The sequence below is a fragment of the Rhinopithecus roxellana genome, chromosome 13 (assembly GCF_007565055.1).
Source record: "Rhinopithecus roxellana isolate Shanxi Qingling chromosome 13, ASM756505v1, whole genome shotgun sequence".
NCBI classification, from domain to species: Eukaryota; Metazoa; Chordata; class Mammalia; order Primates; family Cercopithecidae; genus Rhinopithecus; species Rhinopithecus roxellana.
The window spans coordinates 123,818,805-123,880,570 of NC_044561.1; the positions used below are offsets into that span (position 1 = coordinate 123,818,805).

The 61,766-nt window shown below is 52.7% G+C and overlaps 1 protein-coding gene and 1 long non-coding RNA gene across 6 annotated transcripts; both read left to right on the forward strand.

Annotated features, from left to right (window-relative positions):
• The first annotated feature begins 8,693 nt into the window (after positions 1 to 8,693).
• Positions 8,694 to 20,921, forward strand: LOC104678521. 5 transcript variants are annotated; one of them, XM_030913981.1, is made up of 5 exons: positions 8,694 to 8,826; positions 13,820 to 13,917; positions 16,763 to 16,852; positions 18,553 to 18,638; positions 19,299 to 20,921. In XM_030913981.1, the coding sequence occupies exons 3-5, from the start codon at positions 16,787 to 16,789 to the stop codon at positions 19,909 to 19,911; spliced, it is 765 nt and encodes a 254-aa protein (XP_030769841.1). In that variant the 5' UTR covers positions 8,694 to 8,826; positions 13,820 to 13,917; positions 16,763 to 16,786; the 3' UTR covers positions 19,912 to 20,921. The 5 variants fall into 5 exon arrangements, with proteins under 5 accessions (XP_030769841.1, XP_030769840.1, XP_030769843.1 ...); XM_030913980.1 differs by lacking the exon at positions 8,694 to 8,826 and adding an exon at positions 12,787 to 12,909; XM_030913983.1 differs by lacking the exons at positions 8,694 to 8,826; positions 13,820 to 13,917; positions 16,763 to 16,852 and adding an exon at positions 17,548 to 17,600.
• Positions 20,922 to 49,533: 28,612 nt separating this feature from the next.
• Positions 49,534 to 54,547, forward strand: LOC115892933. The gene is made up of 3 exons (XR_004052871.1): positions 49,534 to 50,071; positions 51,088 to 51,888; positions 52,129 to 54,547. It is a non-coding gene; the product is annotated as an uncharacterized LOC115892933 (long non-coding RNA).
• The last annotated feature ends 7,219 nt before the right edge of the window (positions 54,548 to 61,766 follow it).

The following is a 61,766-nucleotide window of genomic DNA, read 5'->3' on the forward strand; positions in this document are numbered from 1 at the left end:
CCATCATCCTGCCTGCGCCATTGCAGTCACCTCCTGCCTGGGGCCTGTGCTGCTGCCCTGGGCCACCCTGGCTGTTCCTCACACGTGGCCAGAGGACCCTGCCAGAACCAACTCAGACCCTGTCTCACCCCTGCTCAGAGCCCTCCCAGGGATCCCACCCCACTCAGAGGCTCTGCCGGGTCCTATGAGGTCCTGCGCGTTGGCTCCTATCTCCTCTCTGGGCTCACCTCTCCCACTCACCGCCTTGCCCTCTGCCCCCTCGCCCAGCCACACTGGCCTCACTGCTCCGTGACAAGCTCCTGCTCCAGCTTTTGGACCTACTGGACCCCTCCCACCCCAGTGACCTATGCCTCTCCTCTTGGGGTCAGCTGGGCAGCCTGCCGTGCACCCCCTAGCCACCTCCAACCCCAGGAGTGGGGCTTCCTGATGCCAGCCTCCACGCCCTTTATCACATGTGCATTGGCAGTGTTCCGTGGTGTCAGCCCTAGAAGGGTTGGCTGGATCTGGGTGCACTGCGGTGCCCCAGTGCCTGGAACAGTGTTGGCTGCCTGGAACAGTATTGGTGCACAATATGCAGTAGGCATTCAATTTGTGCTTGCTGAATGAGGGAGCCTCAGTATTTAAAAATCAGACCTTGAAAACATTGCAAAGTTCTTAGAATCCTAGGCTTGAAGAATTGGAGACTGGGAGGCAATGAGGCTGGGTGAGTCTGGAAGGCTGCAGGCCCATCTGCCCCACCCCGGCCGGCTGTGTCTCTCTTTTTGAATCTGTTTCTCTTTTTCTCTCTCTGTCACAGTCTCTGTCTTGTTCACCTCCTTCTCATTGTCTGTGTGTTGTCTGTCTCTGTTTCTCTCTTTTCTCTGCCTCTTCTCTCCTCTCCTCTCCCCACAGCTTCCTTCCCTGCCCCCCTCCTCCTTTTTTCCTCTCCTCTCTCCTCCCATCCTCTCCCCTTCTCCTCTCCTCTCTGTCTCTCCACTCTCTCTCCCCACTGTCCGTCTCTGTATCTGTCCTTTCTCTGTCTCAGTCATCTGTGTGTCTCTCCTCCTTGCTGTCATCCTCTGTCCCTGCCTCCATGGGCACCCGGCCAGCTCCTGCTGTGGAGCGCTTTTCTGCCTCTCCGTCCTCCATCTGCCCCACCCAGGGACCCTATCCAGTTGTGACAAAGGCGAGCTCATGGCCGGTCCTGTGAGGGGCCGGTGCTGGGCGTGGAAGCTCTTCTTGACCTTCTTGCTTGTGTCATGACTGAAAAAGTTGAGAACTATTCTGCTCTCTGAGCTCTGATTTCCTTGTCTCGCCAAAGAGAATGACAATTTCTGGTACTTCCTTGATTTCTATTCTAAGTACGTTTATTATTTCACTGGCTCGTGGTGAAGCTTGGAGAAGTTTGTGGGTGGGGAACCTCACCCACAACACCTCCATGGCAGCAGAAGCAGGCTGAGCCAGGAGCTGACCATGTGCTGACCGGGGCTGGGCATGTTCCTTGGCTGGGGCATGGCCGCTGTCTATCCTGGGCTCAGCACACAGTGGTCTCTTTCTGCTCAGCCAGGCCTCCTTTCAGAAACTTGAACTCATTAGGCTGCCTCCAGCCACAGGGCCTTTGCAAGTGCTGTTCCCTTTGTCTGGGATGCTCTTCCCTCTGTCTTTGGCCTGGTTAAACGGGGGCTTTCTTATTCTTCTGATTTGGGCTCAAACATCCCCTCTTCCAGGAAGCCCTCCCTGATGACACCCCCACCTAAGTCAGGTCACCTTGTTAACCACTTTCTATCCCTTAACACAGTTATAATTATTTATTTGCTCTCAGTCCCCACAGGCCTCCCCACCCCATCTTCTGGGCTTAGGGTTCCCCAGGACGGAAGTTGAGAGGTCCAGGCCCATGAGTCAGCAGAGCTCTGCTTCCCCTCTTAGCACTTTCTTTGGGGCAGTTAGAGCCTGGCCTCCTCCAAGGGGACTAAATTCAGGAGTGCCTAGGTGGTGGGGAGGTGGCCAAGTCCTCTCCCTGCCCCCTACCCCAGCTGCCCAGCATCAGACAGCTTCTCTCCCCCACTGTTGACACACTCACCTCACCCCACCCCCACTCCACTGCCATCTTCTCCTGAAGAAGCCAGAGGGAGCTTTTCATAATCTAAATCTGACCCCCAACGGCCATGCTCCACACCCTTCCATGGCTCCCTGTTACTCTCTGAATAAAGCCCAGCCCCTCAACTGGCCTCCACGCCCTCCATGGCCTGACCTGGCCTCTTCCTCTTCATGCCCCAGCAGCCCCCAGCTCCCAGCAGCTCCCTGCCCCCAGGTCTTCATGCTTGCTGTCCCACCAAATGGATGAAAGCCACCCGTTCACTCCCTCACCTCCTTCAAGCCCAGACCTCACCTTCCTAGCGAGGCCTTCCCTGACAGTGCTTCTTAAAATTCCAGCCTCCCCACCACCCTTTCCCCTGCTTTCCTCCTTTATTTCTCCCTATAATCCCAGCCTCTGGGAACAGGCCACAGAGTTTATGGATTGATCTTGTTTCTTGTCCGTCTCCCTGACTAGAATGTCAGTTCCCCACGGGCAGGTGCCATTGTTGCTCCTCTTCCTTACTGTGTCCCAAGGAAGGAGTGAGCGAGGCCTGTGTGGCTGTGGGGTCAGACGGGCTTGGGTTCGAGTCCTGGCTCATTCACTGCCTGACTTTCTCCTCTTAGAGCCTCAGTTTTCTCATTAGAAAAATAAGGGGAAACATAGGGTTGGGATAAGAGCTGAGTAAACTCTTGCGTGTAAAGCGTCTAGTGCCTACACGTGTCTAGAGGAAAAAAAAGAGCCGAAATGAAAACTCATCACTCATGATTTCGGGGAGATGAGTGACTGGCCTGGCCACACCTTCGTGTTGTTACCTGGCCATTGAAAAGTGTGACCCGCAGCCCTCCCAGGACCCTTCTGTTTTGTTTGTTTGCTTTTAAATATTATTTGTTACATAAGCATTTTTTCCTCTAGATTTTATTTTTAATTAAAAAATTCAAGCGAAATTAGTGTATGTAATATTCCACCTTTGTTTTAAAAAGGAGGTGGAAGATACATGTGTATGTTGTTAAACTGAGGAAAAATTCACATAATGTGAAAGTAACCATTTAAATGAACCATTAATTAGCCATTTTAAAGTGAACAATTCAGTGGCATTTAGTCCATTCAGAATGTGGTACAACCATCACCTCTATCTAGTTTCAAAACATTTTGTCCTCTCCCCTCCCCTCCCCTCCCCTCCCCTCCCCTCCCCTCCCCTCCCCTCTCCTCTCCTCCCCTCGCCTTCCCTTCCCTTTCCTTCTTTTTTTTTTTTTTCGGTCTCATTCTGTTGCCCAGGCTGGAGTACAGTGGTGTGATCTCAGCTTAGGGCAGCCTCAACCTCCCCAGGCTCATGTGATCCTCCCACCTCAGCCTCCCAGATAGCTGGGACTAAAGGTTCATGCTGCCACACCCAGCTAATTTTTTGTATTTTTTGTAGAGATGGAGTTTTGTCATGTTGCCCAGGCTGGTCTCAAACTCCTGGGCTCAAGTGATCTGCCTGCCTCAGCCTCCTGAAGTGCTGGGATTACAGGCATGAGCCACCGTGCTAGGACCCAAAACATTTCAATCACCCAAAGGAGACCATGTACCCATTAAACAGTCACTCCTCATTCCTGCCTCTCCCCAGTTCCTGGCAACTGTCAGTCTTCTTTCTGTCTCTATGGGTTTATCTATACTGGAGATTTCATATAAACAGTATCATACAATATATGATCTTTTGTGTCTAACTTCTTTCAATTAGCCTAATGTTTTTGAGGTTCTCCATGTTGTACCGTGCATCAGTTCATTTAAAAAATTTTTTTAATTTTAATTTTTTTGAGATGGAGTCTCACTCTTGTCGCCCAGGGTGGAGTGCAGTGGCATGATTTCGGCTCACTGCAACCTCCATCTCCCGGGATCAAGTGATTCTCCTGCCTCAGCCTCCTGAGTAGCTGGAATTACAGGCGTGTGCCACCACGTCCAGCTAAGTTTTGTGCTTTTAGTAGAGACAGGATTTCTCCATGTTGGCCAGGCTGGTCTCGAACTCCTGACCTCAGGTGATCACCCGCCCTGACCTCCGAGAGTGCTGGGATTTCAGTTGTGAGCCACTGCGCCCCACCAGTACTTCATTTTTAAAAAAATAATCAAATACTATTGTATGAATAGATCACATTTTGCATATCCATTCATTGACTGATGGACAGCTGGGTTCTTTCCACCTTTTGGCTACTGCGACTAGTGCTGCTATGGTAATTGGTATACAAGGACTTGTTTTGTGTGTGTGTGTGTCTGTGTGTGTATATATATATATATATATATATACACACATATATATATATATATATATTTTTTTTTTTTTTGGAGAGAAAGTCTCGCTCTGTCACCCAGGCTGGAGTGCAGTGGCATGATCTCGGCTCCCTGCAACCTCCGCCTCCCAGGTTCAAGCGATTCTTGTGCCTCAGCTGTCTGAATAGCTGGGATTACAGACACGCACCACCATGCCCAGCTCATTTTTGTATTTTTGGTAGAGGACTGGGTTTCACCATGTTGGCCAGGCTGATCACAAGCTTCTGGCCACAAGTGATCAACCTGCCTTAGTCTCCCAAAGTGCTGGGATTACAGGTGTGAGCCACAGTGCCTGGCCTCGTGTGGTTATTCTTGAATAAAAAATACAAGATGCAGAAAAGGATGCCCAATGCAATTCTGATTTGTAAAAGGAATGACAGATAAAGAAATCCTTTGTCCAGGCAGACATGGTCTGTATGGGATTTTCATTCTTACAGAAAAATATGTAAGAATCTGTTCTCAACGGTCAACAAGTGAGAAAAGGAAGGCTTATGCAGAAAAGTAAAAATGAAAAAAGAAGACCATACACCAAACCACAACAGTGCACACACAATGGCTCCATGCAGGCATGTGAGACACACTAGACTGAGTGATTGTATGTGAAGATGTGAAAAAAACAGCAAGCAACAAAATCAACCCCAAAACTAGTCTCTCTAGGAAGGGCTGGGCAGGAGCCTGGCCAGATGGAGAAACTGAAGTTGGGAACAGGGGAGGGAACTCCTAGAGAGAGTGATCTCCAAAAACTGCTCCTCCACCCCTGCTTTTTTACTCCCTCCCCAAATACCAGGTCCCATTGGAACCAAATTTCCTCAGTGTTTTGAAATCTCAGACCTGCAGGCAGGAGACAGACTCTTCCTCATGGAGGGTGCGATTGGATTTTTAAGCTCCTGTAGATTGAGTGCTTACTACCTACTAAGTGTTTCACCTACCTTGTGGCCTGAGTCCTCTCCCAGTGCCTGAAGAAGAAGCTATTGTTCCCTCATTTATTTATTTTTATTGTTACTTTTTTTTTTTTTTGAGATGGAGTCCTGCTCTGTTGCCCAGGCTGGAGTGCAGTAGCACGATCTCAGCTCACTTCAACCTCCGCCTCCCAGGTTCAAGCGATTCTCCTGCCTCAGCCTCCTGAGTAGCTACAATTACAGGTGCTCACCACCATTCCCGGCTAATTTTGGCTTTTTGGCAGAGACAAGGTTTCACCATATTGGTTAGGCTGGTCTCAAACTCCTGACCTCAAGTGATCTGCTCACCTCAGCCTCCCAAAGCGCTGGGATTACAGGGGTGAGCCGCCACACTCAGCTGCTCCCTCATTTTTTTGGTTCAGGAAAGCGAAGTTCAAAGAGGAGTAGGTTTCTCTGCAGGGCGTGTGGCAGAGCTGGACTTGAACTCAGGGCGGAATCCTTAGCCATGGTGCTCTCTGCCACATGATTCAGCTTTCCTTCATCTCTACTCCCCAAGATGCCTGGCTCCAGCTGAAGATACAGGGTTCCCAGGCCCCCCTCCTGGGGACGGGTCCTCCTTCAGCCTGACCTGAGCTCTGCCACTTCCACGGGCATGAACTGTAGCAACAGTTTGGGTCCCCGGGCCTCATTCTCTCCATCTGGAAAATGGGCACAGTATGTGCCTCTCTGCACAGTGAGGTCATGAAGGATCGATGAGGCGACACACAAGGAGCATGAGCTTAGGGCCTGGCACCCAGGAGGCCACCCCGGTGGGCCCTGCTGGGTTTCCGATTTCCCCTGTGACACCTCCTGGGGGCCGGATCCCCAGCGGGAGGAAGGGTGAGGCCTGCGGTGCCTGGTTCTGGCACAATGCAGAGCATTGAGCTCATGCCAGCCTTGGCTGGGGTTTGGACAAATACAGTAATCTGGGCAGGACTCACACAAAGACCCGGGGTCTGGGGAAGGCAAGGGGCGTCAGGTTACCCCCGTGGGCTGCAGCCACATAGGTGGCTTGGCGGGTGTATTTTCTTTTCCCTAAAGATTATCATTAACCCTCACTGAGGCCTTGGCAGGCAGGTTTCATTACAGGAAAAACTGAGGTATAGGGGTGTGCAGGCCTGATGGGACACGCTGTCACTGTGATAGGAACAACATTAGCAATAATAACAGCTGTCCTTCGGGACTGGTTCCCAAGGTCTAGGCCCTAGGTGAATAATAAGCCTTTTCTCGATCCTTTCTGCAGCCCGAGAGGAAAGCCCCATGTTATCCCAATTTCATAGATGGGCAAACTGAGGCTTGAAGACACTCTGCAGCCTCCAAGGGCTGTTCTCTTCATTCCTCCAACAGAGTGGGAATGAGACAGTGCAGAGTCTGGAATGTCTGGGCAGAAGGAAGAGCCGGAGCAAAGGCCTGGAGTTTGGAGGGCGCTGTCGGGGGTGGCGGGGCGCGGGGGCGGTGTCCCATGGCGGGGTTTCATCTCAGCTCTGCCATGTCTTGGCTGCGTGACCTCTGGCACCCTACTGGGCCTCTTTGATCCCAGACTACCTGTAGAATGGGTGTGTGAGAAGAAAACCTTCTGGAGCTGGGTGTTGAGGAGAGAACAGTGCCTGGCACATCATAATAATAATGCTGAATAGATGTTATTTTCATTTCTAACCACTTCCTCTAGGAAGCCCATCCTGACCTACTCTGGCTCCCGAGGTCACCTGGACTTGCCCCATCACAGACCTTGCCACAGTGTGAGAAACTGCCTCGTCCACATACCAGCTTCTTACCCCCACCCAGACCCTCTGATTGGAACTCCCTTGAGGGCTGTGTCCCCAGAGCCCAGCAAGAGTCCTGAGGGGTAGGTGCTGGTGAACAGGGCCACTGAGCCTCTGCTACTCACCAAGCCCTTCACGCACGGGTCTTCATTTAATGTCTTTCTTCTCCTAAATAGAACCTTGGCTTTGCCAAGACCAGCATAGTTGCTGCTCAAGAAATATGTGAGGAAATTGTTGAGATGAACCAGCACTTGGGGAAGGGAGGCTTTCTGAGGACGGGGCCTTAGCAGGTGGAGCTCCTGGGATAATAAGAAAGATGCCCGGATGCAGTGGCTCACACCTGGAATCCCAGCACTTCGGGAGGCCAAGGCAGGCAGATCACTTGAGGCCAGGAGTTCAAGACTAGCCTGGCCAACATGATGAAACCCCGTCTCTACTAAAAATACAAAAAATTAGCTGGGCATGGTGGTGCGAGCCTGTAGTCCCAGCTTCTCGGGAGACTGAGGCTGGAGGATCAATGATTGAACCCGGGAGGTGGAGGTTGTAGTGAGCCGAGATCGCACCACTGCACTCCAGGCTGGGCAACAGAGTGAGACTCTGTCTCCAGAAAGAAGGACAACAATAATCAGTTACTCTGCTCCAGGCGCCAGGCTGAGTCTCCTCAGTTCCTCTCCCCAGCAGGTTAGTTCTATTATTGTTTCCATTTCACAGATGGGAAAATCAAGGCACAGGGAGGTGAGGTGGGTTACTCCAGGTCACACAGTCAGTGAGAGGAAGAGCCAGGATCAAAGCCAAGCCTGTTTGACTGAGGAGCCTGCCCTGAGACCTTAACCACACACCAAGCCCCCCCTAGAAGGAAGATGCCACTACTGGACACATTTTGCAGATGGAAACCAAGGCTCTGAGAGTCAGAATGGCCTGCCCATGTCTGGACACAGAAACTGAGGTTGAGCAGGAGATGCTCGAGGCGGGGTTCCTGTCTCCTAGGCCAGCACCCTGAAGGAGGGGTGGGAGACTGCCCCCCACCCCCCAAGCTGTCCCCTGCTTGTTGGAGTTTCTGGTCAATACCCTGGCCTCTGTTACCCAGCCCAGCACCCAAGACACTGCCTCTTCCGCCTGCCTGGAGTCTCGGGTCTCGGGTGCCTTCACAATCGGATTCTCTGTCTCCGCAGCTGCTTTCCATTTGAGCTCTTTGTGCTGAAAATAAAAAAAAAAAAATGAAAAGAAAACTTGGCACTGCCCCTCTGCTTTGTTTCCTGGGGAGGAAGGAGGATCCCAGCTACTTCTTTCCCTAATTCTGGGGCCCAGAGATACCCACAGCCTGCCCAAGGTCACACAGCAGGGTCAGAGCCAGGACCCTGGCCTTAGACTCCCCTTCCAGTGTTCTACCCCGTCTGGCCACTGCCTCTGCTATTCCTGGCTCTTCCTCTAGGCCCGTGAGGAGCAGACAAATTAGGATGAATGTTCCTGAACCCTACTACATGCTGGGCACTCTGCCACCTTGAGCTCACAAAACCCTCATGACAGCCCTGTGAGGTCCTGTCACCCCATTTAACCAACGAGGAAGCTGAGGCTCAGAGAGGGGAAGCGCCCAAGGTCACACAGCCGGGACGTGGCAGAGCTGGGGTTTCAGCTCCTGTTCCCATTGCTGGACAGCTGCCACATCTGGCACCCAATTTAGGACCCTGTGGGGAGGCCCAAGCACTGGGGGTGGCGGGGGTTCCTAGAGGGAAGTGGCAAGGCCAGGACACTGGAGCTGAGCCAGGTAGGAACAATGGGTCCTCAGAGACCGAGGTGGCAGGGCGGGGTGGCTGCTGAGCAGGGGCGGCAGGGCGAGGTGGCGGGTGGGGCCCAGGAGACTTCATGCTCCCGCCTCCTACTCCTGCAACCTGTTTGGGACCTGGGGACACTCCAAGCACTTCAGCTCCTCAACCTGGACAGACCCATGGCTCCAGCAGGAGGCAGGGCCAGCCCTGTGTATAACGATAAATATAGTGGGCAATAATCAGATTTCATGCTTACCGAGTCCTACTACAGGCCAGGCACTGGGCCAAGGGCCCTTCCTGGGTCCTCACAACCAGCCTAGGAGGTGCAACTAGGATTAGTGGCTTTTTACAGATGCGGAAACGGAGGTCCAGGGAGGTACTTAGCACCTGCTGTGCCAGGACAAAGAGCTTTGGAAAGTGGGGCCAGCAGAGCGTGGGTACCCTGTTCCCAGAGGCAGGAAAGTTAAGGTAGACCAGACTCAGTGGGGCTCAGCGGGACACGGTGGAGAGTCAATGCTCTCCGGGGGCAAGATGCATTAGAGGGAGCCCTTTTGGGTTTTCAGAATCTGAATATGGGGCAAGGGAAGCAGAGATGTGGGGAGCAGATGAAGCCTTCCTGGCACTGCTGGGAGGATTAAAGGACTTGATGGACACCCAGGGCTTGGAAATGTGCCTGGTAGAGAGTAGGTGCTCAGGGAACACCTCCTGTTTGCAGAAACAGCAACTCACACTTAGGGAGCCTGCTGTGCATCTGAACCCCGTGCCTGGGTGTTTCTGACCCCCTTCCAGCCCTCATCCCTCCTCTCTCTATTTTCTCCCCTGTCTCAGGTTCATTCCTATTTTTCCTCTTGCCCCAATTAGGCCATCTTCTATGACTGCAACAGTAAAAATATTAATTAAATCTTATAACATGGAGTCTAATGTGGGGCCGTTCCAGCATTCCAGGGCGGGCTCCCTGGGCTGTAAGTAGGCATCTCTTCACTTCTCTTTCTTCATGGGCCCCAGTGCCTGCTGTGGCTCAAGATATCACGTCCCACATGATCACATCCCAACCAGGAAGAGATGGACAGAAAAGGGGACTTTCTCCTTCAGGATCTCACTTTTTTTTTTTTTTTTTTTTGAGACACAGTATCGCTCTGTCACTCAAGCTGTAGTGCAATGGCACAATCTCGGCTCACTGCAACCTCCACCTCCTGGGTTCAAGCGATTCTCCTGCCTCAGCCTCCCATGTAGCTGGGATTACAGGCACGCCCCACCACGCCCAGCTACTTTTTTGTATTTTTAGCAGAGATGGGGTTTCACCATGTTGACCAGGCTGGTCTCAAACTCCTGACTTCAGGTGATACACCCACCTCAGCCTCCCAAAAGTGCTAGGATCACAGGCGTGAGCCACCACACCCGGCCAACAATTTTTCTTAGCTGTCCCAGTGGATGTCCCCTGGTATCTCATGGAATGATGGGCTCACATGTCCACATTTGAACCAGAAAGGAATTCCTGTGGCTGACTCACGCCAATTAGGGTTCAGCCTGTCTGGCTGCTCCAAAGAGATGTGGGCTCCGAAGATGATGGGGGCACGGCTGGGATGGCCACCAGCTGGAGTCTCACTGACAGCCTCCTAAGTGACACAGTGGGCCTGGGTTTGCTCGGCCTTCTCTGGCTGGTCCTCTTGGCAGTGTCTGCCCCCTGGGTAACTGCCCCCTCCTTGAGCACAGTCTTCCCCAGCCTCTTGATGACAGCTTGCTGGTTTCGCTGGTTCTCCTCCTACCTCCCTGCCCGTTCCTCCTTGGGCCTCGAAAATGGCCCCTCTTCTGCCTTCATCTGGCCCTTGCTCCATGAGCTCAGGTGTGCGGGGTCCCTCATGCATTTACACAGGCTCTGTCAGTCTGTCCATGGGTGTCCCAGTGGCACACCCCACTGGGAGACATGGGTGTCTTTCCCAGCTCAGAAGACAGCACTGCCACCCACCCAGTGGGCCAGGGGTCAGATCTTAGAGTTGTTCTTCTCTCCTCTAACCTCCACATTCAATCAGCAAATTCCATTGGCTCTGCCTGTGGACTTAACCAGAACTCGACAAGTCTTCCCTCCTCTGTCTGGTCATTGCTCACCCGCCTGGGCAGAATCTCCACCCTGGCCTCCCCACCCACCCCACACAGCCCTCCACCCTCAGCCAGAGGGCTCCTGTTGGAACCCAAGTCAGGTCACACCATTGCCTCACTCCAAACCCTGTTCCTACCTCCCTCAGAGAGAAAGATAGTCCCTGCTCCGGCCCCAAGGATGGCCCTGAATGGCCTTCCCCCTCCCCACCTCCCCTCCCCACTTCCCTGGCCGCAGTGACCTCCCTCCTCCTGCTAGAACACATGGAGCTTTGCCCTACATCTCCTGGGTGTTGTTTTTCTGGATCTTTCCATGATCGGCCCCATCCCCTCACTCGGGCCTGTGCGCCTCAGAGAGGCCTCCCAGACCACCCCTGAAAGTAGCCCTGCCCACCCCTACCACATCTGCCGAAGATCAGCTTCGACAAGCTGGGACTGTGTCTTATTCAGCACGGGGCCAACACAGGGCAGTGCACAGAACACAGCGGCTGGCGCCGGGCTCCGTGGGTCCTCCCACAGATGCAGTCCGTGGGACGGTGTCTGGGTCCCAAGGTGACCCCCAGCCTGAAGTCACCGCCTTTCCCCTTCCAGGATCACTGCCTGGATGATGGTGGGTGTCCCAGTGGTGGGGAGAGCAGCTCTGAGCCTCCACTGTGCCCAGAGCAATGGGCACTGGAGCCTGGAACCTTCATTCCCATATCACAGAACCTCCAGGAGTCTGGAAGGGGACAGTTGAGATGAATGGAATTTAGGAACTTTTGGTCCGTGCTCAATGTTCCCTCTGGGGACCTCTTGTCTGATGGTTATTGTTTTTGTTTTCTCTTTTCCTGAGCTGTGGTACCTATTGTTCAAACAGAGGACCCCGAGCGCTGGCCTGCCTCACTCAGGCACAAGCACCCGAGCTGTCTGGCAAGGTGGAAATCCACCACGGCCAACTTCCCCCTGGGGATTCCACAGGAAGGACGTGGCCCCTCTAACCGAGGCGGATGTATGGTCTCTCCATAGATTCCGCCTGCATAATCCCACGGCCGCTTCAGCTGGGTCTCATGGGGCCACCCTGTGGCCTGCGTTCAGGGGCCACATTGTAGCAACAGGGCTGCGTTAAAGCTGGAATCGCACCCAGCAGACTCGGCCTGGGGGGATCCACCAGCCCACATCTTCCCCTCCCGACGCAGCCACCTGGCAATCGGCTCTTCTCTCTCCAAAGCCGTGTTTGTTCTTTTTGCTGAGTGTGTGCAGCTGAATTCTCGTTGGTTAAAGCGCCTGCGTGGTGGCTGCCCTGAATACAAAAAAGATCAAGGGGGTGCTGTCCTGGTAGGTATAAGGAGTGGAGGCCCCCCACCTTTACCACTTCTCCAGGTGACCCGGGGGCCAGTCCTTAGAATAGAGTCCTTTGGTCTCCATCCGGGAAAGTGAGGGGAGAGATGAGGGAGGGGGCATTTTGAGGACCAGAAATGGTGTGGCAGAAACAGCCAGCCTGGAGGAGGGGGTCTGGGCAGGCAGGACCCAAAGGCTGGAGCAGGAGGTGTCTGGTGAGGCTGTCTGGGGGACATGACTTCCCTGTCCCCTTCGTTCATTCTTCATCATTCATTCATCCATTCTACACATATTATGAAGCACCCACTGAGCTGGGGGTGACAATGATCCCTGCCTACAAGAAGCTCCCAGGCCGGTGGGGGACATGAACACCCTTCAAAATGTCAATTTGTGACTGTGACAAGTACAAGGTGATTTGCGGGTCAGTAAAGGGGGAAGGAGGTTGGTGTGGTTAGGGTGTTCGGGAAAACTTCCTAGAACCTGAGCTGGGAACTGAAGGGTGAGCAGAGGCCAAGTACATGAGAAAGGGAGGAACGAATATTCCAGCAAGTGGACACAGCACGTGCAAGGGACCTGCTGTGAAATGGAGCAGAGTCGGAGAGGCTAACAGGCTCACAGTTCCATGTGGCGGAAGCTTCGCAGTGAGGGGCAGGTGTGGAGAGGAAGGCGAGGTAGGGGCTGGACAGACTCCCGGTGAGAGCAGCCCAGTCTCTATGCCAAAGGCAGAGGGGTTCTTGGGAGGGTCTGAGTCAGCAGCACCAGCTTCTTCCTGAATACTCCAGGGCCTGGGGCCAGGGGTGGGCATCTGGATTTGATCGTCAGTGGGATAGGAGACAGGGTCACCTGGCACTTCTGCCCATCTCTGCCTTCCTCGTTTGGGTATAACAATCACTGTCTCTTTGTCTTTCATGATTTATCTCATTGAACCCCCACCCACAGACCAACCCCTGCAGGTGCCAGGGGTTGAACCCACTTGTCATATGGGGAAACTGAGTCTGTCAGATGTTCCCATGGCCCCACCCGCTTCCTTCTGCCCAGAGAAAAGAGGAACAGGGAACTGATGCCCATGGTCAGCTGGGAAGAGTCTGGGCAGGGAATGGGGAGGGTAAGGCTCTCGGGGGCCTGTGTTCGGGATGGGCAGGGGCCCTGCTTCCGTTTAACCACAGCCCTGTGACATGCCCCAAAAGGGAAGCAGCAGCCGCCTGTCCTCACCCCTCTGTGCCCTAGGGAGGGGCTGGGGATGCCCAGGGGTGGGGAGCAGGAGTCTGGGGAGGCCTCACCCTCCCACCCCAGGCCTCGAGTCTGGGTTCTTAGAGAACTCTGGGGTCAGCTGAACCCAGCTGGTGACCTCCATCAAGTCCCATGAAGACCTTGGCTTCCCGTTCTGTAAATGGAGGAGCAGTCTCTCTTGCGGAATGTTCTCAGATTGGCACACAGTGGGTCCTCACTGAATGGCTAGCCAGCAGTTGTTAGTTGAATAAGCTAAAGGTGTTTTTCTCCTTGAAAGGAGTAGCCAATTAGATAAGGAACCCGTGTATATGACATTCCACAAATATTTATTGAGCACCTATTATATTTCAGGCATTGTCCTGGTACCATGGAGCAATGAACAAACAAGACAAAAATGCCCCCATCACCTTTGGAGCCCACATCTCTTTGGAGCTGCCCTACATTTCCTGGTTTGTGGTAGACATTACTAATTGATCATCTTTCCTACTGAAACCAGAACTCTCTCCAACACGGTGCACCACTCAGGGACTGACATATGGTGGGGAACGGCCTGTCATCCCCAGGGAGGGGTGGCACATGGGAACTCAGAAGGTCTCAGTGAGAATCTTCTAGCTGATTTAAGCAGCTTCCTCTCAGTCTCTTTCAACAAATATTTACTGAGCACCTACTGTGTGTCCAGTACTTTGCCAGGCACTGGGGATACAGCAGTGACCAGGGTGGACATTGTCCTTACCCTTGTGGAGCTGATGTTCTGGTGAGAAAGACAAACAAATAAGCAGACACTTCCAGACATGGATACGTACCACAAACACATGCCAGAGGCGTGGAGTGGAGGGTGACGGGGAGGAGTCTGGGGTAGCTCGGGGTTGGGGGTTCTGGAGGGAGGGCATTTACTGAGATCTCACTGAGATGCAGCCACCAAAGGAAAATATGGGGGAAGGTGCCACAGGCAGCACAGCAAGGGCATAGGCCTGGAATGGGGAATGAGGTTGATAGATTTAAGGGACAGGAAGGAACTAGTGTTGCTGGCGGGGTATGAGTTTTGGGGAGAGAAGCAGGAGAGGGTGGTGGAGACCAGGCTGGGGTCATACATCCAGGGCTCCGGGCCAGGGGTGAGCTCTGTCTGGATCATATCTCCAATGGGATGGGCAGTCACTGGAGGGTCAAAGCAGGGGAGAGACTCGGGCAGGATCCCATTTCAGATCCCTCTGGCTGTGTGAAGCAGGGACACCCGGCTGGAGATGGCCGCAGATGTCCAGGCGAGCGAGGATGGCAACTTGGACGGGGGTGATGCCAGCGAATGTGGGGAGAGATGGCCAGGCCTGGCGGGAGGCCCAGGGCTCTGCATTCTGTTTCATTTTTCCTTTTACACAATCCCCGCCCCCCACCCCGGGCACTCTGGGTCACTGGACTTTCCCTGGCACCGCTGGTGGGGCCCACAACCTGCTGGCGACCTGGCCTCTCCGGGTCCCAGCTGGTTCCCTGCCCTGCCTTGGACCCTTCCTCTCCAGGGACAGACCCAGCTCCAGTTCCTCTGTCACTGTTTCCCACCACCTCCTGCCCCAGCTCTGCCTGGGTCCTGCTGATCTCCTAACTCTGCCGCTGTACCAGCACCGCACCCCCAACTCCAGCCCGGCTGGCTGCCTGGGAGCCGGCAGATGCTTCCTCTGAGCTGCGTTTTCCAGATCAAGTTTGCCTCCAAGGAAGTGAGCCTGAGACTCCCAGCCAGTTGGGGGAGACAAGTTCGAAGGAAGTACCCCAAGGTAGCTTGCCAGAGGGCAGCCTCGCTCTTGGGCAGAGTTTTCCTCTGGTCCCATTTGTTGCTGGATGGAGCAGGCAGATCTACCTTCCCCACTGACTCAGGCCTTGGGTGCTCTGATGGACACTGTGGCTGGAGAGCTGTATTGAGCAGGGCTCTGAGACTGCGTCTACGATACTAGGAAGGAAACTCATCATTGATTAGTAATGCCTGCTGTGGACCCAGGATGGAGGATAGGGGCCATGCTGGCCTCATCTGTGTGTCTGCAGCACCCAGTAGGTCCTCAGGTCTGCGCTCCCCTGTTGTGCCTCTAAATCTTCAAGTATAACAAATGCTGTTTGAAAATACCATATGATGGTGGGCCGAGGTGGGAGGATCGCTTGAGGCCAGGAGTTCCAGACCAGCCTGCGCAACAGAGTGAGAACCCATCTCTAGAAAAAAAAAAAAAATTTACCCGAGTGTAGTGGTGCACGCCTCTAGTCCCAGTTACTTGAGAGGCTGAGGTGGGAGAATTGCTTCGGCCCAGGAGATTGAGGCTGAAGTGGGCTATGATTGTGTCACTCCACTCCAGCCTGGGCAACAGGACAAGACCCCTCATCTCTCCTAAAAAAAAAAAAAAAAAAAAAAGGAGAAAAAGAGAAAATACCCCATGGCCTTGGTTTCCTTATCTGTGAAATGAGGATGATGATGACAAGCCCCCAAAGGGCTTCCCTTCCCCACACCCTGGCAGTGACTGACACAGAGGCCTTGAGAGCTGAGTGTTCCAGAGTCATGCAGCTGGTACATGGCTGAGCTGGTGGGGTTTGAACCCTGGGCCCCTGAGTCAGGGAGATCAAGTGGAACAGTTGGGCCGGGGAGGGGAAGGTGCTGCCCAGAGCTCCCAGTGACCTTGGACCCCACTTCTCCTTTCTGCGCAGTGTACTCGGCACACAGGAAGCCTGGTGGGGCCTCCCTTGCCCATCCTGTCTGCAGCCGGGTGGACACGGGGTCCCGGCGTCACCCACCGCCACCCAGGCCTCCCCCTTCCTGTGTTGTGCAAGACGAAGTGTCCCCTGTGTGGAATGGGCAGGCGGCTCTGGCGATGGGTGGACGGAAGAATGGGGCCCTCTCAGGCGGGGTCACTGCCCGCGGTTACCGCCAGCAGGCCTGGCCTAGGCCTCCGCCCCTTCCTCCTCCTTCTCCTCCTCCTCTGTTTCCCCAAAGTTCAGGCAGCCTTAAGCAAGAGGCTGTGGGACCCAGGAAACTGGGGAGGCTGTCCAGCCACCACCTTGTCCCCACAAAGCAGGCCTAGGCTTGGGTGGTCATGGAGAGGTCCTAAACAACAACAACAAAACTATAATAATAATAATAATAATGAGAATAGCTATTATAGTGGAGTGGCTTCGACGTGCCAGGCGTGCTCTCATTTAACCACAAATATATAAAAAGCGCCTCCTATGTGCCACATGTGATTCTCAGACCTTTACCTCATGTCCCATCGAATCCCCACCAACCCTTGTGAAACAGTTTTTTTTTTTTTTTTAATGATTCTTCAGAGTAGGAAACTGAGGCTCTGAGAGATGAAGCTACTTGCCAAGGTCACGCAGCTCAGCCACATCCCACTGAACATCATCCTGTCCCCTGGGGTGAGTGCTGTTCTGGAAGCTGGGGGCTCAGAAGCTGTTGGTGCCCACCTGGGAGGTCACCCTCGCAGCTGCTATCCAGAATCTCTTGCCCAAGGGCTTCCTCTGGCCACAAGAGTGTGGGAAATAAGTGAGAGACCCTTGCCAGTAGAGGTGGGGTCTGGTTGTGCCCCCACCCAGCTTCCTTCCTTCTGGCTCCGGGGACAGCGGGAAGGTACTTTCTGTGAGTTCTCCCAGAGGCCCCTGGGGGTTGGGCTCCTGTTGCCCACTGAGGAGACCTGCTCATCCATCTTCCTTGTGTCGCTTCCTCACTCCCTCCTAGTGTGTCTAGAATCACCTCCCAAATATCCCGTTTGCACCCAAACCCTTATCTTGGGTTAGCTTCTGGGAACCGACCTCAGCCAGCAGCCATAATGCTCAGGGCTTGAGAGCTTTGGAATCAGATGGACCTGAGTGTGAATCCCAGCCCTGCCACTTAACCTGAGTGTGAACTTGGGAGCCTGCCCCACCTCTCGGAACCTCAGTTCCTCTGTCTATGAAAAGGGAACTTATGTGCAGAAAACCAAGTGACTATGAGGGGGATGGGGCAGTGTGAGATGACAGGACCAGAGCACGTTCCTGGCTGCAGAGCCCACAAGTCACGCTGTGAGAGCTTTGGGGGGTGGTATGGGGACAAGGGCGCAGAGGAAGAACCAGTTGCGAGTCCTCAGCCCTGTTTGACTGACGGGGGACGGGGATGAGTGGGAAAGAGGTACAGTGTTGTTCCACCTTCCCCAGCCATCACCCCTGAGATTCCAAATGCACATCGGGACCAACCCAGGGAGCCAGCGGATGTTCAGGGTAGGGCAAAGAACAGGTGCCAAGTGTGCTCCCTAGGGGGTGAGACTGGGTGGCCAGAAGAGCTGCATTGGTAGGACTTTCACCAGGTAGACAGCAGGCACCTCGTCCCTGCAGATCACAGCTTCCAGGGCCACCTGTCCACAGAATCCCTTCACTGATCTGTGCTCAAGGCAGGGGTGTGGGGGACTGGGTGTCCTTCTTTTACCCTGGGTGGAGCCTCATGCTCGGAGGGAGCTCTCTCTACCCCCACCACAAACCGGCGGTTTCCCTGCTACAGCGATAGCAATCCCAGCCACCTGGCTGCCCAGGCCCCCAACCGGCATTCTCTCTCTTGTTCCCATGGGCAGCCCATCAGCAAACTCATCCACATACCCAAGAGTCCACCTCACTACCCTGCCCTGCCCTGGTCCAGTTGGGATGGATGTTTGCAGTGGTCTCCTCATTGGTCTCCCTGCTTCCTCTCTTGACTTCCTAAGCCAGAGGAATTCTGTAAGAGCTCAAGTTAGATCCTATCCCTTTTCTGCTCAGAACCCTCCATGGCTCCCAACTCATTCAGAGCAGAAGCCCACAGGGCCTGCAGGATCTACGCCCCAGCCCCGCCTAACCTTACTGCCTCTCTCTTTGCTGCTCACCCGCAGCCACGGTGGCCTCATCTCTGTGCCATAAACTCGCCAATTATCCTGCTGCTGCCTCAGGGACTTTGCACCCACTCTTCCCTCTGGAACAGAGGACATTCTCACCAGCTCTGCCCATGGCGGACCCTTGTGTAGGGTCAGGCCTCTGCTCCAAAGTCACCCCTGGGGACGCCTTCTCTGACCAGCCTCTCATTCCTATGGCCTCATGCTGTTTTTATTTCTTCCTAGGACTTAGCACGTATCCTAGAAATTAACCTGCTGGTTGATCCTGTTTCTTGTCTGTCTCTTTCCAGTGGAATGTCACCATCGCCCAGGTGGGGATTTTTGTGTGTTTTGTTCACTGCTGTACACCCAGCCCCCAGCACAGCGCCTGTCCAGGGCAAGTGCCCAGTAAACACTCGGGAACCAGAGCATGCATGCGTGGATAAATATTTCTTTGGCAGATGAGGGGGCTGAGGCTCAGAGAAGGCCCTGGGGGTCTCAGACTCACAGCCCAGTGCTCTTTCTGCTGACACACCCTGGTCTCTGGAGCAGTTTGTTGCCTGTTCAACAACAAAGAGGGCGTGCCTGGTTAGGGGTCCTGCGTGCGAATCGCAGTCCCTGCGTGTCTTGGCTGGAGGTCACCACCCTCTCTGCTCCAGGGCCTGTAATTACCACTTACCCTGGTCAGTGGGTCCGAGAGATTCCCCATGTAGGCAGGGCTGTGGCCAGGGTGCTCACCTGGCCCCCGGCAGGTCCCATGGGCACTGTCTGGTCAGGCTTCGTGGCTGACATTCCAGGTACATTTCTAGCCCTGGGCTGCCACGGGCAAAGGGTGGGGAGAGGGTCGTGGGCTTCAGGCTGGACAAACCAGTCAGCCTTCCCAGCTGGGCCACCTGACCACCCACTTCCTGTGGGGCTCCTTGAGGCCTGGAGGGTGGAGGGGGCTTTGTTCAACCCCTACCTATGCCCTCTTCCCTTCTCTCCCTCGGCAGGTCCTCCCAGCACCTCCTACAAACAGACCTCCGACCCAAGCCCTTCCTTCTGCCTCCACTGCCACCATTGCTGCTCATCTCTGCTGGCACAGAAGTCTCTTCCCTGGTCCTCCAGAAATTCCCTCTCCATACTCAGCGAGAGGGAGCTATTAAAACTGTGGGCCAGCCCACATCAGTCCCTGGCAAAGTCCTCTCTAAGGGATCCCGTTGCTTGGAGAATAAACCCTCGGATTCCTTCCTTGGCTCTCGGGGCCTCCTCTCTGACCTCCCTCTGTCTCCTCTCCCAGCCTTCCTCCTCACTTACCCTCCAGCCACGCTGGCTTCCTCCTTGCTCCTGAAACAGCCTGAGGCCCACACTGCCCCGGGCGCTTTGCACTGGCGGTTCCTTCTACCTGGAACACTTCTCCCAGCCTTCCACAGGGCTCCCTCCCGCAATTCCTTCGGGTGCCCACATGGGAAGCCTTTCCTGACCGCCCCCCACTTCCTTCTGAGCACAGTAGGGTCTTTCTACCTAGTATATGAGGGCAGGGATTTTTGTCTGCTGTGTCCTCTGTGTGCCCCAGTGCCATCACAGTGTCTGGCAGATGGTAAGTGCTCGACACACATTGGCTGACTGCCTGAATGAACAACTCTATGAGCCGATGGCAGATAAGGACACTGAGGTCCTCTGGGGTAGGTGACCAGCCCAGGGCCACACAGCTGGTTTGAGATTAGGCCAGGAGAGGAGCCCGGGTTGGTCACATCCTGGAGCTGGCGTCTTGGAAACTGCATCAGGAGAATAACAAAGATGAGACGCAGGCTCTAACAAATGGATACCAGTGACTCTCGCCCCGCCAGCCCCAGCCCTGCGGCCTTGGGCCCTTCCAGGAGTCATGGTCCGCCTGCCTGGGGCATTCCAGGCTTCAGCCCAGGTCCTGCGCTTTCTATTTTGAGCCTCTTAGTCCTGAGGACTGTGTGTTCCCAGCAGGCGGCGCGGGCCAGAGGCTGAGCCTGGGTGTGGCTGTCACCCTATCTGGGGCCAGGGACCCAGATTCCCGGGCCCTTAACCTGTTGGCTGCTGAGGGCTCTGACATAAGCCCTGTTCCCTGCTTGATTGTCTCCCCTTCAAGCCCCTGCCCTGGTGTCTTCCAGGCATGGTATCAGCCCATCTCCCCTTGGATTATATCCCTATTTGGCCCCATTTGAATCCTGGCTCTGCCCCTTTCCAGCAATGCCAACACAGGCAAGTCACTTCATCTCTCTGGGTCTCAGTTTCTTCATCTGGGAAATGGGAACAATAAGAGTACCTGTCTCTGGCCATGTGTGGTGACTCACGCCTGTCATCCCAGCACTTTGGGAAGCTGAGGTGAGAGAATTGCTTGAGACCAAGAGTTTGAGATCAGCCTGGGCAACATAGTGAGACCCTGGTCTCTACAAATTTTAAAAGTTAGCTGGGCATGGTGGTGTGCGCCTGTAGTCCCAGCTATTCTGGAGGCTGAGGGGGGAGGATTGCTTGAGCCCAGGAGTTTGAGGCTACAGTGAGTTATGATTACGCCCCCGCACATTAGCCTGGGTGATAGAATGAGGCCCCATCTCTAAAAATAACAATACTAATAATAAATAAAAATGAAAACAAGTACCTGTCTTCTGGGGTTGCAGAGGAGATTCAATGTGATGAAATTGATGAGAGTGCCCTGCACAGAGCTGGAAACTCAGAAATCCTCGATAATGAGTTCCCCCACCATCAGCAGCTGGTTTAAATACAAAAACTGTCATGGCCTCTGGAGAAACGACAAGAATTGGAAGGAGCTTCCCTGCACTGGTCACCCTATACCCTACACCCTTACTTCCTCCCCTCAACTTGCCTGGATTTATCGACCCTCATTACCCCACTGGTTGCCTTCTTTCCACTTGGCACATTTCGTATGAATTTGCTTGTTGGTTTCTTGCCTATCTCCCCAGTAGAACGTTGGCTCCATCAGGACAGGGACTTTTGTCTACTTTATGCACCCAGTGCAATGCCTGGCACACAGTCAGTGCTCAATAAATGTTTGTTAATAGAACCAATAAATGAATAGCAATCTCTCTGGGGAGAGGAGCCCTGAGCTCACCTCCCTCCCCAAGCCCAGGGCTCTTGGGTGCTTGTTGGTGTCAGGCCCAGGCCCCCTCTCATCAAGCAGCCAATAAAACTGCCCTGGTTGGTGTTCTCATTTCACAGATGGAGAGACTGAGCCCAGAGAGGGAGATTTGCCTGTCTGATGTCACACAGAGGTCGGCACCTGGGCTGGGATTCCAGCCCAGGATCATGTGGGGTGGGGGGCAGTGGATCAATCTTTTCCTGGAAGGAGTCAATGGTGATGGTGGGAATGGGTCAGGGGTGCTGGCAAGGAGGTTCCAAGGCCCCCAGGCGGGAGGGAGGCATGGGAGATGAGTTAGTCCCTCCTGAGTTCCATCTCTTTCTGTGTCTCTCTGTTTCTGCCTCTTTCTGTCTCCTTGTATTTCTTGGTCCCTGTCTTCGTCTCTCTTTCTCTCTTCCTTGTGTATCTGACCCACTGCCCAGGAGGGGATACAGGCACAGACCCCTGGCTTGGGGGCTGGAGTTGGGGCCAACGAGGGGATTGACATCTGGGGTTGAGCTGGGACTCTGAAGCCGGACCCTGCAGCCAGGGCCAGCATGCCCGTCTTGGCTCCACACTCCAGGGATAGCCTTGGAACGTCAGGCAGTTCAGAGAGCCCAAGGCCTAGTCCTGGAGACTTGGGTTCCAATCCCAGCTTTGCCACATTCCAGCCTCGTGGCCTTGGGCCCTTAGCCTTTGTTCCTGTAAAATGGGACCATTGAGAGCCCGATCTTAGCGTTTTATGAGGAGGAACGATGTGAGGGCTGTGCTGGGCTTCCTGAAGCCCTGTGTGGCCTGGAAAACACTCAATAAATAACTCAGTGTAATGATTTCTTCTAGCAGATGGAGAAAGCGAGAGTTAAAGAGGCCCAATCATTTCACTCACTCATTCCTCAAACTTTATTAAGCACCTGCTATGCACCAGGTGCTTTGTTTTGTATACATTAACTCAGGGTTCAGCAAACTACAGCCTCCAGGCCAAATCCAGTTCATGGCCTGGTTTTATAAATAAAGTTTTATTGGCACACAGCATGCCCATTCATTTACGTATTGTCCACAGCTGCCTTTCCTCTACAACTGCAATGTTGAGTAGTTGTGAGAGAGACCATAACACCCAGAAAGCTGAACATGTGAACCCTCTGGACATTTACAGTAAAGTTTGCTAATCCTTGGATTAACCCATTACAACCCTGGAGGAAGGACGTGTCATAACCTCGATTTTACAGATTAGGAACTGAGGTCCCAGTGCAGTGTCTGTCACAAGGTTGGGTCTCCATACATAATATCTGGGTCTTATTCCTCCTCTTCTGGCCCATGGGAAGCTGCCAACTCCTGTTCCCTTTCCCTATCCTGCATGGATCATAAGTGGATAATTTGAACCTCGCAGAGGAAAGAATGCTGTTTGAAGGTCAGGTCAACGGAAAGAGTCCTATTTTCAGGTCAATTTGGACCTTGCCAAAGCCTCTTCCTTCTGGTGACCTTGGATGAGAGGATCTGCCACTAGTAGGTGTTTCATGAACAGTTGCTGAACAAGTTATGTGCGTCACGCCCCCGCTGTGAGCTTCAGCTTGCTTGAAGGCTTCCTCCAGGTAATTGCAGGAGACCCCACGGCTGGTTGCACACCACCATTGGGGTGAAAGATGGCCTCGAGCCATCGGTGGGAGAATACCCTGGGCATGGAGATGCTTTCTAGAGCTCCACGGAAGTGGGGGAGGGGATCTCACTGCCCCCCAAGCCTGCCCTGGAGTCTGTTCCTTCCTCCCTCATGCCGGAGGCCTGCAGGTACCTGGCTTGAGATGTTGCCTGGCCCTCAAAACACCCAGGTTCCCCCCAAGCTCCTACCCAGCCTCCCCGCTGCTGGCCTTGGGAACCTCCCAGTTTGCCCTCAGCACTTTTCTGGAGGCCCCAGAATCACCAAGAGGTAATCCTGCCTGCTGCCTGGAGGAGGTGATGTGGGAGACTCATGAACCTGGGGTGTCCCCCAGCCAGGGGACAGGCGTGGTGATCAGGGGCTGCTGAGCACTGCAGTGCCTTCCCTGATGGCCTTGCGTGCGGCCCCGTCCCTCCCTTAGAGCAGCCTTCCCATACTGCTGGGTGACACTTGGGTAAGTCATTTCACCTCTTGGCTCTGTAAAACGGGACTGGGGCAGTCCCCACCCCTTCAGGGTGTCATGAGAATGAAAGGCATCAAGTGGGCAGAGCACTTGGCATGGCCCTGAACCGCGGTGGGCATTTGTCACACACGCTCATGGACTTATTCCTGGGTCCCTAGGACACCCTGGAGCTCCTCCCCAAGGTCAGGCCTGCTGCTAGCGTGAGAAGGAAGAAGGGGGACATAGACACCAAAGATACAGTTCTCATCCCCATCTACACGCTGGTGACTTCCAACGGTGTCTCCCCAAGGCTTCCCCTGAGCCTAGACTCAGGTCTCCACCCACCTGTCTCTGTCACTGCTGGGATGACCAGGAGGAGCCTCAAACCCGGGTCGGCCAGGACTCCATTCCTGATCTACCCCCTGAAACCAGCCCTGCCTCCGCTGATGGCTCCTCCATCCTCCAGGTGGTCCCCCAAACCTGGGAGTCTCCCTGCCTTCTCCTCACTCGCTCCCACATCTGATCGCTCATCACATCCCGTCGACTCCACCTTCAAGGTGGACCCAGAGGCTGCCCTCGTCTCCCCACCTCCACGGCCCCCGCTTCGGCCACGGCCACCAGCACCACCGCCTGGACTGGTGCAGTCACCTCCTCCTGGCTTCCTTTTCTCCCTCAGCCCCTCACAGTCCGTTCTCCACATACGACCAGAGGGACCTGTCAGATGGGACTTATACCTTCCCGCACAGACCCTTCCAGGGATTCCAGCTCTCTGAGTGAAAGCTCCCTGTGGCCTGTGAGGCCGGGTGTGACCCTGGCCCCCCAGCAAACCCTCCACCTGTCTGATGACCTCGCTGCCTCTCTCCCTCGCTTACACCCTTCCAGCCCTGGCTGGCTTCCTGCTGTTCTTCAAGAAGCCCTGCGTCTTTCCACCTCAAGGTCTTTGCAGGTCCCTGGAGCCCTCATCCACCACGGATGTCCACCACTCCCTCACCTCCTTCAGGTCTAAGCTCGGATGCCACCCTCGACAGCCACCTCCTCTGACCCTTCCCCTGGATTAAGTAGCCTCTGCCTGCTCAACAATCTCTCTCACTACGCCCTTGACCATCCCGTATTCTTTTTTCATAGGGGGAGGGGAAAGGGACTCCCAGGAGAGTGGACAGTGTGGGCCAGGGCCTGGACGTGTGGGCAGCGAGAGGGTGGGTGAGGGGAGAGTGATGGAGCCTGGGTGGTTGAGCTTCAGGGGGAGGCATTCTCCAGGAGTGAGCAGGCCAGGGTCACCCTGACTCCGTCAGCCACTGGTTGTATGACCTCAGGGAGCTCTCTCTGGACCCAAGAACCTGCAACTGCTGTTGGAGACCCCCTAAGTGGACCCATCATCTGACAGAGGGGGAAACTGAGTCTGCAAAGCTGCTGCTATGACCTTGTGAAAGGGTCAGCCCAGGGATAGGGACAAACCAGAGGCTTCTAGCAGTCACTTGCACCTCAGTGTGAATGAGCTCCCTGGATTCTTGGCTGCCTTGTAGTCCCTAGACCCCATGGGACTTGGGAGGCAGTGAGGGAAGGGCTGAGCCTGGGGTGGGGTCAGGGCTGTGTCAGGTCCTGGCCCAGCCTCTGTCCCGACCCCTGGCTCCCTGCAGGGCTCTGGATTGCACAATCATACCACCCACGGCTGTGACCAAGGCAGGTGACACATGCTTTCTGGGAGCCACCCTTGGGCCGTGCAGCCTCGTCACACATACAGAGCCACCGCTGGCATGGATGCACCCTGGCACAGCCTGACTGTATGAGGAGTGACTGCTCCTCACACTGCCACTTCCGGGCTGTGTGACTCTGGGCAAGTCACTTCCCCTCTCTGAGCCTCTTTTCCCTCTTCTGTAAGAGGAGGTAATAACAGTTCCTGCTCCCCTGGCTGTCGGAGGGATTGACTCTGTCCCCGCCATACTGGCCCTCTGGCTGGTCCTCAAATGCACCGGGCATGCCCCACCCAGGGCCTCTGCCTGTGCCCTTCCCTTTGCTTGGGCCGGCCCTTGCACCTCCTTCAAATCTCTGCTCAAACGTCACAGCTCATGAGGCCTTTCCTGCCCCTGATATCCCCTCCTTACTGAATTCCTCCCTGCATCTCTCAGTGCTACCTGACCCATCATGGTTCCCGCTTGTTCTGTCAACCCGCTCCAGGGTGGCAGCTCCATTTTTGTCTCTCCTGATCATCATTGTGTCCCCAGATCCCAACAAAGCACCTCCTACAAGAAAGTGCTCAGTCCACAGTTGCAGAATGAATGAATGAATGAATGAATGAATGAGTGAATGAATGGAAAGTGCTTAGCACCAGGCCTGGCCCTTAGTAAGCACCTGAAACCCAATGCCATGTGGTGGTGTTAGCTTTGGCTCCCGATTTCTAGCCCCATCAAATCCCACCCTCATCAGCCTGGTGCCCCTGCTTTCTCTGCCTGGCCAGCTTCCTGCTGCCTGTGCAGTCTCTTCCCTGGGTCAGGACGACCTCTCAGGGAATCGTGGGCCTGCAGGGCTGGCTCCCTCTGGCTCTGCCTCCAGCTCCTCTTACATCTCCCGGGGGCAGAGGCTTCTGGGAAACAGGCTTTGAAGCTCCCCTGGGTCAGACCCGCTGGGGCCTTCCATAGGCATTGCCTGATGTGACCCCATTAGTGAACAAATGGGGACAGTGAGACCTAGAGAGGGGCAGCCATGTCTGATGTCAGGCTTCAGGGCTCCCAAAACATCCAGGGAAGCTTCCAGGACTCTGACTTCTTTGTTGTTTTTAGAACAGAGCTGAGCTCAGGTGCTGGTTTTCTGGATGACGAAACTGAACCCCATTACAGGCTTTGGAGCCAGGTTTCAATCTCAGTCTCGCCACTTCCTGGCTGTGTGATCGAGGCTTGTCACTCGGTCCCTCTGAGCCTCAGCTTTCTTGTCTGTAAAATGGCACGCTAATGGTACCCAACTCACGGAGGTGTTTGGGGAGACAACGTCAGCCATCCCGCAGGCATGTGGGGTTTCTGGCCTCTCCCACGGGGTCCCGGGACTCCTGGCTCTGGAACCCCTGAGGCCCAGCCCCTCCAGGGCCAGCATGGTTCCCTCCTTGCTGGATAATTTGCAGTCCCGGGGCCATTGCTGCTGTTGCTTTATTTTTTTCCCTTCCCCGACTTCTCCCCTCCTTACCCTGGCCTCACTTCTCCAGAACCAGCTTGTTTTTGTTTTCTGTTTTTACGGCTCCATAAATGAGTCACGGGTCTGATTTGATTTAATTTCGTTGTAATTGTTATCTTTTCAAGCTTGTTTTTTTCCACTCGGTTACTCACGAGACCGCAAAAACCTAAACAGGACGGGGCCTTCCCCAGCCCGGCCTCCTGGTCCCCCGGGGCTCTGGGCCAGGGTCAGCAGCTCCTGGAGATTGAGGTGGGGTCTGTGGAGTTTCTGTGGGGAGGGACTTGGTGTCCCCAGCAGGACTGGGTGTCCTGAGTCCTGGGCTGTAGCTCTGTTGCTGGACAGCCTTGAGAGAGTTGTTTGAGCTTTCTGATTTCCCCAGCATCCTCCTTTGCAGGCTTTAGAACAGGGAACAAAAACCCAGGCACCTCTGGGCCAGAAGGTGACAGGATGAGTAAGGTGGGCTGGTGCTGGCTTTGGTGAACTGGAGAGAACAGGCTCTTCTCAGGGGACGGCGGCCTCTGAGCCGGCACGCGGCCCAGATCTTCCCATTTAGTAAGAGAAGCCAGAAGTCTGAGATTGTATGTGAAAAGTCCTGATTTTTAAATGTTGGCCAAAGAGTCAAACTGAAAACAAATAAACAAAACCCGACTCTGTGGATATCTCTGGCCCCGTGGGCCATCTCTGGTCTAGAAGGTTCCAATTCTAGCTGCGGCTGCCGTGTTCTCAGTCCTTCCACCCTTCTGCCTGAGCACTTCCCTCCACCTGAAACTCTCTCCTTCCTTCTCCTCATCTCAGTCACTCTCATTCTCTGAATCTCGGTGTGTCTCTTGTTCTCAGCTCGGAAGAGATGACATCTGCTTCGTCCATGTTCGCCTTCCCAAGGCACCTAGTTGCTCCCAATTCACTTTTGTTTCTATGCTTTCTCTTCCATGGAGGGTCTGTCTTGTTTGAGACCGCCTTCGTAGTGGGGGAAATTAGCCCCTTATTTGTTAAAAGTCCTAACACATGTCCTGCCTGTCTTATCATTCATTTCTAAAATGGGGCACGATACGTCTTTGGTCATTTAAAAACCGAAGATGTGAGGCCGACGCCTCCAGGGATGTGCGCTGGGCGGTGGGAGCCAGGTGTGGGGCCAAGGAGTGGGGGCGGAGGAGGAAGCCAGGACCCCAGCCAGGGGGCTGAGGGCTGCTCCTTCAAAGCTTGGGTATGGACATGTGACCAGGGCCCACCAATCAGATGCAGCAATGCCAGATTTATGAATCAGAAGTTGGAAATGTTGGGGGCTGATTGCTTAAGGACTCTGTTCTGGGGTGGGTGGGGCTATTTTTCCAGAAGCTGCAGTGGGCCAGTTCTGGGGGCAGTGACCAGGGCTCAGCGGTGGCCACAGTGCCTACGGAATCATTTTGCAGAAATGACCCTCCCCGTGATTATGTCAGGAATGTCAAGTACAATGAAAAGAATATTGCATTGTGCGGTCATGCAATTTTGTTTAAATATATTTAAATGTATCCACGCTTGCTATAGTGTGCTCATTCTAAAAATCTGTGTGCACCACAGCAATTATACGATAATTGTGTTAGGTCAAAGAGAAAATCAATTTATTTTCACAATTTTTATCCCATGTGGTAAGACAGTGACCTAGTCAAATCTCTCTAAGGTCATTCTTTATTATGATGTTTTGGCGCTAGTTCTCGGTGAATAACTCACTTTACATGGCTTTTTCCTGAGCCAAATTGTCCACCTTTATTTTCAGAGCTGCAGCCTGAGGTCTCCAGAAGCCCCTCCCAGCACCTCCCTGGGTGTGTCTCATGCTGCAAAGGGCACGGGGACCTGCAGGCTGGTGCTGTACTCCTGGAGTCCTGATGGCTGTGAAGCCCTAGGACCTACCCAAGTTGAGCTCTGTCACCCACCACCACCTGTGGCCTCAGCCTTCCCAAACTCCTGGCTCAGCCCCTGCCTCACCTTCTCTTTCACCCTACTTGTCTTTCCCTCCTTAAGCGAGACCTTGGGTGAGACCCCTGGGCAATGCTCTGGGCCTCAAATGGAAGCTTCATGGATGCTTCAGATGCTTCAGATCATGGAGTCCTGGAACTATAGAATTTTGTCCTCCAGGACGAAGGAATCACTAGCCGTCAGCAGACTAAACCTTTGCAATTCTAAAATTCCAATGCACAGGAGGCCTGGTAGACCAAGTCATGTGCTTGTTTGGGAAGCATTTATTGAGCATCTAGTATGTGCTAAAGTACTAGGGAGACAGCAGGAAACACAATGGACAAATCCTTTGACTTCATGGCTGTTAGATTTTGGGAGGGGGAGACAGCAAAGAAATGACAAATAGGTGAAAGACATAGCATGTCCCATAGTGAGACCGATGGGGAAAGGGGCTGAGTCTGCAGGAATTGAAGGGGCTGGCCACACAGATGTCTGGGACAGAGCATTCCAGATAGCAGGAAGAGCAGATGCAAAGGCCCTGAAGTTGGAACAAGCTTGCATTGTGGGGGAAAGTGAAGGAGAGCCAGAGATCATCCGGCCCTGAGGGCCACAGGAGGAGGAGGAGTTTGAATTTTACTGCAAGTAAGGTGGGAGCATTGGAGGGCTCTGGGCACAGGAGGGAGATGGCCTGACTCAGGTTACAACACCAGGTTCCTCAGCCTCGGCACCATTAACATTTCAGGCTGGATGATGCTCTGTAGTGGGGTTGTCTTGTGCAGTGTTGGATGTTAAGCAGCATCCCTGGCCTCTGCCCGCTGGGGGGTTGCCAGTCGCACCACCTCCCCAAACTCGGTTGTGACAACTAAAATGATTTCCAGACATTGTAGAATGTGTCCTGGGTGCAGGATCTGTTTGGAAGGCAAAGCCAGCAGGATTTGTTGGGTTGGGCAAGGGAGATGTTGGAGTGGATGGGTGGATGCAGGCGCTATTGTCTGCTGAGATGGGGAACTGATTTGAGGGGCCACATTAGAAAGTTTCTCCTCCAGATGCCAACTTCATAGATCTGGGGCAGGGCCTAGAACCTGGCGTGGTCACAACCTGGCCTCAGGGCATGCTGAGTTTTTCACACTGTGCCTCAGAGAATTTAAGTGTCCAGAGGATGCACACTGGGGAAGGGTCTCTTCTATGGGTGCAGATGGGAACAGGTGGGCAGGGGGCCTTTCCTCGTCAGCAGACCAGGAGACTCTAAGTTGCTGTTTCAAGGGAGTCAGAGGATCAGCCTCATTGGAGGACTGGTTCCAAAAGGCAGCCTCACGGCCAGGCACGGTGGCTCATGCCTGTAATCCCAGCACTCTGGGGGCTGAGATGGGAGGATTATGTGAGCCTGAGAATTAGAGAATAGCCTGGGCAACATGGCGAAACCCTGTCTGTAAAAGAAAATAAATAAATAATAATGAAAATTAAAATAAAAGAAAAGAAGGGATTCTGAAAATGAAAAAAGCCAAACTCAGGTGCTGCCAGGGCTGGACAAGCAGCACTCGTGGTGAAGTGGTTGGAGAGAGGTGCAGGCCTGTCTAAAGGGGTGGACACTGCTCAGCTTCTGCCAGTGTCACCATATGGGAAGGCCGGGATTGACAGTTTTTCATGAGAAACTGTGAATCTAGATCAGGGTGTCCAACCTTTTGGCGTCCCTGAGCCACACATGAAATACGCTAACACTAACGATAGCTGATGAGCTAAAAAGAAAAAATCGCAAACAAAATCTCATGTTTTAAGAAACATTATGAATTTGTGTTGGGCCGCGTTCAAAGCCATCCTGAGCCACATATGGCCTGTGGGTTGCGGGTTGGACAAGCTTGATCTAGATTGTTATATGAAACCTGTTGATATTTAAATGTTAGGGCAAATATATGCATATACAGGCCAGTTTTGGCCTGAGGGCCATGAGTTTGAGGTCTCTGTGATACTGCAGCCCTTCCATTTTGCAGATGAGGAGCTGGCCGGGAGTGTTAGCACAGCTGCCTCCAAGCCTGGCAGATGGTTCTGGATCAGGGCTTGAAGGGGTGCCTCGGGGAGGCGGTGCTTGGACTCAGCTCTGAAGAAGGGTCAGAGTCCCACAAAAAGGAGGAGAGGGCATCCCAGGGGGCAGAGGAGTGTGAGCAAGCATGTGTGGTGGGAATATGGAAGACTGTTTTCCAGGTGGAGGGAAGTAAGAAGACGAGGAACTGGAAAAGGAGTTGAAGGAGACAGGTTGATGAGGATGACGGGGAATAAAGTGGAGACAGAAGGTCAGATTGGACCCAAAAGAGGGTTGGAAAAATCACCCAAACACTTTAATAATATTAGTAACCTCACTTCTGAAATTGTGTGGCAACAAGCAGCTCGTTTATTTTACCATTTACTTCGGGTTCTTGGCAACCCTGCATACACCAGGGAATGTTTGCCTAACAAGAAATGTTCTCACTCACAGATTGTTTACAAACGCCTCGAAAATTTTTGTAATATTTTTATAAATATTAGGTTAGAAATTTCATATAGAATTGTAAAGTGTGAGTGGGTTAATTAAAGATTTTAAAATTTCAACTTAGCAGGTTTTTCTTTTTCTTCTTTTTTGAGACAGGGTCTCACTCAGTCGTCCAGCAGGCTGGAGTGCAGTGATGCAATCTCAGCTCACTGCAACCTCCACCTCCCGGGTTCAAATGATTCTCCCACGTCAGCCTCCTGAGTAGCCGGGACTACAGGCAGTGCACCACCACACCTGGCTAATTTTTGTATTTTTTGATAGAGACAGGGTTTCACCATGTCGGCCAGGCTGGTCTCCAACTCCTGACTTCAAGTGATCCACCTGCCTTGGCCTCCCAAAGTGCTGGGATTATAGTCGTGAGCCACCATACCTCACCAGCAGATTTCTCTAAGCATTTTAGAGGCAGTATTTTCCCCCCAAATCTCTCTTGTGCAAATTTTCAACCTCACAGCTGCCAAAACTTGAGGTGATGGACAAAAATAGTTGATATATAATGCTAGAAAGACTTAAGTGAGGTTTAGAGAGAGAGTCTAGAAAGAGTTCGCTTTCAGAGGGGAGGATCAGGGCCGGCTTCCTGGAGGAAAAGGTTTTGAATATGTGTGTTGAAGGGTGGGTGAAATCCAGACCAGGCAGATGGATTAGGGAAAGTGAGGGCATGCCGGGTAGAGGGTCCTGTGTGTGCGCAAATGTGAGGTGGGAATGATGGGGGTGAGAGCTTGGACCAAGGGGGCTGGGGCTGGGGCTCGGGTGCCAAGAACCAAAGAGCCGCGATAAGGCCTGTCTGGGGCTCAGCCAGACTGGAAAGTAGTGCATAAGAAGAGGAATGGGGAGCCCTAGAGGGTTTTAAGCAGGGGAGGAACGTGGAGTCCATAGCAAGGCAGAGTGACTGGTGGGGAGGTGGGGAGGATGCCATAGCAACCATTCACGACAAGCCTCAGCCCCAAGCCCCAAGGAGGCAGGCAAGGCTGACCTTCTCTTTCCAGATGGTTTGTGGGTGCAAAAGGGCAGCAAAGAATGTGGGTGCCTCGTCCTTCTGCCCACGGTCTAGGGTCCTTCCCCTCACCCCAGTGGAGCCATCACAGGCGAAATAGAAGAACAAGCTGCCTGCGTTCAGTGGCTACAGAATACCTGGCCTCGCACAGAAGGCTGCGGGGTTTCTGCTCATTCATTCTTCCCGCATGAGGGAGGCGCTACGTCCATTTTACACAGGACACTGAGTCCCGGAGAGGCTAAGCAGCATGCCCGAGGTTACACAGCCAAGAAGGGGCACAGCAGGATTCAACCCAAAAGTCTTCACTCCAGCTACTGCCCTATCATGACACTCACGCGCTCCCACCAAGTCTGGCTTATGTTTCCAGGACCATAATCATCCCCATTTACCAGATGGGTAAACCGAGGCTCTGAGAAGTAGAGTCACTTGCATGAGGCCATACGGCAGGAAGGGTCAAAGTAAAGATTTGAATCCCTGGGTCCAGTCGACTCTGGAGCCTGCTTTCTTCCCACCAAATGCCTCAGCTGCTCGCCCTCCTGGGCATCTGTTTCCTCACCTGATGAACGGGGGAGACGGTGATGCCCCCCTGGCAAGGTCTACAGAGGATCCCGGGTGGTGCACGTCAATCACCCAGTTCAGTGCCTGGCAGTCAATGGATGCTTTAAACGTGACGGCTGTGTTTATTTGTATAAAGGTGGCTGAACATTAAATGGGTAGGATTTATGAAAGGCGCTTAGGGTAGTGCCCTGCACATAATAGATGCTCAGGAAACACTCGAAGCAGTTATTATTATTATAGGATCTACCACAGGGGACAGCCCAGTGTTCCCTCAAAGCTGCTTCCTTCCCAAGTTGCCTTCCATTTATTTCTCCCTTCATCCAACACACTGGCCTTAGGGTCCAGGTTAGGATTTGGGAGGTTGGAGGGCTTAGGTTACAATTTGGGGTGATTTGGCCCCTCCTGCCCATCAGTCAGAGTGATGCTGAGAGCACTGGATGATAAGACCAGACTTCTAGATCCGTGCCCCGGACCCGCTGTGTGATCTCTGGCAACAGCCTTGCCCTCTCTGGGCCTTGGTTTCTCCTTTCATCTGCAGAGCCTGGGCCAGGCTGCCCTGGGAGGTGCCAGCCCCAAATGGGGCCGGGGGCGGTTCCTGTGTCCCCTTGGCCACCAGCCTCCATCTCCCGCCTCCTGAGCTGCAGGCCCGCCCGGCTCAGCTGTGACGATGAACCAGCCAATCTGTTTACTGAACTGGCTGACCCCTTCCGGGAACTCGGCCCTAGCTTCCCAGAACTCGGGTATTAATGACCTGGAGCCACATGACGGAGCATGACACAGCACTTTTGGGCACAAGGCAGGGCCCAGAGGGGTGCGTGGGGGCCGCAGCCCAGCCCCCAAGCCCGTCCAGCGGGTGAGTCACCCGGGCCCCCTGCAGCTTCCTGATCCCAGCCACTCAGCTCTCTTCCCCACCCCCAGGATATCCCCAGTTGTCCGGGCTGCTCTGGGACCTCTTGATCTTTGCACTAGGGACTTAGCATCGGTCTTGGGTGATCAGGGCTGCCTTCTGGGATTACAGATGGGGACAGTGAGGCCCAGAGGACTAGAGTGAATGAACAGTACGCTCTGAGTAAGCATCCACTGTGTGGGAGGCACTGGGCAAATACGTCATGTTAGTCTCACAGCAATGCAACACAGTGGCATAGTTTAATCCTCATATAATAGATGGGGAAACTGAGGCTCAGAGTGGGAATGAATTCTCCCAAGGGCATGCAACGAGGGCACTCTCTGTCTGACCGGAGATAATTTCCTCTCGTCTCCTCAGCAGCCGACAAGGGAGGTGCCATGTGGACTGTTTCACAACTGGAGAAACTGAGGCACAGAGGGGTTGAGTCACCTGCCTAAGGCACTAAGCAGTCTGGCTCCAGGACCTGTGCTCAGAACCAGCACTTGGCACATAGCTGGCACCGACATGGTCTCTGTGCACTGCCGTGGATGAGAGCAATGCTGGCTGTGGTGTCCGGCGGAGCTGGGTTCCAATGCTGACTTCACCTTCCTCAGGCTGCACAGCCTGGAGCACATGGCTGCACCCTGCTGTGCCTCAGTTTCCTCACCTGTCAAGGGTGATTGTGGTCGTCCTGACCTTGCAGAGCTGCAGTGAGGGCTATGAGTGAGGGGTGTCTAAACTGCATCTGGACACCCAGAAGGCGCTCTGTGAACACTGACTTTCCTTGGCCCAGGCCTCTGAATCCACGACAGGTCAGCCTCTGGGCCCCATATCTTCCTCCTTCACCCTTTGCTGCCCCAGGGCAAGGTGAGGGCGGTGGTTTTTATGGGCCTGGGAACCAGACAGGCTCTGGGGCTTGGAGGGGGCGCCTGCTGCTGGCGAGAGTCGGGCCTCCTGGTTCCCAGTCCCTGATTTTGGGTTGGGGGCCAGGGGCGGGCAGGGGTGAGGCAGCACTTTGATGCTCTTCCCTTCATTCCACCACCATTGCTTGAGCACCTACTGTATGCCAGATTGCAGGGGACCCAGAAGTGAACAAGGTCTCTGCCCTCACTATGGTGGAGGAGAGGATGGAGGAGATAAACATCGGTGAGCAAATGCTCGAAGAGGCGAGAGGATTTCACCAGGGAGAAGGGCCATGGTAGGAATCAGCAGGAGTGTTGGGAGCTGGGTGGGTCAGACAGGGCTTTTCTGAGGCGGTGCGGAGGAGCAGAGGCCTGAAGGAGAAGAAGGACCAGACCTGGGGAAGAGATTTCCAACAGAGGGAAATTCACCACAGCGCATGCAAAGGCCCTGAGGGTGGGAACGGGTTTGGGAGGTTCCAGGAAAGGCGAGGAGGCTGAAGGGGTGTGAGGAGGGGACAGCAGCAGGACATGGTGCTGGAGGGCCAGCAGGGGTCGGACCATGCAGGGCTTCGTGGGCTGAGTGGGCAGCGGCGGCTGGGACTTGGGCAGGAGCTAATGTGAGAGACGGCAAGACTGCCTGAGATGGCGTTCAGACCTTCTACCCATGTCACAGACGAGCTCGCTGAGGCCTGGGCTTCCTCTAGAAGGTCACTGGCTGGACAGGGATGAGAATCGAGGGAGTTCACCTCCCCTGGAGAAGACAGAAGCCAGAACACGGGGAGAGGAGAGGGTCCCGCGTTCACCCCTGCAGCCCCGAGAGCTGTGGGCTGTGGGGCCGCCTGGATGGCTTCCTGGCAGAAGAGGTGCCCTCCAAGCTGTGGCTGGGGCAGAAGGGCTGGGAGAGCTTTCCTAGTGAGGGAAACAGCACACAGAGAGGCCCTGAGGCGGCGGTGAGGTGCAGGCGTGTCTGGGAAATTCATCACTGCTTGGGAGTCAGGAGAGTGACGAGGGTGAGGAGGTGTTATTGTCAGGGTCTCCCTCGCAGAAGGCCTTGGGGCCAAGGGGAGGAGCTGGAATTGCCTTCCACCACGTGCAGACCCCAGGATGGATCCCAGGACTGCCCGGAGACAGGCACACGTCTGCCTTCATGTGGCCCACAGTCCAAGGGCAGGGACAGTCTGGAGAGGTCAGGGCCATGGGGGGCAGGAGGGCAGAGGGGCAGAACTCCCATCCTAGTTCCAATCTCAGTGCTGTGACACACTCCCTGTGTGACTTGGGGCAAGTCACTCCACCTCTCTGAGCCTCTGTGTCCTCATCTATAAACACCACCTGGAAAGATATTCTCAGAACACAGTGAGATCATTCACTCATTCGTCCACTCATTTATTCCTTGGATTCTATTTTTTAGCACTTCTTCTATGCCAGGCCCTGGGCTAGGGACACAGCAGTGACAAAAACCCCTGCCCTTGTAGGGCTGGCAGAAGAGGTAGTGTAAAGCAGCGAGTGGTTAAGAACACAGACATTGGAGCCAGGGGGGCTTGGGTTAACTCCTGGACCACTGCTTATTTGCTGTGTGGCTTTGGGTGAGACACTTTACCTCTTTGAGCCCCACCTATAAAATGCTATGTCATAGGATTGCTGAAAGGACAAATGAGTTAATATATGTCATGTGTTTAGCACACAGCAGGTGCTCAATTGTGCTTGAATGAGCAGAGATGTGCAATAAGCAAACAGAAGAGGGGTGAATGGATGAGACAGTGTCTGATAGTGGGAAGTACAAGTGGCCAGCTCTTAGCAACAAGTAGGCATTCAGTAGGTGCTCAATAAGTGTTTCTCCTCCTTTGTCTCCTTCCAAGTCCATCTTGGACCTTAGCCCATAGGGAACTTAAGGGCCTGAGGTCTGGAATCTGTGTGGAAAGTGGGAAGTCGTCTTTGCTGATTCAGAAACCCAGAGCTGAGCTTTGGGGTTGGGAAGGGCAGAGATGCCCCCAGCATCCCCCGCCCCTCATGCTCCCTGCACCCTGTCCCCAGCATCATGTGCAGCCTGGGTGGCTGCGACGAGCTGGGGCCTGCCCGACGGGTCCCCAGTAATGACACTCATTACACAGGTGTCTGGCAGCAGGGGGAGGAGAAGGCCCCAGGGGGCGCATTCACATGGCGCCCAGCCAGCCCACCCCAGGCCCTTCCTCGTCCTTTATGAGTCTGGTGCCCAGGGCAGGCGGGCAGGCGGGGGAGAGGAGCTGGCGAAGGGCCAGCTGGCGCCCAGTGAAAGGAGGGAAAGTTGAGAGGTCTGGGTGCCAAACTCTGGAGTGGAGGCCAGGGGAGGTGGGCACAGGGGGCGTGTGTGTGTGTGCACGGGGGTCGTGCGTGTGTGTGCATGGGGGGCGTGTGTGTGTGTGCACGCATGTGTGTGTCAGTGTGTTTGGGGGGGTGCAGTGAATGTGTCCAGGTCTATGCATCCCCCCTGGCCTGTGTGTGGAGATGAGAGGGTCTGTGTAGATGAAGCACCGATGGTCCCATGCCCGTTTCATTTGTTCTGTAACCTACACTGTGAGGTGGGTACCAGGCTGGGTCCAGCCTGGGCCTGGTGACGTCCGAGCCAGCCCCAGGGCAGCCCTAGACTCTGCCATCTAAGAGCTCCAAATCCAGGGAGTGACAGACGCCAGGCAGAGGACTAGGACATCCCAGTGAAGACTTTGATGGAGAAAAATAAGGCAGGGAGCTGAGATCAATAGGATGGGGTCAGAGGCTTCACTGGAAGGTGAGCTTGGCCGGAGGCCTGGAGGACGAGCCGCCATGGCAAAATCGGCAGGAGGAATGGCAAGTGCAAAAGCCTGGTGTCAGGGGTCAGCTTGACCTGTGTGAAGCGGCGAGTGAGGAGGGAACTGGGGGCCGGGGCAGGTCTAGAACTCATGGCCAAAGTCAGGGGTGTGCATCTTCTGAGCGCAGTGGGAGGCTTGGCAGGCGGTAGGCACACAGATGGGGGCTCCACTGGGGTGAACGGATTTGATGAGAGCGGGGACCAGGCCCTCTGGGTGTGGGAACAATTGGCTTTCAGAGCTACAGACAGGAACGTGGGCTGCTCAATTGTGCTTGAACCTTTTCTCCTGGGTTCAAACCCCTCCTGGATCCTGGAACCTGTTATTAAGCTGGCTGCACCCCGGGGCACGGGCCTTTATCCCCAGATAGGGCCCGGGCCCCCAAGACGCGGGTGGACGGGACATACTGGTGAACCCCATGCCTACCCCACCCCTGCCAGGCCCCTCGGCAGGGCCAAGTCTGCTTCTGAGAGCTGGAAGGAGATTGTGGAGCACTGAGTACCTCTGCTTTTACAGATGGGGAAACTGAAGCCCAGAGAAGGAATGGGTATGTCCTGGGGTCTTGTGGCAGGGCACTGGGGGCAGCACCCAGAAAGCCTCCGTCACACTCCTATCTCTTCCTACTTCATCCCCGCCCACAGCAGGCTCCTCCCAGTATGACTCTGGCAGGGTAGCAGCTGGTGTCTGGGCAGAGCTACAGGGAAGAGCTGGGTCTGGTTTGAGAAGCCTCTCTTAATTGGGTCCTGTAGGAAGAACTGTTAACACTGTGCGTTTCCCATCGCTGGAGGTGTGCAAAAAGACCCGGATAACAGCCCTTCGTCTGCTTAGAGAATTACAGAGAGGTTCGGGTGGATGGGAGACCACTGCCCTTCTAGCTCTGTGATTCCACAGGAACCTCGGAGCAATCCTCAGCTCAAGCCTCAGTTTTCCTGACTGTAAAATTGCTTTTTGTAATTATCAGAGTGACCTCATTAAAAGGACAGCTTTGTTGATAAAATTCTCCTGCATTTATCCAGTCCACACTTGGCTCCCCAGTGCTAAGAGACAGCTCCAGCCCTCACCGTGGCTTGTATATCCTGCAGTCCTGGTCCTCGGGGCCTTTCCTCCCACCCCCTGATTCTCCCCTTCCTCTCTCTGCTGCAACCACAGACTTCCTCTCTGTTGTTCCTCTCCTGCCTCAGGGCATTTGCAGATGCTGTGAGCATTGGATGCCGGGTGGAGGGCTTTCCATAATTTCAATTTCCCACCAGTCCTATCAGGTGAATAGGAGATCCATTTTACAGATGAGGAAACTGAGTCTCTGAGAGCTAAAGACACACAGCTTTTTGTGAATCCACAGGAGTCAGGATTTGAGCTCAGGCCATCTGGAATCTAACACCACTCTTTTCTTCATTCCTTATGTGACTTGTCTTCATTTTCAAAACTTTGCTCAACAGTTGCCTTCTCCAGGAAGCCTTCCCTGACTACCCTCTTCGTCCACCTCCCATGACCTTCCCGAGTTTCACCGTTGCTGCACTGCTCACACTGCCTCTCAATTATCTCTCTCACTCTCTTTTTTTTTCTCAACAGCTTTACTGGGGTGTAACAAACACATGATAAACTGCACATACTCCAGTGTTCGTGTCACTGATCTGCTTTCTGTGGCCGTGGATTAGTTTGCGTTCTCTACAATTTTCTGTAAGTGGAATCATGCGGTGTATTCTTCATTTGGCTTCTTTTCCTCAATATCGTGATTTTGAGAGTTACCCACATCCCTGTGACAGTTCTCTTTTTTTTTATGTATCTGCCCTGTCCCCCTCAGACTGTGAGTTCCATGGGGCAGAGACTCTGTCATATTTACCTCTACGTCCCCAGCACTCAGCACAGGGCTGGGCACACAGGAAGTGCCTAATAAGTGTTGACTGACTGGAAGGAGGATGAGGATGTGCCCAAATGGGGGAAGAGCGGGCGCACTGGCATGGCAGTGAGGAGCCCAAAGCCTGATTAAGAAAAAACAGCCCCTGGAATCATCTGGAGGCCTCGCGTCCCTATCAGATAAGCATATCCGATCATCCCCATGGCTGTCTCTGTGGAGCAAAGATCTGGATTGCACAAGGGCTGGGCCTGGGCTGAGGTGGCGCTAGTGGTCCCTTTATCTTGCGTGGGCATTCGGCTCCATGTTCTAGAACTGCACAGCCCACGCACCCCGGCAGGCGGAGGCCTGGGCTCCGGCAGCGGGTGGGCAGGTGGGCGGCAGGAAGAAGTGGCCGCTCAGCCCTCCCCAAACCAGTCGGACTCCTTTGCAGAGATTTCTGCAGGCGCTTTGGGAGCTGGGTAAGGGAGAGTGGGAGGCAGGAGGAAAAAGCAGGAGGAGGGGAGGAATCCATTTAATGAGCAAATATTATAGGGAATTTCCAGTTCATGCCCCATCAGGCTGGGCAGGAACACAGTGGGATTACTCAGGCAGTTTCCAGGTACCAGCCTCGACCTCGAAGGTGCAGTGTGGCTCAGATGCCTCTAGGTCTTCATTGCTGGCTAGAAACCCAACTAGCCAGGGTGAGAAAGTGGCTGTGAGCTACATCCTGAGACAAAGCCTGCAACCAAAGTCGAGTCTAAGCATGTGCTTCCTGCATCAATATTTGCTGAGATGACCTTATTGCCCATTTCCCAGACAGAAAAACTGAGGCTGGGAGTTGTGGCATTGACTGAGGTCACACAGGGGTCAGTGGGGAGTAGGGAGAGCTTAAAAGCCAAGGGCCATTGTGGAGTGACTCCTTCAACAAGGGCCACATTCTTTTGATAAATACTTATTGAGCACCTACTGTGTGCCACACACCGTGCTCAGCTCTGCAGGTGAAAAAAAAAAGGAGGCCGGTCATGGTGGCTGATACTGGTAATCCTAGCACTTTGGGAGGCCGAGCCGGGCAGATCACAAGGTCAGGAGATCAAGACCATCCTGGCCAACATGGTGAAACCCCGTCTCTAGTAAAATACAAAAAATTAGCCGGGAGTGGTGGCGGGCGCCTGTAGTCCCAGCTACTTGGGAGGCTGAGGCAGGAGAATAGCTTGAACCCGGGAGGTGGAGGTTGCAGTGAGCCAAGATCGCACCACTGCACTCCAGCCTGGTGACAGAGCAAGACTCCGTCTGAAGAAAAAAAAAAGGAGTCTTTGGGCAAAAATTGTGCATTGCATCTTATCTACAGATGAACACAATTTTTGAGGTCAGAGATGTTTTGTGGAAACAAGAAGTTTGGACCAGACTAGCATTTCCCAAATCTATTTTATCGTTTATCCATTCTGAGGACACAGATCTGAGGGACACAGAATCTCTGGGGTATTAATAGGAGTGACAAGGGGGAAAGTGTTCCATCATCCACTGGGTTTGGGAATTCCTGGGTGAACATTTGCCACAGGTGTTCTCAGTCTTAGATGCTCCAAAGAGCTCAATGAGCATCTAGGTGGTTAGTTCCTGTAAGTTACCCTCTGGGATACCTAAGGGTTCACTGTTTTTCTGACTTCATGAGTCCTTGTTGGATGCTGCTTCCTCCAAGGAGCCTTCTCTGAATCCCCAGAAGGACCTGAGTCTCCTTCTGTGAAGGCACCTGCCTGGAGCTCCCTTTGACCTCCAGGGTTGTAGCTGTCTGTTTCCATCACTTGATTGTGAGCTTCTCAAGGGCAGGGACAGCTGTGATTCCTTTCTTGGTTCTGGTATAGAGAACAGAATGGGTGGATGGAGCATTTAATGGGTGAAAGGATGATGACCTGATGGATGGGTGGATAGTCAAATGGATAATTTAATGGCTGGGTACATATATGGAGATAAGGGAACTGTTTTTGAATGGATAAAATGGATGAAGAAATAGATCAATGAAAGAATAGATGAATCAATGAATGAGATAATTAACAATTGAATTAATGGATTAGTGAACGCATGAATGAAGAAATTAGTGGATAAATGGAGAGATGGATGACGGATGGTTGAATAAATAAATGAGTGCTGGATTTTAAATTGTGTGATGGATGGCGTGGGTGATTTCATGGTTGAATACTGTGAATTATTGATGGATGAATGAATAGATAAATATATAATTAATTGAATGAATTAATACATAAAATCATGGATGACTTAATAGATGGCTAGATGAATAAACAGATAAAGGGATAAATGGGTAGATGGATTGGTGATTCCACAAGTGAATGGATGGGTGTATGGATGGGCAAATGGTTGGATGGATAGATGAAAGAGTGGGTGGATGGATGAGTGAGTGGACAGATGAATGGGTAAATGGATGGATGAGTGGACGGGTGAGTGGGTGGATAGGAGAATGGATAGGTAGATAAATGAATGGATTGGTGGGTAGGGGGGTGTATCCACCTACCCTAGAATAGATGGACGGGTAGGTGGGTGGATGGATGGATGGATGGATGGATGGATGGATGGATGGATAGGAGAATGGATAGGTAGATAAATGAATGGATTGGTGGATAGGAGGGTGGATAATAGAATAGATGGATGAGTAGGTGGATGGATGGATGGATGGATAGATGGATGGATGGATGGATAGATGGATGGATGGTTAGATTGATTGGTGGATGAATAGATGAATGGGTGGATGAGTGGATGGGGAAATAGGATGGAGGAGTGCATGGATGGGTGGAAGACAGAATGAATGGATGGATAGGTGAGTTGGATGGATATACAGGTGAATGCATGCTATGTCATAAGATTGGAACTGAGGTCAGAAGGCAGGAAAATTCCTGTCTTCCTTCCTGATGCAGCAGTATCAAGTTTTTGAAGTTTGAAAGCTAAGTGAAAGTTTTGAGTCATATCTCCAGAAAATTGCATATAGACACAAAATGCTAGCAACTTTATGGGAGTGGTGGTCATGGAGCCTAAGAGCCACCTACAGATCCTAGGTGAGGAGTCCCAGTGCAGTGTTATGCATTTCCTTTTACTCTCTGAGCCCTGATCTTGGAGAGGAACCCAGGCCCAGTGGAGTGAAGGCAACTGAGATGGGGACAGTTTCCTAAAGGAGAAGAGACTTGTGTATTCATTCATTCATTGCGCAACATTGCTGTGACCTTTCTGGATGCCTGGGAGAAAATACCTGGGAGAAGATAAAGGTGCCTCTCATAAATGGCAAGTGTTTGGAGCTTGAAGTCAGACAGATTGCATTTTTAATCTAATCTCTGATATGTACTAGCTGGGTGACCTTGGGAAACTTACTGCACCTCTATGGGCCTTCTCTTCTTCATGTATAAAGTAGGGACAGCAATAATCCCTACCCCATTGGGTTGTGACTATGTAAACAGGTATGTAAAACATGTATCCCAGTGCTCAGTGCATAGTAAATGCTCAATAAATATCAGTTCTTCTTTTTCTTCTTACATGACTACTGCTGTCTTGCATTGGGCCTATGCAAGATGCTGCTGAGCTTGAGATACCCAAGGCATCATCCCGGCCTTTTAAAGTGTCCACAGTCCATCAGGGAACACAGACAAGTAAGCAGAGGATTCCATTCACAGAGGGTTCGGGGGCTGAGATAGGGAATCCTAAGACCTCATGTTCAGGGTCATCTGATCCTCAGCATCCATTCCTATTAATATCTCTTTCTAGCAAGTGACTGCAGAGACTGGAAGGCTACACGCTACATTTCCCAGCCTCCTTTGCAGCAGGGGTTCTGTACGCTCTGCAGGTCCTGCCAGGCAGATGTCTTCCTGTGAGAGTCAGGAAATGGGGGTGGCCTTGTTTTTGCCTGGGCTCTCTTTCTGTTGGTGAGCATGGACATGGGATGGATTTTCTTGCAGCAAACTTGGTGTTTGGGTATCACTCTTGGGGAGTCTAGAGGTAGGGATGGCGGTGGTGGCTTCCTCATCTCCAGATCGCTGGATGGTGCTGCAATGTGTTCTCAAAGTCTACAGCTCCTCTGTGGCCTCCTGATTCCCCACCATCCTGAGTGGCTGACAGCTCTCCTGAAGGTCCATTTCTGCTGTGTGGTGCTGGTGCCTCTCCAGCCCTTCCAGCAATGCTGTGAGTGTTCAATTCCCTGTGTTGAATCCTTTCTGCTTAAAATGCCTGGAAAGAACGCTGTCCTCTAAAATCCAAAACAAACACAAAATCTGGAAGGGTTTCTGGTTCCCATAACAGTAGTTTGACTTACACGGGGTGGGAAGCGGGGAACACTGCAGGGCCTCAGCAGGTACCTAAACTAGACTTAGGGCATCAGGGAAGGTTTACGAAGCCTGTGACATGTAAACTGAGTCCTGAAGGGCATATATGGAGTAGGCAGACAAAGAGTTGAGTGGGAAGAACACACCGGGCAGAAGGAACAGCCTGTGCATGGCTGGGCACGGGGGCTCACACCTGTAATCCCAGCACTTTGGGGGCCAAGGTGGGCAGGTCACCTGAGGTCGCGAGTTTGAGACCAGCCTGGCCAACATGGTGAAGCCTCATCTCTACAAAAAATGAAAAAATTAGCTGGGCTGTGGTGGTGCATGTCTGTAATCCCAGCTACTGGAGAGGCTGCGGTAGGAGAATTTCTTGAACCCGGGAGGTGGAGGTTGCAGTTAGTCAAGATCGTGCCATTGCACTCCAGCCTGGGCAACAGAGAGAGACCCTATCTCAAAAAAAAAAAAAAACGGGGAGGGACAGCCTATGCAAAGACTCAGAGATCAGAAAAGACATCGTGGAGAAGTGGGTAGTTCGGGCTGACTGGAACGTACAAATTGTAAGGGAGAGGTCAGGGGCTTTAAGGCTGGCCAAGGTGCTACACTTCCTTTGAAAGTGATGGGGGGCTTCTGATAGTAAACAGCAGAAAATAGTAGGTGTCTTTCAGACTCCTGCAGGAGTCTGAATTTGGGGAAGAGGAAGTATTGCAGGGAAAGCAGCGAGACGGCAAGGAACTGCAGTCACCTGGGTGAGAGGTGATGAGATTGACCTGGCATGGCAGCCTCAGAGGAGAGGAGGGTGGATGGATTTGAGGGAGGTTGAGGACGAGACTCCCAGACTTTGGTGATCAATTGGGTTGGAGGCATGGCGGCGGGAGGCATTATGGATGATGCTCGTGTTTCTGGCTTTGGACACTGAACAGTTGTGCAGCCTTCCAAAAGAAGGGAGGCAGACTGAGGGACAGTTTGGGGGAAGTTGCTGAACTTGCTTTGGGCACACTGATTTGGAGGATGCCTGGGGATCATCCAAGAGGAGGCATCTGGGAAGTGTACAGACATGTGGTCAGAGGCTGAGACAACAGATTGGATATGGACAAGGGCCCACGACTTTGGGGAAAATGAGTGAAATATTCATTCAACTAATAGCACAGGGGAGCCTCTATCTGTTCATGTCTGAATACCTGGCAGTGGGCCAAGGGCCTGGTTGCTTGTTCAATAAGCTAGGAGGAAGCGCTGGAGCAAGCCTTGGAGGGTGGGCTGGGTTCTACCAGGAAGAGACGAGATGAGGGCCCAGTGGTCAAGTGCATGAGGCCTGGGTTTAAGTCCAGCCCCTCTGTGTGTTGATTGTAGGGACGTGGGCCAGATGTTTTCCCTACCTGAGCCTGTTTCCTCATCTGAAGATTGGTCATAAGGGACATGGTGAAGCTTCAAAGTTGTGCTTGTGGAAGCAGGTAGCTTGGAGCATGGAGCAGGGCTTTTGGGGGACAACTTGGGACAGAAAGAGTCACCCACTTCCTGGTGTGGCAGAGCCGTGGGGGATGGGAAGACAGAAATTAGGATCTGCCTGAAAAACACATCCACAGCTGTGTCCCATGTGAGAAAGGAGACCTCGGTCCCCGCCCAGGCTCCCTTTCACCCCTCAGCCTGCTGGAGATGGCGGGCGGGGGAAATCATCTCCATGGAGTGGAGGAGGGGACCAGATGACAGAAACCTTCCCCACGTCCCTTGGAGCTGCTGGAGCTGGGTCCTGGCCACCGTCCCAACCTGTAGCTCCTGACTTGGGGTCAGGCTGAGATTTGCTCCTTCTCTGCCTGCTCCATTTGGCTACAGAGAACAGAGGCTGCAAACTGGAGGCCTCAGGGGCCCAATCTGGTCCCCAAGCCTGTGGGGCTTTCTTCAGCCCACACAGAGTTTTTAAAAAGAATGAAGCCAATATTTAAGAATCTGTGGATATGACACACAAAGCTGTGTTTTGACTGCCTCTGGAAAATCAGGGCATGGAGCGTCTGACCATATTGGGCCCCGTTCTCTAGGGACTACCATCAGCCAGAGCTGAGAGGTGACTGTCTTCAAACAAGGCATGTACCCCAGTCCCCACCACTCCCTCTTGTCTCTCTGATGCTGAGGCCAAGGAATAGTAGCTATTTATCATCTTACGCCAGCCCACTCTGTTCATTTTAAATTCCTGCCTGGTCCCTGGTGACACTGTTTTCAACCCCAGAGCCAGTCTCTTTTTCCTCTAAAACCACGAAGACTTTGGCCCTGGTTCTAGGCCTGAATCGGCTTCCCAAGATCCCCAATCTCTGAGCTCCTCAGGGTCATGGTTTACCTTTCCCTCTGCCCCACAAGGCCTAGCACATCGCCCCCCCGGGGGACAATGATGAGCTGAGACTTGGCTGGTGTTGGGGGACCGGCTGGGCCTGTGGGAGGCAGACCCACATCTGCTCTGAGATGTGTCAGCTGGGCCTGGTCACACTCTCTGCGGCTCATCCCTGAGGCATGTGGAACCAGGCGCTGTTCTCGTGGCCCAGCCAGGGTGGTGGGCGGGGCCAGGCCCAGGACATGGTGTATGTCAAGGCCACGTACAACAGGCCTGATGTTCCAGCCGCAAACACGTTGGTTGGAAAGAGGAAAGGAGGAGGGAGAGGCAGAGCTGCTTTAACAGAAAGTACCCAAAATAGAGAGGCAGAAAGAGCCGAACTCACACTCTAAGTTGCTGTGTGACCTTGGGGAAATCACCTCACCTCTCTGAGCCTCTAGCTTAAGATGGAACCAGGGACAGACCCCAGCTTGCAGCCTTGTGGGCATATTCAGTGGTATAGTGGCTGATGTGGGGCCTAATGCCTAGAGGGGCAGCCTGGAATGGAGACAAAAATCACAGACTTTGGGGCCAGATGAGGTTGCCACTTGTGAGCTGGGTGACCCTGGGCAGATCACTTCTCCATCTGCATCCCTAGAGAAGGTCCTCACCAAGTTATTCCGCCAAAAAAAAAAAAAAAAAAAAAAAAAGAATCCATTCACTGAACAAATATTTATTGGGCAATTCCTGTGGGTCAGGCGCTGGAGACATGGCAGGACATAGGACGGTCAAAGGTCTCTGCCCCCATGGAGTTCACACTTGTGGAGACAGCAGGCAATACACATGATAAATAAGTTGCATATTGCATTTGAGAAGATCCGTGCTAGGGAGAGAAATGAAGCAGGAACAGGAGATGGGATTTCAATGGGCGGGGCAGGGGCAGCCTGGTGAGCAGGTGACAGCTGACAGTGATCTGTAGGAGATGAGGGAGGGAGCTGCGGGGAGGGGAGAGTGTTCTAGGCAGTGGGAACGATGCACAGGCCCTGAGTGGGGCTGTGGCTGTTGTGTTTGGGGTGTAGCAAAGAGGCCAGTGTGTGGAGCAGAGTGAGTGAGGGAGAGAGACTAGGAGGACGTGAGGCCCAAGAGGCTGTTACAGGGGGCAGATCCTGCAGGACCACGTGAGCTGTTTAAGGACTTTGGCTTTTTCTCTGCAGGAGATGGGAGTCATGGAGTGTTCTGAACATAGAAGGGATGTGGTCTGACTTCAGTTTTCATGGATTCCTCTGGCTGCGGGTGGAGAATGGGCTGGAGGGGCCAGGACAGAGGCAGGGGGGATAGTGGGGAGGTGATGGCAATAGTCCACCCTCTGTTTAGTGATCTTGGTCTTTTCCTGCTCTAAAGCCTTCCTGACTTCCCATCGCCTCCGGACAAAGCTCAAACTCCTTGGCATGACATTCAAGGCCCCCTTACCTGACTCTACCTGCTCCCCGCCCCGGCTCCTCACTGTCCACCGCATCCCAACCAGATATCCTTCCTTCCCTGCTCCACATGCTGTCCACCTTTGCTTGTGCTGTTTCCTCTGCCAGGAATGTCCTTCCTGTCCCCCTTTGTGACCTAGCTCATGTGAGGCTCAGTCCCATCAAGTTAGGAGATAGAAAAGCAAGGAAGAGAGGAAAGCCCGTTCCTGGGGAGGGTCAGGGAGGGCCAGGTTTCGGCTCCCCTCTTCTTCCTGGAATTCATCCTCCAGGGCCTCCGCAGATGAGCGCAGGCTCAGGAGCTGGGAGTGGGGCTGTAGCCCACAGGACCATGCTGTGTGACTTTGGGCAAGTCACACACCCTCTCTGGGCGTTGGCTATTCTGCTGTGCAAAATGGGGAGGATCCTGGAGCTCCTCATGGTGGTTCTGTGCACTCAAGGGCTGTGGCAACTGTGGAATAACAGCATCCTGGGGAAGACATAACTGCACTTCCTTGCCCAGCCACGCCAGGCCAGCTCAGGGCGGCCCTGAGCTGATGCTAGGGGTAGCTTGTGGGAGGGGTGCCCTCTGAAACCCTGAGCATCTCCAGTTCAGTCACCCCTGAGTGACCTGAGCACCCAGGCAGCCTGGTTTCAAATCCCAGCTCTGCCACTTCGTAGCTGTGTGATCTGGGCAAGTAATGGAACCCAGCTGGGCCTTGGTCTCTCACCTGTGACATGGAAAGAGTAAGAGTGCCCTCCTCCTGGGGAGGTCAGAGAAGCCGGTGCGCTCCTATAAATACCATGCTCAGTGCGCGGAGGAAGCGGCTTATCAAGACCAGCTAGCATTATTATTATTATCACCACTGTCATTTCCTGGCTTTGTGGCCTCAGGTATCACTTGCTTCCCTGTGCCTCAGTTACCACCTCTGTGAGATGGAGTAATAGTCCCACCTTCGAAGAGTTGCCATGAGGATTGAGCCTGACGCATGTAGGCACTCTTTGATTTTTGTTTGTTTGCTTGTTTGTTTATTTGAGACAGGGTCTCACTCTGTTGCCCAGGCTGGAGTGTGGTGGCAAGATCTCGGCTCACTGCAACCTCTGCCTCCCAGGTTCAAGCGATTCTCCCACCTCAGCCTTCCAGGTAGCTAGGACTACAGGCGTGCACCACCACACCCAGCTAATTTTTGTATTTTTAGTAGAGACAGCGTTTCACCATGTTGGCCAGGCTGGTCTCAAACTCCTGACCTCAAGCGATCTACCCGCCTCGGCCTCCCAAAGTGCTGGGATTATAGGCGCTAGCCACCGTGCCTGGCCTCACCGTAATTTCTTGAGAAAAACACTTCAAATGCAGAATTTATTTTATTCACTACCATAAGTCATCACTGATGTTTGAATAGTCCCTGTGAAATCCTTTGTTGTTCCTCTAGTCAAACAAATGCTTATTTGGTTTAATCTGACTTAACAAATTAATGAGATGAGGAAGAAAATTCCAGGCCTCGGGACATTCGCTGCAGCCCAACCGGGGACCAAGAGACACATGTCGTTCTAATGAAGAGTGGAGGAAGATCAACACGATCCTTCTTTATACTTCAAGTCATTATGACTGTGCAGCTGGGTGACCTTGGGCAAGTCCCTTCCCTTCTCAGACCCTCAGTCTCTTCTTTCCTGAAATAAGTGTGATAGCTTCCTACCTGCCCTGTCTGGCTCACAGGATTATGGTCTGGCTCCAAGACATCACGGCTATCATTTATGAAGTCCCTCCTGTATGCAAAGTCCCTCTCCTTGACCACCGTCTCTTTCCAGGAGGAAACTGCTTGTTTTCAGGACAGGACAGTGAGCCTAGGGAGGTGGCAGAGGATGCTGCCCAGGGAGAGGAGGAAGTGGGGGGCTGGGGCTGGCTGGGCTGACGCAGCTGTGATGTCAGAGACCGGCCACAGGCAGCCGGCCCAGTGCTAACTGTGCGCTCTCTGCTGGTCTGGCCTGGCGCCTGCCCCCTCCTCCCCCGCCACCCCCCTTAACCCCTTCCCGGCCTCCTCTTCCCAGACGGCCATCCCCCAGGCCCAGCCTTGCCCACAAGATTCCCAGATTTCACAACTGGGGCTGGCGCTGAATCATGTACAGTAAGTCCGGGGAGAGAAACTCCCGGCTGCCTGGCGTCCCCAGGACAGGACAGCTGCCAAGCCTTCCCTCCCTCCCAGGGGCCCACCAGCAGCCAGGGATCATCCCCTCTGGGCCCCTGACCAGCTAGGGGGTGATGGGCGGGACACGCAACCTCTCTTGGCTGTGCCAGGGATCGAGGGACTGTGTGGTTTCCAGGGAACCTTCAGGCTCTGCAGGGATGGGGACAGACCAGGGTGGTGGGAGGGGGTTCGAAGTGGCCTTTTATTCAACCACAGCCTGCCACCAAATCACTGGTGACCTGGAGCAGTCCCTAACTGTAACTCTAAGTTACAGTTTCCTTATCTGGAAAGTGGGGATAATCACAGCCCTGACCTCACAGGTCGCTGGAAGGACTCTGAGACAATCTGGGTACGGTGCTTACCGCAGGAAGCACCCAATAAATATTATTATTATTGTTGTGACGTTGAGCTGCTCATGACACGCTTTAAGACGCTGGAGAAATCATCCAGTTTTTTGGATGACGTCTCCCCTGAAACACCCACCCCTCCCACTGTGATACAAATTACATCTTATCTTTCCAAAACTTCTTCAGTACATCAGCAAACATTTATTGAGCACCACTGTGTTCCGTGCCTGCTACCAGGTCCTGGAGATACAGCAGTGAACAAAACAGAAAGACATTTAAAAGCCCTCTGTTCTCGTGGAGCCTGTATTCTAGCTGAGGAGAACAGACATTTGAGGTCATTTCAGTGAGCGAGCAGGGCTCCAAAGGAAATAAAGCAGAAGGTGAGATGGAGAGAGCCTGGGAGGTCCTCCCTGAGGGGGTGACATTTGAACAGAAGCCCCAACAAAGAGGAGAAGCCCACATGCAAAGGCAGGGGGTGGGAAATGGTGCTCCCGGCAGAGGGAACTGCAGGTGCTAAGGCCAGGCTGTAGGATCCTCTTGTTGAAGGCTCAGCAAGGGCAGTGGCTGGAGCAGAGGGAGTGAGTGAGGGGTGGGAGGTGAGCTTAGCGGCGCCTCCACCCTGGAACAGCTCTCCTAATGCCAGGCTCTTCCTGAAAGTGGCCACCTGGTGCCTGACTTGTACCTGTGGGGGCAGCTACCTGACAAGGGCCCGGCTTCTTCCCACCTGGGGTCCCAAGGCCCTGGAGCTGTCCACTCACAGTAAAAAGCCTCATTCCCAGGAATCCCATGGAGGGCCAGCCTCCCCGGCCCCTGTCCTGTGCTCAGGCTGCCACTGGGACTCCCCTGTCCCTCCCGGAGGGTGTGAGCCCTCCCTGCCTCTCAGCAGCTTGGAGTGTGGGCATCTGCATCTCGGAGTCTCAGTGTGCCCACCTGTGAGATGGGCACCATGTTGCCTCAGAGGGGGAGTAAAAGGAGGAAGGGAGCTCTGACCTTAGTATCTGTCCCCTGAACCCTGGAAGAAGGAAAACATCCCAGACTCACTGGGGACCAGGCTGTACATTCACAGCTGGATGCAGAGATCAGGCGTGTGTATGTGCATGTGTGGATGTGTGTGCATCTGTGTGTGTGTGCGTGTGTGTGTGTGCATGTATGGTGTGGGGGAAAGAGGGGGTGGCATCAAGACCCAGGAGCCACAAGAGTGAGGAAGAGGGAAGGGGTGGGTTTCTGGGGACAGGGGGCAGTCAGAGCCTGGTTCTGGGGCCCAAGTGGGGATTGGGGCAGGGGGAACAAGAGGCCCGCCCTCCCTCCCAGGGTCCCAGTGGCCACCAGGGATCATTTCCTGGGATGTTTTAAAAATCATTTATTTCTAGAAAAGTCTTTCATCATTTTCCTTCAGGTCACGGAGGCTGAGATGGCTGATGGCGCAGGTGGCTGTGGGCTGATGTGCCACTTTTGACCTCAAACGGAGGCAGCAGGGGGACGAAGTGGCCGCGAGGCACAGTATCTGGCATATGTGTGAGAAACAGCCACAGTGCCGGGGGTGGGGCCAGGTTCTCACCCTGCACCGCCAGGGTCTGAACGTGTCTCCCAAAGGTCATGTGGGCCTTTAAGAGGTGGTTGGGTCCTGAAGGTTCTGCCCTTATGAATGGATTCGTGTCATTATTGCAGGAGTGGCTTCATGACGGAGAGAGTGGATTTGTCACAAAAGTGAGTTCGGCCATTCCTTGCTGTCTCACATGCCACCTCTTGCCATGGGATGCCCTCGCCATGGGATGACAGCAAGAAGGCCCTTGCTTGAGTGAGCCCCTCCATCTTTGGCTCTCCGGCCTCCAGGACTGTTGGAAATACATCTCTGTTCTTTGTAAATTACTCAGGCTGTGATACTCTGTTATCGCAACAGAAAACAGACTCAAGACACCACTACATGGATGAAGAAACAGGCCCAAGAGATGAGGAGTGTTGTCCAGGTCTTCCAGTCAGAGGAGCGGCAGGATGGGATTTGAACCCTAGGACTGTGTGGCTTGTGACCACTCCTAGCTTCAGCCTTGCCTGGTGCTGGGTGGCTTGAGGCCAGGACGATGGTCAGATGTTTGGGCACACTGGGCCCTACCCACTTGGAAAGAGGCTGGCCTGGGGTTGAATCAGAACCAGAAGTGACTCAGGCTAGGACCCCTCTGCACCCTCCCTCAGGCCGCAGGTAATTAATTACCTGCCCAGGTTAATAGCGCCCACTTTCCGCCACCTTTCATCAAGGCTCCTGGAGCTGCCAGGCAGTAATTAACCCTTACAGCACCCCTCTGAAGTCAGCATGAGGCAGACATGTGATGAAACCCTTTTTTTACGAGTAGGTAAACTGAGGCAGAACCCATTGCAGCCTGGGAGCCTGTTGTTTCCCCGTGACTCAGCAGCTCAATCTGTCTCTGCTTTCTTCCCACAGGAAGCACCAGCTGGCCCAGATGCTTCTCATCTTTAGAGCTGAGCTGCAGGCTGGAGACCTGGAAGGCCCTCACAGCACCTGCTCTCACCCTCTCACCTCACGAAAGCACAGGAACTTGGGTTTGGAGCCGATGAAAAGGGCTGGAATCTGACTCTGCTCTGTGACCCTGGGCAAGTCACTGCCCCTCTCTGGGCTTCAGTTTCCTCCTTGGTAACACAGAATGATTATACCTACCGCTTGGGTTTGTTGACCTGAATCTACCTCTGAGTCATTGCCTTTCCTTCTTGCTGCAGCCACACTGGCCCCTTGACAGTTCCTTGAACACACAAGCCCTTGCCCACCTCAGGGCCTTTGCACGTGCAGTGCCAGATGCCTGGAATGCCCTTCCTTCCCATCTCCCCATGGCTGGCTCATTCTCGTCTTTCTTGGCTCAAATGTTACCTCCCCAACCTAGATAGCACCTCTGCCACCTCTTCACCCTGTCTTACTCTTCTTCAAGCACTTCTGGAGGTATCTTGCTATTTATCTTGTTTGTATCTTTTTCAGCTCCATGAGGGCAGGACATTTTGTCTGTTTCATTCACAATGTGTTCCCAGAGCTCAGCACAGTGTCAGGCACACACTAGGTGCTTAAGAAACAACTGCTTCCTCTACCTCTTCCCCTGCTAGCCCCAAGTTCAGCTAACTGGCTGTGTGACCCTGGGAATTGCTTTTCACCTCTCTGGTCCCTTATTCTCCCTTGTGGACAAACGATGGCCTGGGCATGAGTTTCTTTAAGGACTCAGGTAGCAATGAAATCCCTGGGACCCCAGCTTCATTATTTCCCCAGGCAATGAGGTAGAGAGCAAGAAGGCAGGTAAGCAAGGACCAGCCTCCGCCACGCAGACACCCTCTTTCCGGCTTCTCTGTCCTCCCACTTTGCCCTGGGTTTGTGGACTTACTCTGGGCAGATCTCCATGACCAATCACCCGCTCCCTTGGCATGTCTGTCAGCACCCTTGGGGGAAAGAATTTGGAAAGGGGAGGGAGAAAAAGAAAGCAGGGTGCGAGAGGATGGTTCCCACACCTGTGTAAATAATTTGTCATCTTAAAATGCTCAAGTATGCTCACCTTTAATGCCTGGTTCTTGGGCTTGTTTTCCTTGGCAAAGCCCCCACAGGAGTGGAATTTCGGCCGAAGGGAGCCCAATTGTCATCTTCTAAGCATGTTCCCAGGCCGGGGGCCGGGGAGGGCTCTGGCTGATGCTCCATTTCCGTCCCCAGAAGTGCTGGAACGTTCCTGGGATCTAGGGAGCAGCCTCCAGTCCTGGAAGCTGTCCCAGATTTCTGGAATGTTGGAATTCAAACGGCCTCCTGCCCATTTTCTGGAGGAGGAACATGAGACCCAGAGAGGGGAAGGGGTTGGCCTGAGGTCATACGATGTGCAGAGGCGAGCTAGAGTTTGCCGGGAGAAGGTGCGGGTGTGTGGACAAGTCAGCATCTATCTCCCATTTTCAGGTAACAGCACCTCGACTTCCTACTGAACAACCTTCTCTTCCCTCTTCTCAGTCCATGAGGAGGGGGGTGCCCAGAGGCCTCTGTCTCCAGGGGTGGACATGTGACCAGGTCTTGCTCTAGTGATTGGTCCAGGGATGAGCACATGACTGAGCCTGCCCAATGAAACTTGATCCTGGGACTTTAGAGCTGGCCATGATTTGTGAAGGAGATGCCATTTTTCATTGGATGGACAGTGAGCAAGTGAACGCTTAGAGCAAAAAGAGGACAAAACAAGGGAAAAGCCTACCTGGGAGGAAGCAGCACAGAGCTGGACAGGCTTTGAACTCCTAGATCCCACCGTACCTGAAATTAGGCACCTTCAACTTTCCAGTTATGTGAGCCACTGCCTTTCTCATTTTTGGCTGAAAACAGTTGGGACTGGCTTTCTGTCCCTTCCATACAGAAGGTGCTGACTGATCCCTGCCCCACGGGAGAAGAGACTCCAGGCAGAGAAAATAGTGTGTATAGACACCCCAAAGGGAATGCCAAGCAGGGCACTCGTGTGCCAAGGAGAAGGAGGAGGAGGTACCTGGGAGCTGAGCTTAAGAGTTAGTCAGGTGGTCAAGGTGGGAGAAGAGGGTATCTTTAGCAGAGGAAACAACCAATGCAAAAGCTTGGAGGGGTGACTAGTTAGTGAAGATCAACTATGTGCTGAGCTCGTGTTGGGTGGCAAGATGAAAAGGGCACAGTGGAATCCAGCTGCTCCTCACCTGCCCCAACACAGTGCAGGCTTGTCTGCTTTTGGAGCCAAACCTGGACACCTCCGTGTCCTTCCCCTGGCAGAGTGCTGCCCGCGCTGTCTCAGACTCTCCAGCATCTCCTAGTTTGGTGATGTGCATCATGGGGATCACACAAAATTATTATTATTATTATTATTATTATTATTATTATTATTTGAGACGGAGTCTCGCTCTGCCACCCAGGCTGGAGTGCAGTGGCCGGATCTCAGCTCACTGCAAGCTCCGCCTCCCGGGTTTACGCCATTCTCCTGCCTCAGCCTCCCGAGTAGCTGGGACTACAGGCGCCCGCCTCGTCACCCGGCTAGTTTTTTTTGTATTTTTAAGTAGAGACAGGGTTTCACCGTATTAGCCAGGATGGTCTCGATCTCCTGACCTCATGATCCGCCCGTCTCGGCCTCCCAAAGTGCTGGGATTACAGGCTTGAGCCACCGCGCCCGGCCCACACAAGATTATTTTATAGGCTGCACAGACAAAGCGTAAAATCACCTCGGGTCACATAGCGAGAGTTATTCTCCCTGCAAATTCTTTACAGTCTTTCCTTTATATCCAGGAGAGTCTCTGTTTGGTGCTAACCTGCCTCTAAGACCAAATACTTGCTAATCTCCCTTTGTGAAAAAGAGAGCAGGTCTCAGGCTCATTCATGTATCTAGCTAGACTTTTCAAAATGTCCTATAGAGCTGCAGCACATATGAACGAAGTGTTCAGCTTGTCCCAGGCCTGTAATCGGCACCCCAGTGAGCAGACTGGACATCCCCACCCCCAGAGAGAGCTGCCCTCTCTCCCCTCCACTCATGTTCCCTCTAGGGATGCCACGATCCCAACTTGTATCACCACAGATGAATTTCACATGTTTTTGAATTTTACATCTCATATGTTTTCTGTTTCTATACGAGTTTGCCTTTTCTATAATTCCATATAAGTGGAATTCTATAATGTATTATCTCAATTTGAGTCTTTTTTTTTTTTTTTCCTGCTCAGCATGATGCTTTTGAGATGCATATATGCTGTTGTGTGTATCTGTAGATGGTTCTTCTTTATTGCAGAATAGTGTTCCAGGGTATGGATGTACCAAAGCTTGTTCATCCATTCACCAGCTGAGGGATATTTGGACTGCTTCCGGTTTTTAGCCATTATAAATAAAGCCATTAGGCACATTTGCAAACAGGTTTTTATGTGAACATAAATTTTTGTTTATCTTGGATAAATTTCTAGGAGTGGAATTGCTGGGCCAGGTGGCCAAGTGTATGTTTCACTTTTTCAGAAACCGCTGAGCTGTTTTCCAAGGTGTCTGTACCATTTTTCATCCCTACCAGGAATGGATGAAAGTGTCAGTTGCTTCTCACCAACACTTGGTGTTGTTAGGTTTTTTTGTGTGTATGTGTGTTTTACTTTTAGTCATTCAAATAGGTGATAATAGTATCTCATTGTGGTGTTAGTTTGCATTTCCCTAATGACTAATGATGTTGAACATCTTTGTATATGTTTCTTTGCCATCTGTATATTTTCTTTGGTGTAGTATCTGTTCAAACTTTATGTCCGTTAAAAAAAAAATTGTTTTCTTCTTAATAGATTTGGAGAGTTCTTTATATATATTCTGGATACTAGTCAAGCCTTTGTCAAATATATGATTTGCAAATACTTTCTCCTGTTCTGTGGCTTGTCTTTTTATCCTTTCAATAGGTAGACTTTAATAACATGGTTTTGTTTTCTTTGTAAGTATTTTTCTGGTTATCTTTGATTTGTGGCATGTATTCTTTGGTTTTTCAATTCTAGTGATAACACCAAATGTTTTCTTTTAAAATGAATTTATTTAAGTAAAAAAGTCAGTAAATTTGAAGAAACACATTAAATAAGGAAGAGTAGAAGTGGAGAGTAGACAGCATAAAAATTGTGAAGACAGTTTCCAATTTGCATAACCAAAGTGCGGGCAGCTCCGATTTGTTCATCAACAAATCCTGATGGAGCCCCCACTGTCCACCAGGCTCTGAGCCAGGTGCTGGGGACACAGAACCAAACGAGACAGTTGTTTCTGCTCTTTTAATGCTGATTTTTCTCCAGTGAGTCTCTCTTCATCTTTCAAAAGCCAATTTGAATGACCCTTCCTTCGTCCAGACCTTCCCTGGAATGTTTGTCACACTCTACTGCAACTTTCTATTTCTGTATCTCCCAGGCAAGGGGCACGTCGGGCAGCCTCTGGTAGGGTTGCAGAGAGCTTGGTGCATAGATACTTCAATAAATAGCCTCTCACAGAGTGCAAGCTATGATGAGGTGCTGAAGACCAGTTGCTGATTCAATTGGTTGAAACTAGCCAGGTCTACCCTGATGAAGGGGCCTGAGGACCCTCCCTGCTGCAATCTGGCTGACCCCATGCAAACCAAGGTCTCTCCCCTTGGCCTCCCCTCCCACAGATAAAGACACCAAGAGAAAAAGCCTCCCAAACCCACTGCCTTCAGCCTCTGCTATTTGCTTCCCATCCAGTGCCCATGGATGCCTTTCCTGCAAGGCTCAGTATTCACACAAACACTTACCAGGCATCTTTGCTCTGACCTGCCCCAGGCCCACAACCTTCACCTTGGCCTCTAACCACCCTTCCCCTGTTTCTCTACTCCAGCACACCAGCCACCATCTGCCCCTCCACCATGCCCAGCTCACTCCCACACCTGGGCTTTTGCACTAGCTCTTCCCTCATTCATTGCCTTCTCTAGCTCTCCACGTTCAGTTCTGAACTTCACTGACCCTCCTCAGAGGCCCTCTCGGCTGTGCTATCAAAGCCCTCTGTCCTTTTTTTTTTTTTTTTTTTTTTTGAGACAGGGTCTCACTCTGTCACCCAGGCTGGAGTGCAGTGGTATAATCATAGTTCACTGCAGCCTCCATCCCCCAGGCTCAAGTGACCCTCCTGCCTCAGCCTCCTGAATAGCTGAGACTATAGGTGTGTGCCACCATGCCCAGCTATTTTTTCTTTTTTAAGTAGGGATAAGGTCTCAGTATGTGGCTCAGGCTGGTCTCAAAATTCTGAGCTCAAACAATCCTCCCACCTCGGCCCTCCAAGTGCTGGGATTACAGGAGTGAGTCACTGTGCTCAGACATCCCATGTATTTTTGATCCCTTCATTCTGTTTCTTTCCTTTGTAGCATGGAATGCTCTCATTTCTGAGTTTATTTTTGTGTTTGTTTCTCGTCTGTGTCCCCTGCTGGAGTGGCAGTTCCATGAGTGATTTGAGTCTTTCCTTCTCTCCATCTCCTCAGTGCCCAGCACAGTGCCCAGCACGCAGTCGGTACTCAATCAGAATTTGTTGAATCAATGAGAGAATGAATGAATGAGGTCATGAGCTTTCCCTTCTCCAGATGCACTCATGGCAAAGTTGAACCCATCTATCTGCCCATGAGTCAGGCTAGTTATCCTGTGGGCCCCTCCTGGGTGGGTACTGAGGGCTGCCCACTGGGTCCAGCCAGGCCTGTGTCTTGTCAGCTGCCCAGGCTAAGGGACTTTCCACTGTCCTTGGAGTTGGCCTGTGGAAAGTTGTTCTCAGGACCTCGTGAGCCCGGGGCCATGGATGGGGCTAGAGGTAGCTGCAAGGTACAGGGACCCCGGCGTGAAATTCCATCAGTTAACACTGTAAGTGAGGCTTTCCAGCTCCCTTTTGTCCTCCCTGTGATGCCAAGGGGAGGGAGAAACTCCACGTGGGGCTTGTGTGTTTTGAACACCTTCCTACCACCTGCTTTTTCTTCAGAAGAAACAGAGCAGATCCCAAGTACAAGCCATCATCAGCAATGGTAGCTGGTTTTGTTCCACTTTTTTGTATATTTCACAATTGTCTTCCATTTGCAGCAAGTGCCTTAGATTGGGAGCCTACGAGCAGATCCCTAACAGAATAATATGATGGCAAGTAGCCTATTTGGGAGATGCCTCCAGAAAGCACTGGTAGGGAAGTGAGATCAGGGAGGAAGGGATGCCAATCTCAAGAGCGCTACCAAGTCAGTAACCACTTAGGCAACTGGGCTGGATCCTGCTGTGGCATGCTGGGAGCCCATGTAGTAATGGAGTTAGCCCCCCTAGGGGAGGGGATCTGGTGGCCAGGGAGCTGGGGAAGCGACAGGACGACTCAGGTCATGCCTGTCATTGGTTGACAGCTGCCACTTGGAGTGTTAGTTCTCAGCACATCCAGCCTGCTGGATGAGCAGAGCTCACAGGTGAAGGGGGCAGGTGCTGTCTGTGTTCACCAGAGAAAAGGGAGAGGGGGTATGGGCAGGGCACAGACAACAAAGGCCTCACAGTCAACACTGGTTCCTCATTTAAAGCCAGGATAAAACGAGTTCCTTTAAAATTAAATTTTAGCAAACATTTAAAAAGTGAATTGATGGGAAGAGTAGGTAATTCTGGCAGGTGAAATGTAAACATGGCAAAATGCTGCTAGTTTTCAAGGCATCCAAAGCCCTTAATAGGCAAACAGGTGTTCTTCATGACCCACAAGAATGGCGTGTTTTGGGCGGTGACAACATTCCCCCTTTCCTCCCAGCATGCCAGACTCATGCCCACTCCTAACACTGCCCAGCACCCCTGGGAGTCCTGGAAATGGACCATGAGGCTTGGAGGCAGAAGCCCTGTATGACTTCGGGTTTGCCCCTTAACATCTCTGGGCCTGTCTGTTAAAAGGGGATGTTCTCAAGTCACGTAAAAGAGTAAATGTGCAAAAATAGTCAAAGCAATGCTGAAAGAAAACTAAGAGAGAGGACTTGTTCATCCAGACATTAGAATATATGACAAAGGCATAGGAAATAAAACAGTTTGGTATTGGCATATAAGTGGACAAATACATCATGGGAACAGAAGAGCATCCAGGAATTAACCCGGTTATCACCTGTACTACCTGCACTCATGGATGTGAAAGGATTTAGGAAAAGGAAGGCATTGGCGGGCATGGGATTCTCTGGATTATGTCTGGGCTGATGAAGAAGCTTCCAACAGACTCCCCACCTGCAGCCCCTCCCCTCTAACCTACCAGCTATGGCACCAGGGACACTCACTCTCATGAGCTGCACTTACCCCCGCTCTGCTCTGGCAATATCAGAGCCTCCCACACAAGATGCATTAGATCACAGTTGTCACCATTCCTCCTTTTGCAATTCTCTTTGATGCTTCTGATTAACCCAAGGAGAAAGTCTCAGGTGGGCGCGGCTGGACTTGAACACCTCTCCCACGTTTGCTTGACTCCCTTTATGAGGCAGAGCAGGCCTTAAGCTCAGAGCCTTCACCACGCAGCAGAATGCAGCTAGGATTTGGTAACGTTCTTTTGTGATTGTTGTTTTAAGGTTACTTTCTATTTATAGAAATGAAAAGTTGTTTCCTCTTTCTGATAGTAACACAAATTTTCCTTTAAAAATAATTTTTTTCTGATCCATATTACAATGAGAATGAACCTCCAAAACATGATGCTAACTGAAAAAAGCCAGACACAGAGGTCTTTTTATTTGGTGAGACAGGCTTTTGCTCTGTTGCCCAGGCTGGAGTGCAGTGGTGTGATCTCAGCTCACTGCAACCTCTGCCTCCCAGGCTCAATGGTTCTCTCACCTCAGCCTCCCCAGTAGCCAGTACTACAGGTGTGTGCCACCACACCTGGCTAATTTTTGTATTTTTCGTAGAGTCAGGGACTCCCTATTTTGCACAGGCTGGGCTCAAACTCCTGGGCTGAAGTAATCCTTCTGCCTCAGTCTCCCAAAGTGCTGGGACTACAGGCGTGGGCCACCCTGCCTGGTCAGAAGGTCACATATTGTATGATTCTATTTCCAGGAAATCTCCAAAATAGGTACATCCATTGAGACCAATGAAGAATGGTGGTTGTTAGGGGATTAGGAGCAACTGCTTAATGGTCATAGAGTCTCCTTTTGGGGTGATGGAAATGTTTTGTGGTTAGCTAGAGGTGATGGTTGCAGAATACAATACTAAAATGCCACTGAAATGTTTACTTTAAAATACTTAATATGATGCTATGTGAACTTTGTCTCAGTAAGTTATTTTTTAAAAAAACCAACTGAGTAAACTGAAAAATCAGTTTACTTAAGAAAAGATATGAATGGCTTCAAAGATTCAAAGATGGCTTTTTTTTTTTTTTTTTTTTTTTTTTTGAGACAGAGTCCTGCTCTGTCTCCCAGGCTGGAGTGCAGTGGTGCAGTCTTGGCTCACTGCAAGTTCTGCCTCCCGGGTTCACACCATTCTCCTGCCTCAGCCTCCCGAGTAGCTGGGACTACAGGCGCCTGCCACCATGCCCGGCTAATTTTTTGTATTTTTAGTAGAGACGGGGTTTCACTGTGTTAGCCAGGATGGTCTCCATCTCCTGACCTCGTGATCCGCCTGCCCCGGCCTCCCAAAGTGCTGGGATTACAGGCGTGAGCTAAAGATGGCTTTTAAGTGAGGTGTGGGAGACACTGGCTAAGGGGATGAGTCTCACCACCACACATTGGCTCATACCTTGCCCAGGCCTGGAAGGTCCTCTGCTCACTGATGGAATCCTATGCAACCCCGGGAACCCAGCTCAAGCCTCACCTCTGCAGGAAGCCCTCCCTGATTACACAGGTGGTCAGGCGGGGTCAGTCCTGTAGCCCTTCAGACCCGGGTGTGAATCCCAGTCTTGCCACTTACTAGTGGGAGGAGTCTCTTAACTTAGACATACTGTTTGACTAAGAGGGCCTCCGTTTCCTTATCTGGAAAATGGGGGCTTATGATAGTTCTTATCTCACTAAGTTGAGCTCCTACATAGAAAGTTTTAGGACAGAACCTGGGGAGACGAAGCTGCCGTTAATTCACACTCCAGTCTGGCACTGATCACATCGCAGTTGCATTCCTTTTCTTCCTGCCTCCCACACTGTGGGCAAGGGCTCAGCCTTGGTGATCTCTGCATCATGTTGCTGTACAGAACTCATGCACAGCAGGCCCCCAAGAGGGGCGGATTGGCTGACCTGCAGAGGAACTCCCAGAATTCCACCTCTTCTCTCACCTCCACAGTCCCCACCCTCGTCCAGACCCTGCATGGCTTACCTGGACTATTGCGGTCTCCTCCTCCCTGGTTTCCTGGCTTCTGTCCTGAATCCTCCACCTCCAATCCATTCCCCACATGCAGCCAGAGAGATCCCGTGAGAACCTAAGTCAGATCTTGTCCCTTCTCTGCCCAGAAACTTCCCACAGCTCTCACCTTGCTTAGAGGAAAAGCCAAAGAAAGGCCTTCCCATGGCTCATCCACCGTGGGACATGCCCCAGCCCCTCTCTGCCCTCTCTGCCTCCTCCCCCAGCCCTCGTCCCTACGACAGTCTCCTTGTTGCTCCGACACTCCAGGTTCCACCTCAGAACTTTTGCATCTGCCATTCTGGTTTC

What these genes read in the sequence shown, in the direction of transcription:
- LOC104678521 (XM_030913979.1), top strand. Translation starts at nt 18,107, where the DNA reads ATGGATGTTTGCAGTGGTCTCCTCATTGGTCTCCCTGCTTCCTCTCTT. An exon ending in TCCTAAGCCAGAGGAATTCT is followed by an intron (nt 18,179 to 18,552) that starts GTAAGAGCTCAA and finishes ATTTCTTCCTAG; the next exon opens with GACTTAGCACGTATCCTAGA. An exon ending in GGAATGTCACCATCGCCCAG is followed by an intron (nt 18,639 to 19,298) that starts GTGGGGATTTTT and finishes CTCCCTCGGCAG; the next exon opens with GTCCTCCCAGCACCTCCTAC.